The sequence below is a fragment of the Nuphar pumila genome, chromosome 7 (genome assembly GCF_984573655.1).
Source record: "Nuphar pumila chromosome 7, dmNupPumi1.hap1.1, whole genome shotgun sequence".
Lineage (NCBI taxonomy): Eukaryota > Viridiplantae > Streptophyta > Magnoliopsida > Nymphaeales > Nymphaeaceae > Nuphar > Nuphar pumila.
This window is the reverse complement of record NC_143255.1, coordinates 20583516-20655604: the sequence shown is the minus strand read 5'-3', so window position 1 is coordinate 20655604 and position 72089 is coordinate 20583516. Positions and strand designations below refer to the sequence as shown.

At 37.7% G+C, this 72089-nt stretch overlaps 2 protein-coding genes across 2 annotated transcripts; one reads left to right on the top strand and one right to left on the bottom strand.

Annotated features, from left to right (window-relative positions):
• Positions 1 to 17613: 17613 nt before the first annotated feature.
• On the top strand, positions 17614 to 27673 carry LOC149831447 (protein SAR DEFICIENT 1-like). The gene is made up of 8 exons (XM_090012076.1): positions 17614 to 17827; positions 18063 to 18138; positions 18905 to 18957; positions 24190 to 24686; positions 25023 to 25183; positions 25988 to 26188; positions 26522 to 26618; positions 27329 to 27673. The coding sequence occupies exons 1-8, from the start codon at positions 17751 to 17753 to the stop codon at positions 27613 to 27615; spliced, it is 1449 nt and encodes a 482-aa protein (XP_089868202.1). The 5' UTR covers positions 17614 to 17750; the 3' UTR covers positions 27616 to 27673.
• Positions 27674 to 36492: 8819 nt separating this feature from the next.
• Positions 36493 to 70346, bottom strand: LOC149831446 (T-complex protein 1 subunit zeta 1). The gene is made up of 15 exons (XM_090013903.1): positions 70164 to 70346; positions 70018 to 70081; positions 69505 to 69640; positions 67316 to 67467; positions 67146 to 67193; positions 65531 to 65623; positions 64777 to 64883; positions 64351 to 64465; positions 64162 to 64248; positions 53596 to 53800; positions 53341 to 53435; positions 37291 to 37359; positions 37074 to 37181; positions 36850 to 36968; positions 36493 to 36749 (listed from the first exon to the last, which is right to left on the bottom strand). The coding sequence occupies exons 1-15, from the start codon at positions 70295 to 70297 to the stop codon at positions 36674 to 36676; spliced, it is 1608 nt and encodes a 535-aa protein (XP_089870029.1). The 5' UTR covers positions 70298 to 70346; the 3' UTR covers positions 36493 to 36673.
• Positions 70347 to 72089: the final 1743 nt, after the last annotated feature.

Sequence of the window (72089 nt, the reverse complement as noted above, 5' to 3'; positions counted from 1 at the left end):
TTGGATACCTGACCCGACTCGTCCATGACTCAAGTATTTTATATGTATTGTTATTTAACATAAGCTCTTTAAATTATATAAATCCAGGTTTGGGAATTCATTTTCTTTATCGGACAAAGCTCAAATCCGAAACCGAACCCAGCAAGTAGCTATTTGGTGGCTTTCAGTACAGCCTGATGGATCAGATACCCGACCCATTGATTGCCTCATGCCCGATCATGTTATAATGCCTCCCAATTTGAGCTGCTGAATATTATCAGATGGTGCATTTTTTTTTTACTTCGGACCTTTAAAGTGAGTACTTTAGGCACAGATCAAGGGATCTTGGTAGATCACCATCTAATTCAGATATTAGGTCCATTATTTTTTTTCATTCATAACCCGAAAAAACTGCACCCAGGCAGCGGTGTAAAACTCCGAGGCTAGGACCCTTGTCCCCAGGGCCTATGCTGGGTGTTGGCTTACATAACGGGGCAGCGCATGCGAAAATCAAACCCGACTGCCCATATGACAGCCGAGGCCCGCTCCAACTACACTAATGCCTTTGGGGCAGGACCATTAATGGTTTATTCTGTTATTGTGTAACTGTAACAAATCCACTAAAAACTGTTTATGGCTGGACCTGCCCAAGCTCCAGATCCAGCTGGTCCAAACCACAGCGCCATACGGGTTCATGCCAATACCAATATTGATCCACTCTCTGCGCGTGTATAATTTGAGTGTTAACAGGCCAATTTTGTCGTTCCCTTTTTATTTTCTGCTACATGGGGTGTTGGCCGATCACTTGGGGTGAACACCGGGACGTCTGTAGTAGGCCCCAAACATCAAACCTAGGACTGTCAATGGGCCGGGTCAGGGTTCAGCTGGACCTGCCCATGTAACTAATTAATAACCGGGTCCAAGTTTTGTCAGATCACAAAAATAGAATCCTAAACCTGTAACCCCATAATTTTAAAATTTTATTTTTATTAAAACTATATACAAAATACTCGGGTTGGGTCGGGTCGAGTTGGGTACCCGGCAAAAAAACCCAAGGTCGGATTTGGATACCCAGGAAAAATCATGACCCAAACATGACCTGTATAATGCTTGGATCGGGTCGGGTCAAGTCAGGTACCCAGTATAAGCCAGATCCGTTGCAGCCCTAGACAAACCTATGATAGCTATGGAGAAGCGGGGTGAAACTTGTCCACTCTCACGAGCTTGACCAATATAGGTTAGGGCCAATTAGGCTCAATCCTGGTTGTCTAGCTTCTTGTTACGGAGAGAAAAAAAACCATCTTGGACCCAACCCAAGTTTATGGTGAGGGTTATACGTGACTGAACAATGTAAATGGATTTACACACAAATATATAGAGCATGATACCATATAGTAGTACACACTCTTAATTGTTTGTATGGATCCGGACACGAACTGTTAGATGTAACTGCATAGATGTGTTTAGATTAGTTTGTTTATTATGTGATGAGGTTTTATCGTGTGTAATACACCCCAATTTTCCATTTATGAGATGGTGAAAAATATTATATGTTAAAAGGTTAGATTTTATTTTTGAAATTCAAATATATGTAAATCAAGTGTATAACACCATAACTACTATATATATTATATTTGGTCATGTGCCATTACATACAACTGCCATTTTTTTTTTCTTTTATTAAACTAACCTGTCAAAACGCTGGGTACGATTAGCAATGCAGTATAGTCTTTGATAGCACCATTTTGCGCAAAACGTGGGTGATGGGAAGGGTTTTGGCAGCTCCAAATCCCACCCCAATGCAGTGACTTGACACCCTCTCGAAGAGGTGGGTTGTGTAGATTCTACGCATTGACTCCCTCCTCGTCACATGCTCAATGCCCTAGGGAACCTTACCCCTTCCCACATGCTCAACCCTCTCTGCAACCTCACACCCTACCCAGAGGGGTGGGTTTTGTGGTTGTAAACCTGGGTGAGCTAATCTCACGCAGCATTTGACAGGATCCACTCTTTATCAGTATGATGTTTGAGAACACCATTTTGGCAAAATGTGTGTTATGGGAAGGGCTTTGGCAGCTCCAAATCCCTCCCCAATGCAGTGATTCGACACACTCTCGAAGAGGTGGGTTTTGTGGATTATGTGCATTAAATCGGTTTTGGCACCTTGCTCGATGCCCTAGAGAAACTTACCCCTCCCCACCTGCTCAACCCTCTCTCTGCAACCTCACACCCTCCCCACCCGGTGTAAAGCGAGGGGCTTGATTTACGAAAAAGTTGTTTCGATGCCAATCGATGTAAATCGAGTGGCTTGATTTATGAAAAAATTGCTCTAATACCAATTGATATAAAAATTTAGAGGGTCCGATTTATGAGAAAAATTAACCACTATTAATGATATGAAGAAAACAAAATTTTTTAAGAAAATATCAAAAAATAAAAAAAAAATTGCTAGAAATTAACTGAATAAAAAATAACTGAAATAATTGGGAATATCAATCTTTGAAAAATCAACTCTCATTTCCGAATCCCCAACAGTAATGCCATAAAAATTATTTATAGCAAAACAGGAAACCCTACCCTACATTGGATCTTGGATAAGATCTAAATACCCAAACAAACAAAAAAGAAACCAAGTTCAAAATGCAACTATGAATCCCATTGGATCCCTTCTCTATGGATCCATCGGATTCAATCACTCTTTGTTCATCTTCTTCTTCTTTTTGCCTTTCATTAAAGTTGGATCCGACTCTAGATCCAATGCATTATCCCCGCAGGTTGAAAAGGATTCATCTTCAACGAATCATAGGTAGTGACATCAATGTTGCCAAGCATGGGCCTGCACAAAAGGGTTGCACCATCGAAAATGATGGTCTCTTAATCTTGCTTTGACTCTTGACCATCTTTTTCAGTATCTAGATTTGCTTTGTCACCCTCTTCATGTTCAACCAACTGAACCTACTTACGAATAGTGGCGTATTGGGCTGCTAGATGCCCAACTCCATCACATCGACATATCTGCACGATTGAATCACTGTGAATTTTTTTTACTACCTTATAACACATATATGCATGATTGTGATACAGAACATATTTATTTGACAGCTTTATAAATCATATATGCATGCTTAAATCACTATGATATTTTTTTGACAACCTTAGAACACATATTTGCATGATTGAATCACTATGATTTTTTTTTTGTTATCCTTAGAACATATATCTGAATTTTGTTAATGTCATTCACTTTATTGCTAGCTAGTTTATGTGTAATTCATTCATGTTACTTTGATTGACTTAGATTAGGTGCATTGCATATAATTTATTTCATTATATTTTGTTTATCAATACTAACCTTTTGGTTCTCTTGTAGGATGGTGGAGATAATCAACGTAGAGGAGTTGATGGAGGCATGGATGAAGGGACAGATCGAGACAATGAAGAGGTTGATGTTCATAATCTTGGTGATGATTAGATTCATGTGTTGAATTTGTTGCACCTTCTTGTTGTTTCAAACGAAACTCGTTGTATAAATTCACTTGTAAATAATTAGAACTTGGCGAGGATTATAGTGGATCGATAAAATTTTTCACCTTGTATCTTGTGTTAAATTTGTTTTACCTGCTTTGTATATGTATTTTTTATGTGTATTTTGTTTTTTATACACAGGATATATAAATTGTATAACGAAAAAAAAAATCTCAATATTTATATTTCAAACAAATTTTTTTATTTTTTACGATGGATTAGCGATGGATAATATTTGTCGCTAATTAGTATCGGCCTTCAATTTAGCGATGGATTAGGAACGGATATTTATCCATTGCAAAACTGAATCGGCTGATATTTTGCGATAAATTGTAATTTATCGCTACAATAGTGACAAAATTAGCGACGGATGTGTATTTATCACAAAACCAAATCTCTGCAAATTAGCGACGGCCTCACAACGAATCATGATATTCGCTAATTCATCGCAAATTAGCGACAAAAGTAACGACAGATATATTCCGTCGCTAATTAGCGACTAGAAAATTACGATGAAAGTTATCCATCGCTAAATTGTTCAGCGATGAATTAACGACGGATTATGACCGTCGCTAATTCACATATTTCGTGTAGTGTATATTGAAGAAAGCGAGCTTTCATAAAGTTTTGAAAGCATGAAAGAAGCATATGGTTTTGTGAGCTTAATTTTCATACAAGCTTCAAAGGTCTGTGAATATCTTGGTTCACATTTTCACTCAATCAAGTGCAATCACATTGCACATTTCTAATGTGCTGCTGCACTCGAGCACCATCCATCTTTTCCATATAGCGTGTCAGCTGCGGGGAGTGGGTACTCAAGTGCAGGAGCACATTTTTTTTTTTTTTTGAAAGAAGAGATATGATATTATAAATAAAAGCTAATAGAAATACAACATACAGCAGATATGATGAGATATCTCACTTGTTGAATTCGAATAGATAAGCGGAAACCCCAAAAATAAAAATAAATACAAAAACAGAAACAGAGACAAAAAAGCAAAGACATCTGAGGAAACAAAAAGGCATGTTGAGTATAGTTCGTCTCAGAACCACAGAAGATAGAGTACTATCCAGCCAAAGCAGTGCCGAACAAAAGCAGCTTCATCTAAATGCCAGCTAACACGATCTATAATCATCATCGCAACAGTGGATCCAGATTTTGCAGAAGAAAGAATTTCAAATAGAGTAGATTCGAGGACACCATTTAGATAGGAAAGTAGAAGCCGCTGAAGCAGGAATCAATCAGGAAACGGCGTCACAGATACTATTGAACACAGTTCATCCCCGAACCACTTTTATAGAGGGAAATAGAAGTCGCGAAGCAGGGTTGGTGATCTGTAAATGGAGTCACAGATTCTGCAAAAGAGAACCGTAGCCCTAGCGAGCAAGAAGCAAAACATGCCATAGAGAAGGAACTGCGAGAATCTACAGAAATCCGCAAGAAGGACCAGACCAGAGCTCAATCACAGCAATACTCCCGGCACTACTACAACACTATATCACAAATTCGAATCTGCTAAGAATCTCAATTCACACCCACACTCCTTCCAGCTGAAGCACACGCATACATACTCCATCCACCCTGACGTGGTTGAAAGCAAAAACCCAATAAACGCATAGACACAAACATAATCACCCCATCCCATCCCACACTCACGCAGGAGCACATTTAAAATATGTAATGGGATTGCACCTGATCTTTTTTCATGTATCCATGGCACAGGCAATACATCCAACCACTTCTGGCAGTTGTTTTCAGGTGTGAACAAAGTAATATCCCTCTTTGACAAACTAGAAGAGACACACACCCACACCAGAACTTTCCAGGCATTCATACAAGAAGATATTAACCCTTTTGTCTTTTATTAAATTATCCATTTGCTCTTTCGCGTGGGTTTCACGGATAACCACTCGGGTGCAATCACATTGCACAAATGCAGTGTGCTGCTGCATTTGGGCACCCTCCATCTGCTGTTGTACAGTATGTCAGACATGGGGCCCAGCAGCTAAAAGAGGGTGATCATGTGCAGGAGCGCATTATGTAATTACACCTAATCCAGCCTCGACTTTGATGGAGTTTGCTTTGCCATACCAAAAATCAGTGTTGTGAGAGGCATACCCCTCAAGCGTACGCCTCAAAGGCGAAGCGCACGCTCAAGGTACTGAGGCGTTGCACTGAGGCGTTTCACCTCCTTAACGAATTCCTTGAATGTTCGTTGCCGTTGTGGCCCTAAGAACCAGACCCCCTCGATCCCGACTCCCAATTGTTCTTCTGCGATGGATCTTTGAGGCTATGTTCCTGTCTATCGGAGGCATTGTCAGACGATTCTGCCCCAGAAAAAGTGATGCCGCCGTTTGCATTATTACTACGTCTGTTTAGAGATTTCTGTCGATTTGGGATCATATGATTCTGGGTATGATTTGTGTTTGCGTTTAGATCCGGTTTCAGTGGAGATTGTGGCATTACGGGAGCCTAATAGAGATATCAATGAAAAAAAAAAGAGAGAAAACACCATAAATCGTTCATCAACGAAATCCCAGCAATAATTCGCATGCATGCAAGAGGGAACCGACAGCAGAAGGGGAGAAAAAAAAGAACTTGAGAAACTGACGATCCATCTGCGTCCGGCCTCGGCGAAGCTCACGCTCAAGGTCCCAAGTCGCGCCCGACCACCTCACCTTTCCCTTCGTCGTCAAGTCATGTGCGGCGCTTGCGGATCTCCCGCTCGGTAGAGCCCTCCACAGATGGATTCTGAGCTGCGGGCTAGTTCGTGACCCCTTCGTCGCGAGCTCCATGATCGGTATATACTGAAAATCCGGCGGGGTTGGTGATGTGTGCCAATTGTTCGAAGAAATGCCTCAACGAGATGTTGTTGCTTGGTACGCCATGATTGCTGAGTTCCTGAAGAGGGAGGACGTGGGGTCTGCTCGGGCTTTATTCGAGTCGATGCCTGTGGAGAGGTCTTTGGTTACCTAGAACACCATGATCACCGGCCTAGCGCAGAATGGGATGTCGATGGATGCGCTCGGGCTTTTTCGACGGATGCAAGCCAAGGGCTTAACGCCGGATGAAGTCACGTTGGTTGGTGTTCTTTCAGCTTGTGCTAAATTGGGTGCACTGGAGGTCAGGAAATGGGTGCACAGGTACATCGAGAAGAACGGCATTAAGCTGAGTGTTTTCTTGAGTAATTCTCTCATAGATATGTACATGAAAGGTGGAATTTTGGAATACGCACGCCAAGTGTTTGATGGTATGTGTGAGAGGACAGTGGTCTTGAAGCTTATTTTATTATTTTGATCATGAAGCTTACGCTCCAACGCCTCGCTTCATAACATGCTCAACGCCGCGCTTCGCCTCATCGCATTTAACAACCTTGCCAAAAATATTTATAAATCACATGTGAATCGAATTGCAGGGCCCCTTCCATTCTCATGTGGGCTTTGATGTGAGAAAATGGAGCTTATGAGATCTGTAGAAGGGATGATTCTCATCAAATTTAAACAAATGTCCCATTTATGTTATATACAAATTATGATGTTCTCATAATTGCAAGTTATGACCTAATTTCTAGATTCCACGTTAGAAAACGTGGTATGTCAAGATATCAAAAGTAATTTATAAACTTTAAAATTCAAATAATATTATCAATTGAGTATGGCATATTCATATGTTATTGTAGTTAAGTATATAATTTTTATACTTTGTTTTATGAAAAACAATAACACCTTTTATTTTTATTTTTTTAAAATAATCAATAACATTTTTTATTTTTATTTATTTAAAATAATTAAAATAATGAGATAAGTTGTACACTTATATATATATATATATATATATATATGATCCATATGACATGTCAACCTGAGCATGTTGCTGAAGGTAAGTGCTCCTTAACTTTACTGAACTCTCAACCTGAGCATGTTGCATTTGTCATGCATATGTTTGGCTGCAGAAGCTCTTCCCTGCCATTAGACTATCTAGATTTGTACATTTTTGAATAGCACACCACCTATTTCCATTTGGACCAAGGTGGAGGATAAGATAAATCAGAAAAGGCAGACCTAGAATGGAAACTACCTTTCCAATCCCGGACGTGCGACGCTCATCCAGCATGTCAATAACTATCCCATTTCACATGTTGCGGCTATTTTGTATCTCAAGAAAAGTTGAAACAAAGGAGGTCTAGGGATTCAAAAGTAAGTGCCATGAACAAAGCTCCTTTATGTGGATAGTGGTGTCGCTTAGCAACCAAATCGTCACCACTAACTGCCTTCATCGAAACAAAGTATCATTTATTTGGCAGTGTCGATTCATGACAACCTCATCAATCACGGAAGGAGTCTTTGAAATAATAATTTTTTAACAAAAAATGATCGCACTCTACTACATAAATGATGTGTTTTCCTAGAAACCCCATAGTTTGCTAAAATCTGCACAACGACCAAAACTATAAGTAGCCAACTTTGTTAAGACCTTTTTACCTTTTGCATATTCAAAACTCATGAAGTTTGCGTGATATATTGTTTTGCTAATCATGTATCACAAATTTCCACTTAAAAGGAGGTTCATACATTTTTTTTGTGGACCTCGAGAAGCGCGCAAAAAATTATGTTATTTATGTGGTCTTCTCTCATAAGTATAAAATCACAAACACATTAGTAAAATCACATATTTTATTCCAAAGGTGCGAGAAACCATGTGAACCTTCTTTTTCTTTTCTTTAACCCTCATTTAAATATATCTTCGTATATATTTTTTTGTGGTCTTTACAAAGTGCGCAAAAACAAGTTTTGTGAACCATCTTATGATTGTAACTTTGCAAATACCTTAGTAAAATTGCATATATCTATACCTATAAAATGTGATTTTCATGAAGAAAAATGCTTATTTTGTATTGTGAACATAAAGAATTTTGGGATGTAAACTATTTGTGTCTCTCCGCACAATTAAATATGTGATCTTATAAAATATATGAATTCCCATATGAGCACAGTATAAAAGCAAAGCTAGGATTTTATAAAAATGAGTGTTTTCTGTTTCTCATACAAAATACATATGATCGCATATTAGTATTAAATCTCGCTAACCTGACACTCTTCACAAGAGCATTTTTGTATGTCAAGATCAACACATGAACTGTTTCAACCCTGTGTTATGAAAAGAACATGGATAGGATAAACTAATTTTAAACAAATCTCTCTCGCCCCCGATGCTCTCGCCCTCTCGCTAGCCTTCAACGCTCTCTTCCCAAATGTTGGCCCTTGAATATCTCTCTCTCACCTCTGATGCTCTCTTTCGAGATGCTCGCGCCCTCGATGCTCTCTTCTCAAACACCGGCCCCTGACCCGTTTCCTCCCTCCACTCTCTCTGCGCTTTCCTCCCCCCTACTCTCTCTTTCTAGGTGCACTCCCTTCCTCTCTATCTCGCTCTCTTTCATGAATTGACCCTAACCTGGTTTTACGATTAGGGTTTGTTGTATCTGATTTATTTTAAGGATTAGAGGGATTTTGGGGATTTTAGGGTTAGGGTTTATGATTATTTTCTTCTTCTACTTGTTTGATCTTCACTTTGTTTAGGGATTTTAAGGCTTGGGCTCTACTATTTTGCTTTCCATGGGTCACCTTCTCACCAAGTGATCTCTTGGTTGTTAAGTAATCATTTGTATGTTCGCAAACATCAGCATGAAGGATGCTCTCCATGTTCGATCTTTCGGTTGTTGTCATGTACGATCTTTAGGTAATCATCCGGTTGTTAAGAAATCATTTTATGGTCCATATTGTTGTCATTTTATATTTGATTGTCAAATCGAGCTCATTGAGATGAGGTGACCTTTGTTATTCAATTCTTTGATATTGATACTTTTTTATTTTTTATTATTCAATCCTCATTTTTTTTGGGATGCTTACCACATTGACAATGCAATGCTCTGTCCCTTGACTTGAAGATGAAGTCTTTATTATGATCCTTTGTGCAAAATAAAATCTTTTAGTGAAAGTAGATTGTTTTCTAGATGGAGCCTTTATTTAGTTTTCACTGTTGTTGATATGCTTGCCTTGCTTATTTGAGCATGAATATTTAATTAGTCCGCTTAGTTATTTTGTGAAATGAAGGGCTATGTTTGAAATTTGGAAGTTTTGTGGTTGTGAATATGTTGAGACAAACATTTTCATGAAGTTTTCAGCAAGACTAGTATCTAAGAGGATACAAAACTGGAGTAAAATTCCGTTATGAAATGATGTTTGTGTTGTACGGATAAGAGATACTATTTATACAAAAGTATTTTTTGTGGATTATTTTAGTTATGAAATGATGTTTGTGATGCATAAAATCTTTTAGTGATTATTTTTAATGAATGAATTGTTGTATTATAGGGTTGCTTTTTAAATGTTGTGTCTCCCTTATTTTGAATGAATGGGGTTTGCATACAATATTTAATTTCTTTGCATGTATATTATAATCCAAGATGGCAAACGCTGAAATGAGTGAGGTACAAGAAGTGCGGTCTAGCCAGGCTGAGAAGATGCAATGAAGTACACCTCAGGTGGACTTCTTATTTGACTGCATGTTAGAGTAGTCTAAAGTACTTAAAATAATTAAAAGACAAGGCCATGAGAGTCGTGGAGAGTCAGATGAAGGAGAAATTTAGAGCTAAATTTACCTTAGATAAAATAAAAAATAAGTTGAAGCGTGATAGCCTAACTTGACAGTAATAACTGATTATTGGAGTACGTGGCAAAGACAAGGTGATGTAGCAGGCGGTGCAGCAGCAAGAGGCGCACCGAAGAGCGACTACAAGAAGCTAATAGCCGGTTGTATTATTTGTGTTTTTCTTGATTGCAAAGAATTTTTTATTCCTCTTATGTCATGCCAAGGCAGTTATTCTTTCAAATATATGCTGTTAAAAATATATGCAAGAGGTAAATGCTACATCATCTCATTCAGTTGTGTACTTGTGTTTATCCTTTCTGCAAGCTTTCATCCAGCCAACCTTGGTAATTGTTGTGATGCTCTGGTCTACATGGATGTATAATCCATATTCAGCATGCAAATAGTACAGTCAAATACTTGACAATCCATTCACTTGATACCTTTATAACAGAAGATCTTCTGAACTCCAAAACGGTTATGCATCTAAAGCAAGATCCATAAAATTTTTTGGGGTAATATTTTCCATGTGTCCTAGTCATGACTAGTCAATTTTATGCACCTAAAGCAAGATGCAATTTATCAATTTTAGATAGTAAAATTCTAGTCACAAGTAAAATAAAAGTAACATATGCAATGGAATAATAACACCTTTAGAGTGTTGGGGCAGGTCCCAACCATTAGAAGCAACTAATACTCTTTGGGACATGTAAAAAACTCATTAGTTTAAGCTTAAAATCATTAGATTATCTTTGCAATGTAGAAAGGTTTCATATATTATGTTGCAGAAACTGAAATCATGGAGTTCATATGAAGAACTAAATTCATTGGTTTTTTGTTCACATAATCTTTCTACTGCATCTCCTTTGCTTGGTTACTGTTGCAAAAGCCCATCTAATGGTGAAAGATTGGGTATTGTAGTTCAATAGCAAATCGTAATGGCGATTATGATAACCAATATTGTAGTTTCATATGATTTTTTATGTTTTGGTATTTGGATTCAATTCAAGATCCATATTCAACTCAAAAAAACATGATTTTTAGACAAACCTTCATAATTGGATCCATATCTGATAACAATTATAACTCCAAGATATTAAAAAATTCATGATGTTTTGCTTTTTGTTTTATGTTTTTATATTTGGGTCCAATTGGGCAAAAACCTACAATAAACTTGTTAAAACATGTAAAATGGTGGGCGGATCGGGTCATTCAATCCAAAACTAAGCAATCTGACCCATTATCCATGTATGTCCAAGTTGTTTGCACATCGTCATCAAACAACAGATATTTGGAACACAGCATCCGAGTATAGTCCAAACAAACGTTGGACTTGATATAGTTATTATGGGATGAACATAGCCAGTGTTCCTGTGAAGTTTGTTTCATCCAATCCTGAACAAGCCATCAAACGTACCCTTAGAGATGAGTCTACGCACCCTTTACTCAATTAATTCGGTGGGACACACTTTGCGATAAAGGCATTGGGATCAAAAGAAATTGATAGTTGTAGAAAACATCCAAATTCTCATCCTCTGTTTTGTGTTGTTCATGTAACCTGAGCTTATAACTTTTTCTTTCTAATAAATTCTTGATTTACTTTCACAAAAAAAAATGCCTCCAAAAATAGTCATGGGCAAATTTAAAAAGTGGTATTTACTGCCACCTAGGGAAGGCGAAGCCAGGAAAATGGCACGCATTTATATCACCTTTTTCCTAAGAATGCACGATTAGATTGTGAGATATTAAGTTGAAGTGATATATTGAATATATCTCGTTTAACACGGTAAATATTAGGCAAGTTAATTTTTCACATTTTTGGTGAAAATTAAATTTCTCGGCAATTCTTGTTACTATGTTTATTGTTAGCTGCAAGAAAGATCCTCATTTATATATTATATTGTTGCAATGAAGAGTCAAGCTTTCAAACTGTTTGATGTCATCTATATTTGTTTCATAAAGCTTCCCTCATGTGTTAGGGATGTGATGACGATGAACAAACTCTGATATAAAATCAAACCATTGATGCTATATTAACTTTATTTTTACAAAGAAAACCAATTTTGAGGTTTAATAAAAACAAATGAAAGTAAGTGTCACGGGCTTACTTTTTTCAATAAGTCAGTGCGGCGCGACGGTCCTTCCTTACCGTCGCAAGCCTACTTATCGCTCTGTCACGACCATAGAATGTTTCGCAAACTCGCGAGGCACCAAGTTTCCCAAGCTAGCCAGTCTAACGGCCAAAGGAAGCGTACCAACACATTTCCATGTGATGAATCATTTTCATTGGCCCTGTGCACTACCCTATGCGCAGCTGCCTAGCGGAAGTTGATCAAGCGCATTTCCAAATGTGCATTCCATGTAGTCCATACCGCTTAGTGCATAGTTGTCTCATACCAGCTATCACTTCCGAAAGAGGCACAAACTTTGCCTTAGCCTTGCGTGCCATGGAGCGTATTGTGACTCCATGTGCACGACATAGCAAAACCCCGCCACTGAAGGAACAAGACCTTGCGACCCCCAGTCCGAAGACCAGTTGATGATTGAACACCTTAGCGAAGAGCACCACCCAGACCCATTCGTCGGCGTCTAGGCATTCACTCACCTAGCCCTGAGTCACCATACTCGGTTGGAACCACCTAAGGTGATTCCTAGGGGAATTAGCTCTAACCCACACGCACCCTCGTGCATCCCACCGCTACGCGTGAGAAATCTCGTACAAGTCGAGAAGTCGTTAACCAAGTCTCCAAAGGCAACGTCCTCTGATCCGTTGGCACTGCTCAACCAAACAATGCTCTACGTCTGTGCCACCACATAACGATACACTAACGATGATACCAATGTTAATCGCATGTCATGCTACCATCGCACGTCACCGATTAAGTGAACGCATGCAGCGCGTTTCTGCACTAGATGCATTTTCTACTCAATAGAACTCTGTATTGCACATGCCCCATTCCGAAAGATCGGCCTGAGACATTCTCCCCCACCCAAAACCATTGTCGTCCTCGACAATGCTGGTGTAGGTAAGATCACAGTCTTCACTGATATGTCAGTTTCTTTTTGTACTTATCTTTGGTTTACTCTTTTTCTTCAGCCTACTCAACTTGTTCTGGTTTATGTCCACCATCACTGCAACCTTTAACTCGTCAAGTCCTATACCTTTAACTCATCACCGATCACTTAAACAGTGGTCTTCTGCTTTATCAACATCGAGCATTCTCTGCTCGTGAGACCCCAGTGTAGTCTCAAACACAAATGGGTCATCCTCGCTCGTAGGATAAACTTTGTCGTCTTGATGCTCATGGCTAGGGTGCCTTCAACCCCAGCAAGGGAAAATCCAAACCCTTCGTGGTCCTCACAAAGAAAGACGACCACTAATGCATGCCGCAGGGATATCAACTCCCTTAAGCACAAACTTGCGGTTTTTCAATGGTCCAAACTGGTCTTCATGTGAGGAACATCTGCTTACGTATCACTCTAATGTGGTTCTCCAAAGTGTCTTCCTGGGCACTCATCCTCACAAGGGAACTTTGCCCCAATGTTGCACTCCACTCCCGAAGTTAGCACGTTGTACTCTCTCTTAGAGTCAGCAAATATTCATGCAGGAACCAACGAGCCACGAACAACAACTTTTTCTACACGCGCCATTCATTGAAGATCTGTCAACTCAAGGAACCAAAACAACAAGCCTTCTGCTCAACGTGGGTACTCCGCTAACCCACAATCTTGGGAGAGTATTTAGAAGTCTAGTCGAGTCTCCCATACCCAAAGGTGCAAATCCATCCAACGTGCATTCTCTGCATGTACAAGGCAAACGCCACACTCCACCTGTGAGCCTAACGCACAACTAGTAGGAATCTTTGGCTTATCTACGTTTCCTTATCCAACTGAACAACAATCTTACACTTCTGCTTATCATTGACAAGATGTCCCATACCATCCTGCCAACATCCTTCTTCTGTGCTCGGTCAACCACCCTTCAGTTGCGCAAAATTACATAACCAAGATAAACCATCATTGTCCTTTTCGGTGTCGCACACAATGAAGAACAAGGTCTCCGTGAATCTTTCTGCTTTGATGTCAATTTATCACAGACTTACTTTTTTCAATAAGTTAGTGCGGTGCGACGATCCTTCCTTACCGCCGCAAGCCTAGTTATCGCTCTGTCACGGCCATAGAATGCTTCACAAACTTACGACACACCAAGTTGCCCAAGCTGGCTAGCCTAACAGCCAAAGGCCGCGTACCAACACCTTTTCATGTGCTGAATCATTTTCATTGGCCCTATGCACTACCTCGTGCGCAGCTGTCTAGCGGAAGCTGATCAAGCGTATTTCCAAATGCGCATTCTATGTAGTCCATGCCGCTTAGTGCATGCATAGTCGTCTCATACCAGCTATCACTTCCGAAAGAGGCACAAACGTTTCCTTAGCATTGCGTGCCATGGAGCGTATTGCAACTCTATGCACACGACATAGCAAAACCCTGTCATTGAAGGAACAAGACCTTGTGGCCCCCAATCTGAAGACCAGTTGATGATTGAACACCTTTGCGAAGAGCACCACCCAGACTCATTCGCCTGCGTCTAGGCATTCACTTGCCTAGCCCCGAGTCACCATACTCGGTTGGAACCACCTAAGGTGATTACTCAGGGAATTAACCCTAACCCACACGCACCTTCGTGCATCCAACCGCTACGCGTGGAAAATCTCTTACAAGCCGAGAAGTCCTTAACCAAGTCTCCAAAGGCAACATCCTATGATCCGCTGGCACTGCTCAACCAAACATCGCTCTACGTCTGTGCCGCCACACAACGATGCACTAACGACAATACTGATGTCAATCGCATGCCATGCTACCACCGCACGTCACCGATTAAGCGAACGCATGCCGTGTGTTCCTACACTCGATGCATTTTTCATTCAGTAGAGCTCTGCATTGCACATGCCCCATTCCGAAAGATCGGCCTGGGACAGTAAGTTTACTAGCAAAAAAAAAAACAATGTAAAATTATTGTTAAAAGCTTTGTTATTTTATTTTAAATGAAGTTTAAGCATTTCAAGCATAAATATTCATCATATATATAATGAAAACAAAACTTTAATTCTTTTGTTATCAACAATGCATTTCTATCACGAAGGAAGTTCATTTTCATAGCGGGCAAGAGAAGCAATGCTTTCCATTTCATTATAAATAAGCTTCTTATAAACCTTCGGAAGCATGAAAGAAGCATACAGCTTCATGCTTGAGAAGCGAGCTTCCGAGGATTTAAAAAGCTTCAGCTTTATGCTTCTGAAGCGAGCTTCCAAGGATTTAAGAAGCTTCAGGTAACTATAAACCAAACCATACTCATAAATGTCATCAATTTTTTTTAAAAATCATTTTACACCACAAGAAAATATGGAATTAGCGACGGCATTTAGCGATGGAATAATTATGTCGCTAACTAGCGACGGCTTAACGAGCGAAATAAATCCGTCGCTACAATGAATAATCTTTATGAAAATAGCGATGAAACTAAATCTGTCTCAAACATCATCGCTAATTAGCGACGAAGTTTGCAATGTAAGGTTTTGTCTCTAAATAGCGACAGATTCAGTGACAGAATAGATTTTGTCGTTATTTTTGTATTTTGATTTACGATGGCTTAGCGACGAAATTATTTTGTCGCTAAATGTCGAGTAAATCCCTAATTCCATCCCTCTTTCTCTTTTCATGTTTCGCTGTCTCTTCAACTGCTCCTGCCCGCCGCCCTCTCCCTCCCGCCGCCCGTCGGCCTCTCTCCGGCCCCCATCGTCCACCGCTCGCCAGTCGCCGCTCCCCGTCAGCCTCCTGCCACCGCCCGGCGATGCGCAGGTAAGCGCTTCCGTCGGCAGGGGGTCGACCCCCCCCCCCCCCCTCCCGTGTTTTCGAAAGGGGATCACCTCTCTGCGTTTCTGGCAGCAGGGGGTCGGCCCCCTGCATTTCCGACAGGCAGGGGGTCGCCCCCCTTGCATTTCTGGCAGGCAGGGGGTCGCCCCCCTTGCGTTTCCGGCAGGCAGGGGGTCCCCCCTTTGCGTTTCTGGCAGGGGGTCGACCCCCTGCATTTCCGGCAGGGGGTCGACCCCCCTACATTTCCGGCAGGCAGGGGGTCGCCCCCCTGCGTTTCCAGCAGGCAGGGGGTCGCCCCCCTGCATTTTCGTCAGGGGGTCGACCCCCCTGCGTTTCCGGCAGCAGGGGGTTGCCCCCCCTGCATTTTCGATAGGGGGTCGACCCCTTGCATTTCCGGCAGCAGGGCGTAGGTGGTCGACCCCCTGCGTTTCCGGCAGCAGGGGGTCGCATCCCCCCCCTGCGTTTTCGACAGGGGGTCGCCCCCCTGCGTTTCCGGCAAAGGGGTCGCCCCATGCGTTCTGTGAAACTGCATCTGCCTCGGTTTTTTTTCGGTAGGTGGTGACTTCATTTTAACACAGTGTTTTTTGCAGATTTCTCAACGGAACTCGCTTGTGCCCCGCCACCCGTGGTAAGTAAGTGACAAAAATAATGCAAATCGGGCGCATCACATGTTATTTAATTTATTGGATGTAACACTTTATTGTTCACACACTCACTTAGTTGTTGATATCTAGGATTGCTTTGTTGGAGTTCGGAGATCATGCTGAGCATGATTTTAATGTATGAGAATAGAAGTGTTCTTATTTTTGGAGTACGGATTCCATGCTAGGCATGGTAGTAGTTAGCGGGATATTGAAGTGTGTTTGTTGCAGGTACATGTTTGACATTTGTTTGATATGAATGATTTCGATGTATTGCAATGTTTAATGTGATTGTATTCATACTTGCATGTAGTTACTTTCAATTTCATTATGTCTTCCATGTGAAATTGTATAATGAAAGCATGCTTAAAATGAATGTATCGTGTCATGAATAGTTTGCACATAAAAATATTAAGTTATGTCACGATATTTTCAAAGGTTGATATCATACAAGAAAGCATGATATTTTCACAAAAGTGCCAACTTTGAAAATATCAAATTTTAACCCAATGTTAATGCAATAAAAACCCATTTTTCTTGCCTTTTCATATTATTCGTATATTATTTTTATGTTTATATATTATATGTGTGTGTGAGAGAGAGACTCTGAGCCAAACAACACTACCCTCGAACTTGTGGTCAAACCCTAAAACTGACACCACGAAGGGTCATTTCCTATGCTTGACCTAGAAACGATGCAAAAGGATAGCTTAATAATTTGGCCAAATAGCAGACGTCACTGGCATGACGCAAGATGCATTTGGTTGTGCCTTTCCCTCGTTTAGTCATTCGGCCCGATGCTTCGTACGCCTTTCCTAGCTGTTTCTCCGCACAAAATGAAAACGACGATTTAAATTAAGAATAAGACGAAGTGGACTCAATTATTATCTGTTCACTCTTCCCACTTGTTGTCCTTTATTTCTTTTAGAGCTTATCAGTAGATAATTACGAACAATAAGTTAGGTGCCATTCTCATCTCTCCGCCCCCCCCCCCTCCCCTCTCTTCCTCCTGTAGAGGGAAAGACCGGAAGAGTCTCTCTCTCTCTCTCTCTCTCTCTCTCTCTCTCTCTCTCTCTCTCTCTCTCATGGATGCAAAGAGGCTATTAGATAATGGTGAGATGCCAGAGAAGAAACGACCAAAGGGGAGCGGTTCACTAGCGACGTATGTTAAAGATCTCTGAATGAAAAACCCATGTCTATTTTTTCTCCTTTTCATTTATTTTCTGTTGTAAGATGGAAATTTTTGAAAGGAAATTGAGTTCATGGTATCAGAACATATATATGGTCAATGATTTGGAAATGTTTTTTCTATTTTATTTTTCTTTTGAAAGAAGGTTTGGAAATGTTTCACTGTATAAGGATTTTGAGTAGTAGTACTGATGGTTGGTTGGTTGCAGTGCTATGAGGGAACTGGTGATGATAAAATCTATGCAGAACATCGGTGCCGTTTTGGAGCCATTGATTCGGAAAGTGGTATGATGATACTGCACTAACTGCCTTTTGGTCATCTTCAACGAGAAGATTATCTCATCTTCCCTCTTTTGAGAAATTCCTTCAGCATCAGCAGCACACCCGAATATCCCATGAACAGCATGCTGTTATAATCATGTAGGGTTTTTTCTAAAATTATCAGTATTACGGAGTTATAATTTCGCTAATCCCACCATATTCTGAAAAGTCTCAAGGGCTAACATCATGTATAAATATGTAGTTAATATTTTCGCCATATATATATATATATATATATATATATATATATGTTTGTGCGTGCAATATAAGGGAAAGCACTATTTTTCACGTTTTTTCTACTTTTTTTAGATCTAACCTTATAGATGTGATCTAGATAGTTTCTTTAGTAGAAAACAAGCTTTAGATCATGTTTTTGCAACATGTAAGTTTCGTTTTCAAGGCTTCATAAACCAACAGCCTACAATATACCAACATTTTATTACTCAACAAATTATATTTTTGCATTAAAAAGATTGTCCAAAGTATGATCCCTAGCAAACAAATCATGTTGAATACTTCTCTCAGAGGAGAACCACAAGAATCATTGTGTATCATTTTGAACAAGTCAGCAACATCTTTATCATCATTAATTGTTCCCAATGGTGGCAATGAAAATAATAGAAATACTAATCATTGTGCATCGTCATCATCATCTTGGTCTTCTCCATTCATAATTTATCATATTGGTGGTGGTGGTGGTGCCTGATTGTTGTTAGCGAATTTTCCATAGGTACGTGAGGAGGTGGAGCGTACAGTTGAATGTGGTGTACGTGCAATTCATAGGTCAGGTTACTCCTTTTTGTGGTTCACTTGCTCATTTATTTTTATTTTGATAATTATTGAATTGTTTGTTTTGGCCAAACAATTAAACTTATAATTATCATCAAGGACATGCCTAATGTCTGTTCTTTTTTATTAATTATTTGATATGGTAATCAAATTTTTTATATCTATGTGCGTGTTTTACCTTAACATGCACGAATTTATCTTCCTAAGTAAATGATATGTTTTGGGAGAATAAAATAAATGAATGATATGACAGCAAAGTTTTGTAGGATCAGTGTTGTCTGTATCGTATTAACCTGAATAGGCGGATACGAATCATACTCAGAAAATCGATACGAAACTGATCTGAATTGTCTATTTTTTAATAAATATAAAACATAACTTAAAATTAAATTTTTTTAATATTATTTTAATGACTTTAACAGGTGTCACATTATGATTGACACGTAATATTTTATTATTATTTTTTGGCTGATTCAGAAAAATTCACTTGAGAATCAGTATCGGCCCGATTCAGGCACCTGAATCGTTGGCCAAACGATACAGGTCGGATTCCTACACTGACAACATTGGGATGGACAGCTTTGATACCCCATGAGCAAGGATAATCCAAACAAGAAGGACCGTGGACTAAGCTTTATTGCTTGAATCCTTTTCTAGTTTCTTTGAAATGTCTCCACAAAAGGATATCAAGAACTCAAAAAGGCCCTTAGCCCAATAATGCAACTTTGCAATTAAAATTTCATTTTCTGATGGAGATTATTGACACATAAAACTAGGTGTCATGAACTAAATAATTTGTTATCCTTGACCCATTTTGCCTTAATTAAACCCATCAAAAGTTGTGATGCTTAGAGGTGGTCCGGCTTCGTCCTGTTGTTCTTGTGTCTCAGACTTTCTTTATGCCATTCCAACAAAAATTGACAAAATATTTCAGCTGTCTTATCTCTTTATTAATTCTTATCAAGAAGAACAACCCAAGTTGGTATGATCATAAATGTTTTCTGGGGCCTCCTGAACCTCATGCATGACTCTATGACTAGTCTGGTCGATCAGATGAAGTTATTTCTTATCATGTCAGTGAATGTGCTCCTTTTGGCAGTTTGTGGGTTGGGAACTTGGTTATTTATGACATACTGCTATACTTATAGTGCGTTGAATCCCCCAACCTTGAGTGTCTCTCTTGCAAATCTTATGTCACATTGACATTAAAATCCCCATACGTAGATTCACTGACTTAGTGAGTCGAATATTTACATAGGAATATATAGTAGTAGAATAGAAAGCATTGTCATCATAAGCATGAGTAACGCCTTGCTTGGTTTGGATTGTCTTGTCACCGACCACGAGCACTTGGTTGAGAGAGATATATAGTAGAAATGGTAAGAATTCTAATTCTTATAGATATTGGAACTCAAAATAAAGACAGAGATTTATGGATGGAATCAACTATGCGGTATTTACAGAAAAAATATTCGGTTGTTGAACAACAGTCAATATATGCTTCTAATGTTAAATTAGGATCAACTATGATATAAATAAACCATTAGACCAAACTCCTTTTTTGTGTCAAGGCAGTAGCCATGAATGGCCAGAAACTCCCAAGAAAGGGTGGAAGAATGGGACATATTATGCGACATAGAATGCATTACAGAGGTGTGGCTTTGAAGCAGATTGGTAAGATGCATAGTTGGGCTCATCAAGGGTTCAAAGTAGGTAGCCTTAGGTTGCTTTGAGTAATAAGATCATGGAGATTGTCAATGAACATGCAATAGGATGCCTTGATCTGCGGACAAGGCTCCACTGAGCCATCGATTTCGGCCGTTGATTGGTGGGCCTTGTGTGTTCCCCCCATTAATAGGCCTGTCAGTTCTGACCAGTATATGGCCATTAAGTTAAACCAATAGCACAGAAGTTTTCTGTACCATGCCATTTGAAAGGGAACTATCAAGGGGTGTAAATGGGTCGGGTTTGACCCAAGCCAAATACGTATCAAACCCTATAGGGTCAGGGTTTGGTGATGAATAAAAAGGTTTCATAGAAACGGGGTCAGACCTGAAGGTCCGATTAATATATGGAGCCGGGTATGGTTTCTGAAATTTCATACCAGACCTGGGCATGACCCGAGTTCAGTCTAAGATATGTAAGTTTTCAATGTATAAAAGATAAAAAAAAATATATTATTTTACCAGGTATAAGGTCCGGGTCCGGTTCATGTAATTCTTATAGGATCTGGGTATGATTTCTCTTATGGAGGATCCGGTATCATCATCTCAAATCAAGTCTGGGTTTGGTTTCAACTGGGTCCGAACCAAACCGACCGTTGACACCCCTATAAATATCCAAGAATCTGTAGATGAAAAAATGAGTTTCCTTGGTTCCATCTGCTTGAGATCTGCTAAGCAATCTATGCCATTATCTTATATAAAATAAAATTTTCCCGTGTGTTTTCAAGGGTGACATGCAAAGTGAAGGGGGTGTGTAGAACTATGAAAGGTAGCTTAGACAATACTTCCAAAGATATCATTTGTGAGTCTCTATCCATCCCTTTGTCCTGGACATCAATAAAGATGAACACAAAAAAGAAAAGGGTAATCTACGTATAGGCATCTCATGTATGTCAAATTTACGTTTAGCCATCTTAGCTTCTAATTATTCAAAATAATACTTTAACTTTTTAAAAAACTACTCAGATGACCACCTGAGTAATTACTTTCTATTAACTTAACTAGAGTTAACTCTTGAAGATGACAATTTTACCCTTTATCCTGGCCAAACAAGATGGTGGCTTTTGAGATAATTAAGATGGTGGTTTTTGAGAAGTTGGAACGTGGAGTCCGTCGAAGGCATTTGGTTGCAGATGGGATATCCACCGTATCATTTCACGGATCTATGAGAGAAATTAGGTAAATTCATCATAGATTCGTTAGACACCTATATATAAATTACTCAAGGAAAAAAAAAATAGAAAAGGCGAAAGATCTATGTAGTAAAAGGACAAAAAGTGATCTCGAGTCGGCTAATGCCACAACGCAGCAGAACCCCATTTTACGACTGCACTTTGCAACTAGACACCTGGCTTTACACATAAGGAGAATGAAAAAACTAAAGATAAATTTCACATTAGAAGTCATGTAAGGCATACTATTATAGGTGCCTATGCCTTTAGAGCAGAAATGCTAAGAGGCAATTGGATATTGTGAACCAGCTGACTATTTGGTAGTTGGGGTATTCAAGCATATATATATATATATATATATATATATAAAAGAAAACTAAAACTAGATTTTCATAGGTCTTTTTGCAAATCTAACCTTGCATATGCATTCGACACTATTTGCTTGGAATTGACTATTAGATATCATAATCTCGGATAAAAATATATAATTTTTTATATTTATAAAAATTTTGAGCCATTGATTTTCAAGCCTTAAAAGATCCTTCTTATACATTGTAATAGAATGATCCAAGAGATTTTTTTCTATAAAAATCATGCATCTAGATCGCATCCATACAATAAAATTTAAAAAAAAAAACTATGAAAATCTCGGTTCATATCAATTTACATATGTGACAGGTTTACATATTTTAGTTACCCTATATATATATATATATATATATATTGAACATTAGGTGCTTGCGAGACGTGTTTGATGATTTTTCAAATTTATTTTATTTTATTTTATTTTTAAAATTTGATCGTAAAGATGTGATCTATGTACTTGATTTTATAAGGATCACGATTTCGACACATGGGTGGGTTTTTATAATATTTGAAAAATCAACTGTCCAAAATCTTTGTAATTTTTTTAAGCTTCAAATATCATTTTTTTTATCGAAAACACATGATCCATGTGCGGATTCCTCGTAAGTAAATCGACCATGCTCAACACATTTATAGAGTCACAACTGAAAAAAAAACACCAAAAGAGCCCATCCAACACCTATGGCAAGCACCTAATGTTCAAGCACCTACTCTCTCTCTCTCTCTCTCTCTCTCTCTCTCTCTCTCTCTCTCTCTCTCTCTATATATATATATATATATATATATATATATATACTAAAAGTTTAGGACCACAACTAGCTTTTTTGTATGCATTACTTTTGGCATCACATTAGTTTTTGTTTTTTATTTTATAACTCAAACAATCCGCACCCCAGCGTGGAGACATATATAGCCCCCCGGAGGCTTAGAACTTAGAGACTTCCCTCAGGGCCTATGCTGGGTGTCGGCTTACACAAAAAGTAGCGCCTGCAAGAATCAAACCGTAACATGACAGCCGAGGCATATTCCAGCAAACCCGTTACCAACTTTTATCGACATAGAAGTGTTGAGAAGCGCACTTGCATCAAGCAAAAGTTTAGGACCACTGGAATGACAACTAGCTTTTCTGTATGCATTATATAACTTAAGTGACAGAGGCTGACTGTTGGCATCACACTAGTGGAAGCAGATCAGGTCATGCTGAACATGAGCGTTTTTGCTCATGCCGACATCGTGGCCGTCTGTTTGCATTTTGGATGAATGCCACGTGGTTTTATTGACTTTTGAGCTTTTTAAAATGCAAATCGGATGGTCACGATGTCGGCATGAGCAAAAACGCTCATGTTCAGCATGACCTGATCTGTTTCCCACACTAGTTGTTACCAACTTTTGTAAACTATAGTATCACATTTCACGTGATGTAAATGTACCCTTTGCTTGCTTTCTTGTTTGTTTGCCTGCTTTTTGTGTGTGGGCGTGCACGTGCACGAGAGAGAGAGAGTCAAACAGTAAAGTGTAACAATAGAAATGAAGAAATCCAATTTAAATATATTATCTGCCCTGCCATTACAATAGTGAAAGTTTAAAACGGCGAAATTGCTGCAGCCAAATTCTCATGAAAATTTTCATTTTTCTAATGTTTTTACCTGCAAAAATAAATAAATTAAGAAATATAAAAATATATCTGTAAGATGAAATAAAAATCAGGAGTGTCACCTTTTCTCATTAAATAGCCGATATAACTATAAATATCATGATAAAATTGCAATATTTTAGTATAAATAAAAATATAGCGATATTTTGAAATTATTGTGATATCTGACTGTTTAAAACAGCAATAAAAGCTTTTTTGGCAATATTTTCAAAATATCGCTGATATTTGTCTCTATGGTCATTGTTTTTTTCAGTTTCTAATTAATAACATACCCACAACTAGCTTTTTTGGCATTTCTCTTTTTCTGCAGAAGAAATGAAAGGCAACTACAAGAAATTGCCGAAGCACCAAAATTAAGGCTGAGCTTTAAAGAGAAGTTGGCTCTTCCAATCTTCACAAGCAGCAACATTAAAGGTCAAGACAACAAACCTCTGGAGATTGTAATCATAGACGCCCAAACAGGGATTAGAGCGCAGCAAGATCTCCCACCTTCACTGAAGGTTGAAATACATGTTCTAGATGGCGATTTCTCTCCTGGTGATGGGGAAAGCTGGACCTCAGAAGAACTCAACAGTAATCTGGTTCGACGTCGTGACGGAAAACAGCCGCTGCTTGCAGGAGATGCTGTTGTTACACTAAGAGATGGGGCTGGCTTAATCAGGGAGCTTGCGTTTACAGACAACTCTAGTCGGACAAGAAGCCGAAAGTTCAGGCTTGTAGCCAGAGTAGTGAAAGAAAACAATGGTGTGGTTAAAATTGGAGAGGCTTTATCAGAAGCTTTTGTTGTAAAGGACCATCGTGGTGAATGTATGTAATTCATCATTGTCATTAACACCACCACCACCACCACCACCATCATCATCATCATCAATCATACAGAGACCAATGTTTCAAATGCCACATTACACCTTCACCTTAAATCATCATTATCATCACAATCTTCGTGATCATCATCCTCATGCACAGACAATGATCGAAAAGGCCCAAGCGTGTTTTTCAACATTTGGGGGCAAAGCATTGGATCCTTCATAGTTCATGTTTATCACAGTCATTATATGAGCATTAACACATAAAAGAAAAAATATGCCAAGTCCCTGTCCACCATCATCAACATCATCAGCTAACTACGTTTATGTATTTCAGCCTACAAAAAGCATCACCCGCCATCATTGGACGATGAAGTATGGCGTTTGGAAAAGATTGGAAAGGATGGTGCTTTCCATAAAAGGCTAGCTGCTGAGGGCATCGACAGTGTCCAAGACTTCCTCAAGCTAGAAGTCATGGACCCAACACTCCTCCGAAGGGTAAGAAAATAAAGCTACATATTTTTATTGCTGGGTGAATTTGAGGGCTTCAGTTCTCAAAAAGCGAGGGATCTGATTACTCTCCCTTTTTCCTGTGGTCAGGTCGGGCCAAAGAACCAAAGATTTTTATTATAAATACCTATCTTGGATCCTTAAAAGCTGTGGATCTAAGATACTTTGGAGAGAAAATCAGGTCCAAGGTACCTTGGATGCTGTCCATGAAGATGAACGGCACTCAAAAGTTGCCAAAAATGATGGCCCCCCACCTAGATGGGCCTCACCAAAAATTTGGGTGCGATTCACTTTTTGGATGAACAGCTTCAACAGTTGAAAATTGGACGACTGAGATTCATCCAAAATAAGAAACTTGTGATAGTTTTTGGGTACCGCTCATTTTGACGAGCCGAGCTTTCGGCTTGAACGCCTTAAGTCACCCTGCCTAGCCAGGTATGCAGATACCTTTTGGGCTGTCCATATGTCTGGTAGACGAGCCGAGCTTCAAGTTTTCAAGCTTAGCTCATTCTTGTGGTGAGCCAAGTTGAGTTCTTGATGAGTCCCAGTTAAACGAGCTGAGTTTGAACCGGCTTGTCTACAAAAAAAACTACATTTTTTACTAATTCATATTCAGCTGAATACCTATTGTTCATATTCAGCTTGCTCAACCTATTTTACGAGTTTGAATGAGCTCTTTACAAGACGAACATGAGCCGTTGGCTGGTTTTCCAGCCGTTGGCTGGTTTTCCAGCCGTAGCTGTCCACTGGTTGTTTACCACTAACATTATATAGGGATGTTTGAATAATCAGATACTTGGAAAAGGGATGTCTGATAGAATGTGGGAATCGACAATGGAGCACGCGAAGACGTGCAACTTGGGGTTGAACAAGTATTTCCACCATGACATGAGCCAGCGGGTTGTTGTAATTTTGGACTCCATTTGCCAACTAGTAGCTGTGCTTTTTGATGGTTGCCTGCTTCCCATCAATGAACTCAGTGGGGTTCAGAAGGTATTACATTCTTCATTCTAAATGCTCATCTTCAGAATATATATATATATATAACGTCATCATCATCAGGTTGTGATGAATCCCAAAACAGAAAAGCTATCATTCTTAATCAACAAGCTCTTATTTTTAAATAGAAGTCCACTTCATATAGTTCATATCATCAATATGACCTTGACTTGCATCCATTATGGCTAAATCAAAAGTAATCATACTTATCATTTTGTTACATATGGATATCATGGTCAATAGCACTGGCCTTCTTCATCCTCATTTATAGTGAACTCATTGTTCGATATCTTATTAATTTGCAATGTTGTTTTTGGAACTCTAAAGGAACAAGTAGTATGGCTGGTGCAAGATGCCTACAACAATTGGGATAAATTGAAGGAGGTGGACGGATCATTCCACAGTAATTTGCTACCATCATCCAGTAAGTCCTAAATCATCCTTTAGGTGTTTATATATATATATATATATGAGAACTACCGTATAAACTGGGAATTTCCAACACTTCTTTGGCAAGTCCAACCATGTAGATGTGTTCGGCATGGTGAACTTGATAGGAAACAACTATTGGATCATGTATTTTGGATGAAAAAATACAATTTTTGGACGCTTGGATATTTATGAAGATTATAAGTGTTGATTTTAAAGCCTTAAAAAATTGTGTTTATGCACTATATCTGATGATTCAAGAGCTGATCCTTATAAAACCAAACATGTAGATCACATGGGAACAGTTAGATTTAAGAGAAAAAAAACAAAAAATCTATCAAAATTGCAGTTCTCATATTCTAGTGACTTTCTTCTACTGGTATTCAAAAATTCTTTCAGGTGGATAGAAGGTGAATCCTGTTGGCAAACTAATGGTGTTATCCAAACTCACTTCCTACCAAAACTTTGCATCCACTACAAACTGAACAGACACCATTGGAAATTGGACTCACAGATGTACAAAAACTCTGGAATTTAGTGACATTGAAATGCAAAAAATGTAGATTTTCTTAAATCTCAAGCACACGTAAGAATGAAGTTCACTCATGATCCTGGTCGCATTTTATGTGATATTCAAACACACCTTAAGAGCTTGTTGACACAATCACATTAAAAGACCTTCCTCTTATGTGATTCCTTCAACAGGTGATTTCAATGGAGCATTAGCTGCTGAATCTCTGACTCCTACAACATCAAGCCAACCCCAAGATCTTAATCAGCTTGAAGCACCTGGCCAAGATGTGGGCCCCCCCTACCATCCGACCGCAAGACAAGTCCAATTTCAAAGTTCTCTGGAAGGTTCATACATTTATGATCATCAGGAAGCCAATAGTTGGCTAGTTCGGATTCAAAACTCATGTCCTAGCAGAAATATACAAGAGGACCACTTTCAAAATTTCAATTTTTGCTATTTCGACAAGGCTCAGATGTGATAATGTATTTGGATATTACTTTGTTGTTTAATAGCTTGATAAAATTATCCTTGACAAATTGCTCCCAACAATTTGTACTGGGAAGGTCCGGCACTTAGTTTTTTTTTAGGGGAGGCCCGGCACTTCATATCGGCTCTTCCCCACCTGAAGCAAATAGTACATCCTAACAGTTGGACAAAATAACTCATTCATGGAAAACCAACATTTTTTGCTGAAACAACTCTATTGTGAAGATTATAGTTCTATAAGAAAATGGTTCCCCAAGACTCGTTCAAATCAATCACAGCTTCTCCACTTATTAAATATATATTTGCTTCTCTATAAATGTGGTTTTTTTCTCATAATTAAAACCTGATTCACTCAAAAGAACCGATAAGCTCTCACCTAAAATGACAATAAGGACCCAAAAGATTGCTTTCGCTTTAATAAAGCTGAGGGATCGTACAGCAGCCTTTTAGAAACTTGTCCGTGAATCACGTGCTTGTGTGCTTATTATTACTTACCATTAGGCGTGAAAAGATCAGGTGCAATACGATTGCACAAATATTTGTGCATTAAGTAGCTGATCACCTTCCATATTGAGGCAGGCCTGTCAGGTGTGGGGCCCAAGACCTGATGGATGGCGATTGGGTGTTTAATTCACAATTTGTGTGCAATCATATTGCACCCGATCCTCTATCCCTCTCTCCCATTAGGCTGCGTTTGATACAAATGCCTCATGGGCAGAATGTGCAGTGTTTGTCCGGTACTGACCAGTCGCACCCCCAGGTGCAACTACTACGGCCCGCGTTTATGCATTATATGTGTCGAGCAGAACGCTGTTTGTTCTGTCCCGGGCAACGCGTGGTGCGTACATCAAACACTGGGACTTGAGGTTTTGGAGGTTTTCTCATGGGCCGAGCGAGACGAGGATGGGAGCAAGAGACATTGGCCAAAGAAGAAAACAGAAATTTGGAGCCCTTGGGCTCATTGGCCATTAGCACTGCTTCTCAAGAAATGGTTTTTGGGATTCATTGCAACAGCAAATAGGCCGACTGAATCAAATAATATATGCATGCAGGAAGTTCTAAAAAGACTGAGAAGAGGGGATGAGGCTTTCGAGCGCAGCCTTCACTGGGAAACATTTCTTACATTGGCCTGAACGTTGAATGACTGTATCGACTGTAGATCACTTTCATCCCGGGTGGTCAATGGGTTCATTAGAGAGTTTCCGGCAGCTGTCTTGAATAAGTGTGGCATCGGAAGCTCCCTCACCTTCCCTTTCTTCTCTATCAAACAGCATACGTGCTTGAAGGACTGTCCCTGTCTTGAAGCACCGTTCGATCACCAAGAAGTCATCACCAACTTTAGGGTGACATGAGGAGAGAGCAAACAAACTGCACGGGACACCCATAAGGGAAGAAGAAGCGTCAGAGCACCTCCTCCTCAATTAAGCCCTCAAGTCTCTCTCCCCACAATCAGCAACTCATTCAAAACTCAGCGCGTTCCCAATTGATACATTGGTTCTTGCAACCGTCGACGTTGCTATTAAAACAGGCACCGAACCATGTTTGGTCCGGCCTTGCCGTAATTACCAAAACATAGGTGTGTTTCTTATTGTTGCCAAAACTTTTAGTTTGTTTTTGTAAATTTTGTCAAAAAGTTATTCTTGTGAGTATAAATTATGAGTAACTTTTTTCCTATTAACTCAATTGGTGTTAGTGAGAGCCCAAGTAGCAATTGTAAACGAGCTGAACGAACCGAGTTTGAAGTGTTCAAGCATGGTCATTTTTTTGGCAAGACAAACCCAGTTCGAACTCATAATGAGCCCAGTTAAACGAGCCGAGCTCGAGGTGGCTTGTTTATAAAAAAAATTCATTGTTTAGAGATCGGAGAATAGGGTTGCAAAAGAATGCTTGCAAAATGTGTGATATTTATTACTACTTAACGAGCTTCTACAAGTCGTATCGAGCTGTTGTTCATATTCAACTTACCCAGCCTATTTTACAAGTTTCAATGAGCGCTCTTCTAGCCAAGCCACAAGCAGCTCGGCTTGTTTCCCAGCCCTAAACCCAAGTTAATTTGACAGAAATGTGCTTTTAATTTGATGGGCCTGCTGGAAGGGTTTCAAATAAGTGAGGGTGAGGAAAGATTATGGTGGGTACATGACAAGGAAATCGAGTTTTCGGTGGCGTCATGTTATAGGGCGTAGGGTGTGCCGTCGATTCAGTGGCTCTCAGACAATTTTGTGGGGGTGGCGGACTTCCCACCACGCGGCTCTTTTCTAGGGTGGCTGGTGATACATGTAAAAGTCAAAACCGAGTTTAGCTTACAGCAAATGGGAGTTCACCAAGCAAGCCGGTGCAGTGATGTGGTTCAGGGAAAATTGATCTCAAATTTTTGGGGAGATTTCCCACGGGACCAGGGAATTAAATGGTAGCCACCTGCGTGGACTGCTTCTGTCACATCGACGGTGTGCAGCAGGGGGGAAGAGAGGGTTTAGATGCAGGTGATGGTGGCAAAAAATGTGGTTGCATCGCAATGAAATAGTTTTTGAAGGGGTTGTTCCTAACGTCCGGATGGTTCAAAACAGAATCAGCAGGGAGCTACGGGAATTTGATAAGCGACATGAAGCAAATTACTGCAACACTCAGCCTGGCTTATTTGTTCTTTAAGGTTTTTCAGGTTCTGGTCTCAAACGAGGACTGAGTGACACCTCGTTACTCTTAAAGTTTTGTAATGAAGCATGTATTGATGTGTGTAACGATGCAACATAGTTAAACTCGATAAAACTTGCCTTTCTTCTAAAAAAAATTGTGGAGCTAGCATAAATTTAGTTGTGGCGCTGTGGGGAGGCGGCTTGCCACCGTGAGGTTCATTTTAAAGTTGGCTCGTGTTGATGGGGAGGGTGAAGACAGATTTGTATCTCAAGAAGCAAGGCTTTCACCTAGCAAGTGTGTGCTTTGTGGTTTAGAGGAAGAGTCAACAACTCATTTGTTTACGGACTGCAGTTACATTAAGGAGTTATTTAGGAGAGCATGTATAGGCAGTGCGTCATGGGCCTGGAGCAGGACGGCAGCGCATCATGGCGTCCAACCAGACCGGAGCTGAGAATCGAAGACAAAGGATGAACTGGATAATGCCGCTAGTCGAGAGGACAATTATGGGGTATAAGCTGGCGGCACAGCAAGGCAATTAAAACGGGGCATTAAGCTAGCTAAGTGGGTCGCTGAACGCCTGGAATAAGGGTGAAAGAACAAAGGACCACAAGGTCATCAATCATAGTTTCCTCTCGCTCTAGAGAGAACATTGAAGGACTATTTACATATGCACTCGATTGATGCTCGGGAGGTCAATGCATTCCTACGTATCATGAGTATGGTTTTTGGTGCATGTGAAGGCATAGTTGAGACACTACGGTGATGAAATACCCAGAACTAGAGCATAGTTGACAGATATCTCAAATAGGCACATAGGGCTACATTATGTTGTCCTCCATAGGTGGCCAAATTGTCATGTTGGGGCTACATTATGTTGTCCTCCATACATGGCCAAATTGTCATGTTGGATTTTGCATAAAGCACTTAACGAAAAACTTTAAACATAAATTTAAAGTATCACTAAGTCAACTTTGGTGGAGCATAACTAAAGCACGTGCAATTATTTTCTTGAAAAGATTCAGCAGCAAAGAGAATACGCATACAAGTATGCAATCGAGGACGTAAAAGCGGGCTTACAGTCACTTTCCAACTAGAAGGTATAAAGACAAACTATCAAAGGATTACTATGATAAGTTATATCGTTGTTGAATCGTATCAAACTGCATATAATACTTATTCATTCATGCCAGTGATGGATAATGTCTTGGACGTTGCTCCTCTGAAAATTATTCCTTTCTTACCACTAAAAGTGGGTCTTAAATTAGGGCACTCTAAGAAAAAGAGATGGAGAACAGAACAAAAGGATGTTGTGTCGTATAAGTCTAGTCATTATGGTGAGGTTCGCCACAATAAGTGGAAGCACAAATAATAATATGTTAGATTACTGATTGTTTGCAAAATCTATATTTGTTAGGAGTTGTTTAATGAATTCCTTTTTTGTAGTTATATAGTCTTTTTAAATGATTTGCTCCAATGTCTTAGGTCTTCTATGTATATCTTAGGTAGTTCGTGATGAATACTTATAAAATAAAATATAATTGTTGCAGCAAAAATCTCTTCAAACCCCCATCCCCAACCCCAAGCAAGGAAGAAATTTTGGTGCCTGAGATACTTGTAAATGTCACGAGTCATGTTTATGTGTTTATATTCAATTTCAAGTAGCAATTATGACATGTATGTGTTTATATTAAATTTTAATTGTTGATGAGAACAAGTTGGTCATGAAAGTCAAAATGTGCAGAAAGAAAAAAATTAGGTGAAAGAATGTAAAATTTATGAAGATACTTTGATGGCAAGTGATGTAAGTATTTGCACGTTCGTTCGTTTGCTTGTTATTTTGTTATGTTTGTATGTATATTCAAATGAATCTAATATGAATATACCACATATGTAGCATTTAGCAAGATTCACAAAAAAGCTCAAAAGTCTACAATCGAGACATAAAAAATGAGATAATCTACCAAGGACCGTTTACCTTACCCCTTATTTGTTTGTGAGTTTGAAAAATGATGTTTTTTTTTCCTACTTGCTAACAAAAACTAACTTGTAAACATTGACTAGTCACAGCAAATACTCACAACTAAAGTGCAATAAGAGGAGGTTGTTGGATGCTTGGATATTGACAACATGCCCTATGGTTTGAAGCTGACAAGGTATCTGATGAACAATGTTGCGTATGTAACAAACATAAATTTGTGGTGCCCAAAGTGACCTTAACTTGATTTATGTTGCAGGTCTTATTTCCTATAAATTGGGATAACAAGCATTGTGTTCTTTGAAACATGGACCTGAAGGCGAAGGTGTTCAAGTTGTATAATTCAATTCGTATCACAACTTGTGCACATAAGAACGTATGCAATATAGTAAGTTAAGATTATTTATTTAAACACGATTTTATTGTTCTCTTGTATTTAATGTTTTGTTGCAGGTTAAATTTTTTACAGTGTGGATGGGCTACGATTGTTATTTCAAGTGGGTGGTATTCCTCGGCAAAAAAATGTGTCATTTGTTTATATGTTTGTTAATTCAATTAATATTATGTGCATGTTGTTGACTTGGAATATGATTGTTACAAGTATGTGTTTATATATCTTTGTTTATAATATTTATAGGAGTTAAGCTATATTAGTTGTTTGCTAATAAAAAAATTTTTTAGAATGATGTCACAAACTGCAAGAATCGTATGATCTCATTTTACAAGAAAATGAGGAAGGTTGTTGACAAGGAGGCAAAAAACCAAAAAATACCTCGGCAAAAAACAACATAGACCAAAAAGGTAGACGTTGTAAAGACTGAGGCTGCAATGAGGAAAGCTGCGGAGACGGATGATTCAGAGTTGTGGGTTAATGGGGAGTATATGTTGATTAATATTATAATTTATTAATTATCAAACTTTAAGAATGTAAATTATGAGTTTAAATATGTTCTTTAAATATTTCATGTTTAACTGAGCCAAAACTTATAGTTGCTTAAATTTTTCATGTTTAATAAATTTAAATTTGTCAAACTTTATGAATTGTCAAACTTAAGGATGTAAATTATGAGTTTCATTATTGTTAGTTAAATATACATCTTGAATTAAAATAGGTAAATTATAACATAAAATGATAGATTTGCGATTTTAAGAAACTTTGAAAATAATTATTGTGAACGTTAACCAAGAATTATGATTTTTGAGAATTCTATAATAAATAATAAGAAAATATGTGATCTTCTTATAAAATTTATGATTTTACTTTATTATTAGTAACATATTTGCATCTCTCCACATAATTAGATACGTAATCTTCTTATAAAATATATGATTTTATTCTATTATTTATGAAGTTACAATTAAAGGAGGTTCGTATAAGTTATACTTATACACTTCATGAGGACCACAAAAAACAAGGTGCAGATATACATTTAAGTGAAGGTTACTTTAAGGAGGTTTGCACGGTATCCAGTGATCTCATAAAATATGTGATTTTGCTCTGTTATTAGTAACATATTTGTATCTCTCTACACAATTAGATATACAATGTTATAAAATATGTGATTTTACTCCATTATTTATGAAGTTACGATTAAAAGATGTTCACATAAGTTATATTTGTGTGCTTCGTGAGTACTATAAAAAATAAGGTATGAATATACATTTAAGTGTGGGTTACAGAAAGGAGGTTTACACAGTATCCAATGATCTTATAAAATATGTGATTTTACTTTGTTATCATACATTGCATTAATTTTATTCATTCAAAAATTGAAGGTATAGGTCACATTGCATTTATTTCATTCATTCAAAAATAAACAAACTCATGCATTGCATTCATTTCATTCATTCAAAAATAAATGTGCTCATTCATTTCATTCATTCTATTCACTCAAAAAATGAACATGTTCAAACATTATATTTATTTCATTCATTCAAAAAATGAGCATGCCATACGTACATTTCATTCATTAAAAAAAATATGTCTTGCTCATGCAGTGCATTCATTTCATTACATTGACTAATCAAGTGCAATTGTTAACCGATCAAGTGCAATTGTTAATCATCCAATACTTTCTTATCTCAACCATACCATATGATCGGACTCTGACTTCTGAAACGTCTTGCGTGAATCCATAAATCAGGATCTATATTGTTGGCCTTCCTTGCGAGCATAAGTCAAGCATACTGTATGTGTGACACCAAGATTGTGTGCTATACCCGAGCATAGAATGCTTCTTATACATGACTTTTAACTACTTGTTTAACTTCACAACCAACAGCTTCTTCAACTTTAAAGCACACAATTAAGTAAATGTCGTCACTAAATAGCATCGCTTCTATATCATCATCGTCCAAAACATCTATTCGGCTATCTACGTTTGAAGAATAACTATATCGAAGGCTTAATAACTCTTTTTGCATAATCGGTTTTACTAGGCATCAAATTCACAAATTCATTAATGCGAATATTTTTTTAGAATAATATAGATCTCAAATTAGTGTGATAGGTACGGTTGTGTACTTTAACCCTCTCATAGAACATCATTAGTTGTCACTGAAAAATAATCGCAGAAACAAGTTTGAAAATTTTGGCCATGGAGCAAGAACGATGCTGCATAATACAAGATACAATTCTTCCACAAAATGTTTCAAAAAAATAACTGATTCAAGCCATTGTTTCAAAAAAATAACAGGTTCAGCCGTTAAAGATGTGCTTACCAAAAAAACTCGTCATCTATGATTTTCAACCAATGAATCTCCACCTATGATTCATCAAAAATTATTTCCTAGGAGATGCACATTAGGGACTACAAAAAGCCTAATTTATGCAAAAATGGCCCTGGGATGCGAAAAAACCTAGTTTTATATAATGAAGGTCACATTTAATGTTTGTCCAAAAATCCGCTAATAAGAAGAAAATTTGCATTGTATTCATCTCTAATATTTGCAATGTATCGAAAAATCTGCAAATTCTTTAAGAAATCTGCATATAAAAAGCATATTCGCAAAGACATGGTTTAAGAAGTTGATACCTAATTTGTGGACTTCATTTCTAAGTGCAAACTTCACAAAAAGTGAGAGTTACAGAAAGAAGGGAGGTTCGCACAGTTTTCAGTGACTTTGGTATAAAATATATAATTTTACTAAGGTATTTGCGAAGTTATGATCATAAAAAGGTTTGCAAAATATATTTTTGTGTGCTTCATAAAGACCAACTAAAAAATAAATGTGAATTTACATTTAAGTGATGGTTATAGAAAGGAGAAGAGGGGTTCACATGGTAATCCAGTGACTAAAATATGTGATTTTATTAAGGTATTTGTGAAGTTATGATCTTAAGGTGGTTCACAAAACTTGTTTTTGCACGCTTCGTGAAAGCCACAAAAAAATGTATGAACATACATTTAAGTGATGATTAAAGAAAGGGAAAAGGATGTTTGCACCATTTTCTGCAACTTTGGTATAAAATGTACGATATTGCCAAGATATTTGTGATTTTACGATTAACAAAGAAGGCTACATAAATAACATAATTTGTTGTATGCTTCTTGAAGACCACAAAAAATGTACAAATGTGAAATTTAAGTGAGGTTTTGCCTTAGTTGACGAATGATATATCTCACTAAGATTCACTTGTTTGAAGGGTTAAAAGGTCTTAAAATGTTACATATTTGCAGTTTTGGACAGCAGGTGGATTTTGAAAATTGTAGAGCATTTAAGAAAACGCATCATATTTGTCATACAGCACGATCATTATTTATTAAAAAATTATTAATATTTAAATTTTTGTAATGACATGTCATAAAAAAATAATTTGATTAGATTCATAGGTTTTTTAAGAACCCGATTCACCTGGTGAACCGACTTTAACAACATTGCTTTAAAGAGAGACTTTGTGCAATTAAAAGTATCATAGCACCCACATCTTTTGCAACTAGCGCTAGTTGATTCTAGGCCGTGTCAGTGTGTCAAAGGTATATGCAACCTTATCGTGTCAAGTCTCCTAACTTCTAATGCCATTCCACGTCTTTTCCCTCTCAGCAGCACAAGTTTTTGAACTCCTTTCACATTAGCTTTTTTCTTTTCCTATCATCGAGCGAGCTTGTCCTTCCGTACGACCCTATATGCCTATAGAGGGGAGAGAGAGAGAGAGAGTCCAAAACCACAAGGACATTAAAGGTTTAGGCAGACCAATCAAAGTTGACAAACACTGGCTCATGTCCTTGGCAGGAAGACTGCTCAACTTCGGTTTGTGCTCCCTTTGGTTCAATAAGCATTACATTGACATTAATTAAACTGGCAGGATAGTAACGAAACGCACATACAGCAACCCACAAACACTAATCCTCAAAACAACACTCACTCAATAGTTCAAAACTCGCCATAGGCAGAATTTGAAACCTTTCTGCTCTATGGCTACAAAATTCAATGACTGGGTAATTTAACTGGGTTTCCTCATATTGCGACCGGCACGAATAACTTCATCAACAAGCAGCAATTGAGAAGCAATAACGGGCCTGTCGTAAAAAGAGATAATAAAAGAACTTTCATGCATGATGAAAGAAAGCCTGAAAGTTGACAATTTAACCTTCTCTAATTGAACTTGAAATTAGATACCCGGAATTAATGATCTGCCGCTTCACAGAATAGTTGTCAAAGATGCCCTCCATTTGAGGGTCGATAGGCTCTCCAGTGTGATGATTCAAACCCACAACATTCCCCTTGTCATGCTCAGTCTACATCAACAAAAACAAGCTTTTAGCAGTTGCATTACATATAAAGCAGATTGAGTAAATTAACAATCATGGTCAATCAGAGAACATAATAATGACAATATTAACCTGAAGACCAATGAGAACATCCTGTGTATCAAGGCCAGAGTTTTCAGCCAAAGTCTTGGGAACAACTAGTAGGGCATCCCCAAAGCCTTCCACCCCAAGCTGGGCACGCTGTGGAAGTAAGCCAAAGGAAAAACATAGATCAATAAAAAGCAACTGTTTATGCTACAATAAAAGTTCCTGGATCTTGGTTTTTGTGCTACATTTAAGAAATTATTACCCCTTGGACGGTTTTCTTCACGTTGTTGATAAGATGCTGTCTAGCTGCAACCTCAAATGCCCCTGCCCCCTGCATTATGCATTAAAATTCCAAGCTTCCCTTCATCAGTAACAATACATATTCTCATAAATCAACCACCAAATACATCTTATATATTTTTCAGAACAAGAGGCTTCCGATTTGGAAAACAAAAAAATAGCAGGTCCTGTTTAAAAGTCATGAAGCCCAAAAACTTGCATTTGCATAAAATAAAAACATATGAAATTTTAAAAGCCCAAAAACTTGCATTTGCATAAAATAAAAACATATGAAATTTTAGAAGCCCAAAAACTTGAATTTGCATAAAATAAAAACAGATGAAATTTTAGTGCAAGCACACACACACGTTCACACAAATAGCCATAGCTAAAAACTGAATGCATGCTGACATGACAGGACTTAAATAGTGGAAGAGTAGATCTGCAAAACAACACTATTGTTTTGCTTCCCAAATTAAAAATCATATATATGTGTGTGTGTGTGTGTGTGTGTGTGTGTGTGTGTGTGTGTGTGTGTTAATATTTGGTGCTATTGAAGGCACGAAACTATTGAGCTGGAATTCACAGGTTTAGGCTTTATCAACTCATTCTGACCACATAGGTGTGTTCAGCATGGTTTGTTTGCTAAGAATCAAATCTTGCATCGTGTTATCACTATCTAAAAACTGTTAAAATGTACACTCAAAATCAATATTGTAAGTATAAATATATATACTTATATACATAGAGATACGTATACATATTTTATATGTATACGTATCTCTATATATAAGTATATATATTTATACATTTTTATCCTTTTTTTACCCGAAAGGGTATTTTTGTCATTTTACATTTTGCGCATATTCCATTTGGAATATGCTGTAATTTTTCCATTATTTTTGTATTTCTTTTAATTTTTAATTTTTTTCTTTTTTTGCACTCTCAAAAAGTGCATTGGGGGTCTCCCCAATAGAGTCGTTGGGGAGCCCCCAACGGTCACAATTGTGACCGTTGGGAGCTCCCCAACGACTCCTTTGGGGAGCCCCCTCTTGCCTCCTTCCTTCTTGTATAAATAGGGGTGTTCCCCCTTTGTATTTTCTTAAGCTTGAGAGTCTCAAGCATTTGCTTTTATATATTGAAATACATGCATTATTGCATGTTTATTATTTATACACTTTTTGTGTATTTTGTTCAAGTGTTGTGAGAGTGCTTTCGTGCACTTCTTTTATAAGGTTTTTATGCTTGTTTATGCATTGTCTCTTCGTAGACAATTTCACATGGTATCAGAGCTCGGTTGTTGATTGGAGATTGTGAGATCCGCCTTTGTTCGAGTGCCTCGAAAACCGTGCCTTCGGATTTTTTGAGATTGAAGTGGTGGATCTTGCTTCTCAAATATTTTAGAAGGATCTTGTGCTAAGAAGAAGTGGAAACATCGTATTGGTACGTCTTTTTTCTTCTTCTCTCTACGTCTTAATGGGTGAGAAAGAGTCTCACTTTGCCCTTGGCTTCAAGTTGAATGGGTCCAACTATCATATTTGGGCCGGGAATATGGAGGCCCACATAAAAGGAAAAGGATTGTGGGGTTATGTGCAAGGAACAATTCCGGAACCGGAACCCAAGATAACCATAATGGACGGAAGTGAAATCAAGATTCTTGAGGGAGAGGAAAGGATCAAAGCTCTTGAAGAATACTCAAAGAAACACGATGAATGGGAAATGAAGAATTTCAAGATTCTTTCTTGGTTCTTCGCATCCGTCGAAACGAAGATTAATGCCAACATTATCAAATTCAAAAAGGCATCGGAAGCTTGGCATTATCTCGAGAAGATGTATACATCAAGAGACCTATCTCATAAGTATTACCTTCAAAAGAAGGCCCTCTCCCTTACTCAAGGTGAAATGTCTATTAGGGAATATTTTGCCGATCTTTCCTCTATTTGGGATGAGCTCTCTATGCTTGAACCAAAATGGAGTGGAGAGGCAATTGAACTCCGCCACAAGCAACTTGAAGAAGATCGTTTCTTCAATTTTTTGAATGGGTTGAGACCGGAATTTGAGCAAATAAGGTCATCACTTCTATCCTCATTTACTCCTCCCTCTCTTGAAGATGTTCTCACCAAATTAAGTGGTGAGGAGACTCGTATGAATTTATGTAAACAAGGACCAAGTGTTCTTATGGTTCCTTGTAATTATGAAGAAAATAATGAGGTTAATGCCGTATCAAGACCCGGAAATAATGTAAAGACCTATCGTCCTCCTCACTTTAAATTCCAAAATCAAGGAGGAGATGGTGGACAAAGAGGGAAGCGGGACTATAGCAAGACTATATGTCACTTTTGTAAAGAACCGGGGCATATCAAGCCGGTATGTCCCAAATGGAAGAAGCTCCTTGCTATGGCCACTACCGGTGCACCACAAAAGGAAGAGGCATCATCAAGTGGGTCACTCTCGTTGAACCAAATAATGGAAGCCCTTCAACCTCTTCTCAAGGGAGCTACATCCGGTGCCGCCGTGTCTACTTCTTCCATTCCAGGTAAAGTCCCTTGGCTTTTGGACTCAGGTGCATCCTTTCATATGTCCCCAAACATGTTTTCACTTTCCGATTATTCAAAAAATGCTTCTCCATCCTTTGTTTCCACTGCGGATGGAACTTCTCTTGAAATTAAAGGAATAGGTAATTTTGAAACTCAAGACTTTTTTATTCCAAAAATTAGATTTATACCTAAACTTAATTTAAATCTTCTTTCTGTTTCTCAACTCTCGGATCATGGTTGTGATATTAAATTTTCATGTGATAAATGTTTAATACAGGATCGCCTGTCCGGGAAATTGATTGGGGAAGGCTTTAGAAAAGGCGATTTATACTACATGGAATCTCTTCGAGTTCCAAAATCTTTTTGTAATGTTGCCCGAAACAAAGATATAAACATGTGGCACAAAAGACTTGGTCATCCTAATGTCACCAAGTTGTCTTACTTACATTTTGCAAAAGACCTATGTAAAAGTTCCTTTTCTTGTAATGACTGTATTCTCGGAAAAATGAAAAGTTTACCTTTTGAGCAAAGAACTATGTTCTCATCAAAACCCTTTGAAATTGTTCATTCCGATGTTTGGGGACCGGCACCTGTTGTCTCAAAAGGAGGTTTTTCTTATTATGTTATTTTTGTGGATGATTTCTCTAGATATTCATGGATCTTTTTTCTTAAATTCAAACATGAAGTCTTTTCATGCTTTAGAACTTTCCATTCGATGATCAAGAATCAATTTAATAGTAACATAAAGATTTTTAGAAGTGATTCTGGAGGAGAATATCTCTCCAACCAATTTAAAATATATCTTGAAGATCAAGGAATCATTCACCAAAGATCTTGTCCTAAAACCCCCCAACAGAATGGGTTGGCCGAAAGAAAACATAGACATATTATTGAGACCACTAGAACCCTTCTTATTTCCCAAAACATACCAAAAAATTTTTGGGCTGAAGCTGCTCTTGCTTCTGTTTATCTGATAAATCGTTTGCCTTCTAGATTATTAGGAAAAATATCTCCTTTTGAGATTTTATATAAACTTGAACCAGATTATAATAGATTACGAGTCTTCGGGTGTAAGTGTTTCATACTTACGGATAAGAATGACAAACTCTCTCCCAAAGCTATCCCCTGCGCTTTTCTTGGCTATTCTGAAACTCAAAAGGGATTTCGGTGTTATGATCTTCGAGAAGATGAGTTATATGTCTCTAGAAATGTAACTTTTTTGGAAAATGAAAGTGGATTTGAAAAAAATGTTTTGCAACAAGAAAATTTTGATTATTCCTTCCTTTTTGACTTATTGTCTAGTAATGATGATGTATCTAGTGATGATGATGTATCATCAAACCATGATGAGGACGTTGAGGGTAATGTCGAAGAGCATAACCAACAAGAAGGCAGGAGTTCAAGTGATCCAATAACATACTCACGTAGAAACCAAGACACCTTTAGAAGTGCTATTGATCAATATAGTGAACTTGTTCCTGTTCTCGATCACCGTAGATCTGAGAGGAATAGGAGACCTCCAACTCGTTTTGTCTCCTTTGATTCCTTTTCACCCCGATATAGGACTTGTCTTAGTGCCATTCATTCTTATTTTGAACCTAGAAACTTTGAAGAAGCTAAAAAATGTATAGAATGGCAAGAAGCTATGCAAAATGAACTTAATGCTCTTAAAAGGGCTGAAACTTGGGATTTCGAAACTCTACCCATAGGAAAGAAAACTATAGGTTGTCGATGGGTTTTTAAGGTTAAAACTAAGAGTGACGGATCCCTTGAAAGGTATAAAGCTCGCTTAGTTGCAAAAGGATATGGGCAAGAGTATGGGATTGATTATGAAGAAACTTTTGCTCCTGTAGCCCGAATGGTTACAGTTAGATGTCTCATTACTATTGCATCTATTAAAAATTGGAACATTTTTCAAATGGATGTGAAAAATGCTTTTTTAAATGGTGATCTTAACGAAGAAGTATATATGGATGCCCCACCAGGCATGAAGATTCATGAAAATAAAGTTCTTCGTCTTCGAAAGGCTCTTTATGGATTGAAACAAGCTCCCAAAGCCTGGTATGATAGATTTACCAGTGTAATGTTGGAAAATGGTTTCTTCTCATGCTATACTGACACTGCTCTATTTACTAAGAAATCTAAAGCAGGGATTGTAATATTATTGCTCTATGTTGATGATATGTTAATTACAGGTGATGATGTTCAAGGAGTCAAGGGTATTAAGTCCGTCTTGACTTCAAAATTTGAGATGTCAGACTTGGGTTTTCTGACATATTTTCTTGGAATTGAGGTTGCTTATTCGCAACGTGGTTATTTTTTATCTCAGTCTAAACTTGCTTGTGAGATTATTGACAGATCCGGGATTTCTGATGACAAAGTATGCGAAACTCCTGAAGTTGTGGGAGCAAAAATGAAAATTGACGATGGTGTTCCTTTAACCGATCCTACCCCTTACAGGCAGCTGGTAGGTTCGTTAATGTATCTTAGTATTACTAGACCTGACTTATCACATGCTATACACATCGCCAGTCAGTTTCAGCACGCTCCCACAACCGTTCATATGAGTGCTGTTCTTCGCATCGTCAGATACTTGAAGGGCACAATAAATAAGGGAGTATTTCTATCTTCTTCTTCTGATTTAAAATTACTTGCTTATACTGACTCAGATTGGGGAGGTGGCCCTAGTAACCGTCACTCCACCACTGGTTTTTGTGTTTTTCTAGGTGAATCTTTGATTTCATGGCGATGTAAAAAGCAACAGAAAGTCTCTTTGTCATCCACTGAAGCCGAATACAGAGCCATGGCATCCACTACCATGGAAATTGTATGGATTCGACAACTTTTGGAAGATATGGGAGTACCTATCCGAGAACCAACAAAGCTGTGTTGTGACAATAAAAGTGCAATCTATATTGCCAAAAATCACACCTTTCACGAGCGAACAAAGCATATAGAGATGGACTGCCATTATGTCAGAGAAGAATACTTGAAGAAGGTCATTGATCTACCATACGTGACGTCTGAGTATCAACTTGCGGACTTCTTCACAAAAGCTCTTTGTTCGCCTAGATTTCATTTCCTTCTGGACAAACTTGCGGTTATCACACCGTAAGTTTGAGGGGGGGTGTTAAAATGTACACTCAAAATCAATATTGTAAGTATAAATATATATACTTATATACATAGAGATACGTATACATATTTTATATGTATACGTATCTCTATATATAAGTATATATATTTATACATTTTTATCCTTTTTTTACCCGAAAGGGTATTTTTGTCATTTTACATTTTGCGCATATTCCATTTGGAATATGCTGTAATTTTTCCATTATTTTTGTATTTCTTTTAATTTTTAATTTTTTTCTTTTTTTGCACTCTCAAAAAGTGCATTGGGGGTCTCCCCAATAGAGTCGTTGGGGAGCCCCCAACGGTCACAATTGTGACCGTTGGGAGCTCCCCAACGACTCCTTTGGGGAGCCCCCTCTTGCCTCCTTCCTTCTTGTATAAATAGGGGTGTTCCCCCTTTGTATTTTCTTAAGCTTGAGAGTCTCAAGCATTTGCTTTTATATATTGAAATACATGCATTATTGCATGTTTATTATTTATACACTTTTTGTGTATTTTGTTCAAGTGTTGTGAGAGTGCTTTCGTGCACTTCTTTTATAAGGTTTTTATGCTTGTTTATGCATTGTCTCTTCGTAGACAATTTCACAAAAACATGATAATTTGAGTTGTGAAATTTTAGTGCATTGTGGGCCATTGATTTTTGAATCCCTTAGGAAACCTGCTTACATGTCACAATCACATGATTCAAAACTCGTTTTCTACTAAACAAACCTTCTAGATGACATTCATAAAGTACGACCAGCAGAAAAAATCTAAAAATTATGAAAAGAACGGAAATTATACCCAATAGTTTCATGCCTTCAATAGCACCAAATATTAACCCATATATATATATAGAGAGAGAGAGAGAGTAATGGGTAGGTGCTAAATGAGTTTTTCAGGTTTTTTCGTTTTGTTTTTAAATTCTGACCATACAGATGTGATCTATGTACTTGATTTTATAAGGATCAGCATTCCAACACATGGGTAGGTTTTTATAAGGTTCGAAAAATCAATGGTTCAAAATCTTTGTAAATTTTCGAGGCTCCAAATTTCATGTTTTTCATCGAAAACACATGATCCAGGTGTGGATTCTTTGTAATGCCCAACACATTTATGGGGTCAGAACTGCGAAAAAAACACCGGAAGAGCAGAAAACCCCATTTAGCATGTATCATTTAGCACATTTCATTTAGCACCTACCCATTACTATATATATTTATTTATTTATTTATGCAGAGAGAGAGAGAGCAGTGTGTAGGTGCAGACTGGTCTAGTTCTCAATGTTCTAACACATCTTTTGCAAATCAGACCGACAGGTATATTCAGGATCAAGGTTGTAAAAAACATATTGTAACCCTTATCGGCCAGGCCCAAAATAAGATATGTTTCGTATTGTATTGTAACAAATTGTATGTTTCAAATAAACAAATAAAAAAACCAAAAAAATCTGAAAATTTTGAAAAATTAGATAAGATAAAACTATAATAGCACATATCAAAACAATTATGTGTTATGAATGGCATGCATAAGACATCAAATATTCAATAATCAAGATAATATGCTATAAATGGCATGCAAATCTCACAAGAAAAATGCAAGCTATGAAATAATATGCATATCAAATAACAAATCTAAGCTAATAAGTCACAAGATTCAGAATAATGCGTGTTTACATAAACAAAAAAATACCATAGTGTTTTTTCAATACTTAAAAATTTTAGATAATCATTTTTTTCAAAATTCAAACAAAAATGAATTAGATGATGTCAATCATAAGTATCGTCATCATCTTCTTCTTCCTTTTTTTGCAAAAAATCTCCCTAAATCACTCTTAAACCCTTTAGGGATGAATATGAACTAGCCCCAAGGAGCCTTATATGTTTTTGAAAATAAAAAATTGAAATGAGTGCATGCAAACTGCATCTTTAGCGTATCTTAAGATATGCCCCATATCGGAGTGTATTGTAAGATACAGGGGCGTATATCAAGATACGGGTGTGTATCGTATCGGAACACCCCATAGATACGATACGTATCATAGCATATCATATGATACTCTACAATACTTACAACCATAGTTACTAGAAGCTTCTTAGGTAGGTGGAAAGCGCACTTCCTAGAAACTCGCTTCAGAAGCACAACTCCTTACTTCTGAAACTTCATGAAAATCTTGATTTTTTCACGCTTCTATGTTTCTCACACGCATCGTTCATGCTTTCTATATGCTTTTCTCACATTTCTTTTCATGTTTTTCATTTGCTTCTACACACCCATCATGTGCCTTTTCTAAATTGGCAACCATCATTGTTAGATTTTAACAAAAAATGAAATTCTTACACTACAAAATCATGAAATATAAGCTGTCATTTTTATTTTAGTTTTTATTTGCTTCTTGTTATATTTGTATTTAGTTCTCATATTCCTTTATTTTTTATTCTTGTTTTACTTTCAAACATGGTCGTACCGTATCGTACGATACGTATCGTTACATACTCATATCGTGATACGAGTTTGTATCCATGAAAGGTGTGTTTGGTGCTTCTTATTCTTTGCTTTTTATTGAGTTTTTTAATTGGTTATGTTTTATTTTAGATCCTTCGATGTTGTCTTCACGTTCATGACATATTAGAGATGATCTTGCATGGCAATACTGCAGAAGCATTGATGATATACCATGACTAGGATTACCATTGAATTTGATATGTCTATTTTGTGATGCTATTATTATAGGTGGACTGTATAGATTTAAGCAACATATTGTTGGTCAAGATCGAAATGTACATTCATGTGATTCTCTATCTATTCCTACCACTTTTTATGTTGATGTTATTGTTGAATTAGAAGAAATTTGAAGAAGAATTTTGCAAAAATGCAAAGATGAAGGACTTCCAACCATTGTTCTAAATTCTGAAAATGACAATGATGACCCAATTTCCAAAAAAATGGCCGAAGGTAAAGAGATCATCATACGAAAGATGGATGCAATACTGAGAAAATATTATCCTAATGTTTGGCAAATAGGCTCTAGAAGATAGTTTAGTTTTAGGATCTTTATAGTTTAGAACTTTAGAGAAGAAGATTGGCATGTAAGACGTTGGTTAAATGTAATGTTTTTAGTTATGATGAACTCTTAGTAGTTTAGTTATGACTTATGACATTTTTGTATGACTTGGATGTGAATTTAATATTGTTAGTTAGTTGGTTAAATGTAAGGCTTTAATTGTGTTTAAAATTTAAATTATGCAGTTATATTTTATTTACATTAGCAGTTATCAGTTGCATGGTTTGTTATTAATTTAAATTATGTAGCTGCCTTCATATGTGATTTTATGGTTGTATTTTGTGCAATTCATCATTGTTTTATGTGATATGATTTTTTTAGAATTTATGCTAAATTTTTCTTATTTTTTGGAAATTTTGGAAAAAAATTATTAAAAATTTACAATACGTTTACGATAAAATACGGGGTTACTTTGGGCTCGACCGATACGGGAAACGATATGATACTTACAACCTTGCTTTCAAATTTATACATCGCTTCTCGCTTCCTATAAATTTTAAAATGCCTTAATTCCCTCTTTTGCTTCCCGTATCATTTCTCGCTTCTGCTTCCTAATATGGCAACATTGCTCAGGATGGTCCATTTGCCATCTTGGGTTGCATTTTTCAAAGAAAAATCATGATTTTTTGAGTCATGAAAATGTGGTAGGTTGTAGGCCTTTGATTTTTTAAGCCTTTTTTGTTTATTACTATGTAAATTATATAAATCAATCTATATTGTCAGATTCATTAAGAAAAATGGGAAAATGAAAATTTATAGGTGCCAGCGATGTGCAAACATCCACACCTGCACCTATATATATATATATATATATATATATATATATAAGGTACCTTATTTTGGTATGCATTGGTTTATATAGATCCATTGAGCAAAGCAAGATCTATGAATATTATGAAATTGCAATCATAAAGGACCAACTTTAAAATATAACACTAGCAAATATGCTATGTTTAATGTCCCAGAGATAAGTTTTTAACTATTGGATATGTTGTGCAAGCCAAGAGTATAAGGAAGGGGGACCATCCAACCAAAGATAGACTACTGTTAAAATATATGTAATTCATATATATATATATATATATATATATATATATATATATATATTTATATATATATATAATACCCGATAGGGGTATTTCTGTCATTTCACAAGTACCCGATAGGGGTACTTGTTTTTCTTTGTTTATTTTTCTCTTTATTTTTTGTAAAATGTATTTTTTATTTTTTTGTTTTTTGCTCACTCAAAAGGGGCCCCACCATGTAGTCGATGGGGCCTCCAACGGTCACATTAGTGACCGTTGGGGGCTCCCAACGACTACATGGGGAGCCCCCTAGGTGGCTCTCCTTTTAAGGCCTCTTGGCCCTCTCCCTCTCCTCCTCTTGTGTATAAATAGGGGTGCTCCCCTCTTGTATTTTTCACTCTTGAGAGCTCTCTCTCTTTCAATAAGAGGCATTTATATTTTTATGTTGTGTTGTCTCTTGTGGGTTTGGGTATTAGCCCCTCTTTGTTTGTTCATTAGTAGATGTTGTAAGTGCTTAGTGCACTCTTTGCTTTTCCGCATATTTCATTACATGGTATCAGAGTCTTGTGTATGCTCTTCATTTTAATATAGCTAGTGGTGTAGCTATATTTGTTTTTTGTTTCTCTCTCCTTGATATTCTCTTGTAAGTGGTTGTTATGGAAGGAGAACAAAAGATTGATCTCTCCTTCAAGCTCAATGGTTCCAACTACATGATGTGGGCCGCCATGGAAAACAACCTCAAAGGGAAAAAGCTTTGGGGATACGTTATGGGCACCATTCCGGAACCACAACTCCAACTAACTAAGATGGAAGGCGATCAAGAAAAGGCTCTTGAAGGAGATGCCCGCATCAAGGCCATTGAAGATCACCAATCTAAAATAGAAGATTGGGAGAGTAAGCATGCCAAGATTCTTGCTTGGTTCATGAATAATGTGGAGCTCAAGATTTGCGCCAACATTGTCAAATTTAGGATGGCAAATGAAGCATGGTTCTTCATGAAAGGTATGTTTACACAAAAAGACCTTGCTAGTCAATTCTTCCTTCAAGAAAAAATCCGGACTATCAAGCAAGGAGAAATGAGTGTTAGGGATTACTTTAGCACTCTTGGCCCTCTATGGGATGAGCTATCCTTACTAGAACCAAAATGGGTTTCTAGTATAGATGTGGAATTAAGGAGAGAACAAATGGAAAAAGAACACTTTTTCCAATTTTTACATGGGCTTAGGCCCGAATATGAACAAGTTAGATCCTCCCTCCTACATAGATCAAAGCCACTTCCCTTGGAAGATGCCATAGCCGAAATATGCCAAGAAGAAACCCGTCTTGGCATGATTAAAGGAGGAAATGATGTCTTGGCCGTATCCAAACCTGGCAACCATATGAAAACCTACAAACCTCCACATTTTGGAAGACAAAATAACTATAATGGCAACTATAGAAAAGCCATTTGCCATCATTGTCAAGAACCGGGTCATATAAGACCTAATTGCCCTAAGTTGAATGAAGCACCAAAAAATAAAATTGCTTCCGTTGAAGAAGCTACTCAAAAGAAAGAGGAAGCAATCAAAGGAACGGACTCGTTTTCTCTTGCTCAACTATCGGAGGCACTACAAACTCTACTCAAGATTCCATCAACTTCGGGTGCCGCCGTAGCTTCCTCCTCTCCTCCAGGTATGTCGTCTTGGATCCTTGACTCTGGAGCTTCTTTTCATATGACCCCCCTTGAAAATGAGCTTTCCGATTTATGTAATAATTTTAAAAACTCCTATGTTTCAACTGCCGATGGTACATCTTTACAAGTTAAAAGTCTTGGAACCTTAAACTTTTCAAAAGACTTCTTTGTGCCAAACGTGAGAGTTGTACCTCAATTTAATTTAAATCTCCTCTCTGTTGCTCAAATATGCGATCATGGATGTAAAATCTCCTTCTCAACTAAGGATTGCTCTATACAGGATCTCCGGTCCGGGAAGCTGATTGGGCAAGGCCATAGAAGGGGAGATCTCTATTACATGAGCAACTTGAAACTCCCCATTAACTCTTTTTGTAACCATGTCCAAGATAAAAATATTGATATTTGGCATCAAAGACTTGGACATCCAAGTTTCTCAAAAATGTACTCCTTTCCATTTGGAAAGAAATTTTGTAATGAGAAACATTTTGTTTGCAAGAATTGTATTTTTGGCAAAATGAAATCTACTCCTTTTCCAAACCGGACTTTTGTATCCAAAAGACCTTTTGAGTTAGTCCATTCGGACGTTTGGGGTCCTTCCCCCATCATGTCTAAAGGAGGGTACTCCTATTATGTCACTTTCATCGATGACTATACTAGGTATGTATGGATCTACTTTCTCAATTTAAAATCCGAAGTCTTTGAGTTTTTTAAAAAAATTCATATGATAGTTAAAAATCAATTTTCAAGTAATATCTCTACTCTTAGATCCGATTCGGGTGGAGAATATTTATCAAATGAATTTCAAAACTATTTAGAAGTAAATGGGATTTGTCATCAAAGATCGTGTCCTAGGACTCCTCAACAAAACGGCTTGGCCGAAAGAAAGCATAGACATATCATGGAAACTACTAGGACACTCCTTATTTCCAAAGAAATTCCAAAGAATTTTTGGGCCGAAGCGGCCTTAACCTCAACTTATTTAATAAATAGAATGATATCTTCATCCTTACAAAATACATCTTCATACGAAAAACTATTTGAAAGAACACCTGACTTCAATAGATTAAGAGTTTTTGGATGTAAATGTTTTGTCCTTACTCATAAACAGGACAAATTATCTCCTAAAGCTATTGAATGCGTTTTCTTGGGTTATGGAGAAAATCAAAAGGGTTTTAGATGTTTTGACTTGAAAAATAATAAACTCTATGTATCCAAAGATGTAACCTTTTTGGAAAATGAAAATGGTTTTATGAAAACTAAAGATATTGACGAAAGTGAATATACTTTTTTATTTGATCTTCTATCTCAAGAAGATGAGACTCCTCAAGAAGAGGAAATCTCTAATGAGTCTTTGAATGACCTAGAGGAAATCCCTCTTGATAATGCTGTAGATGAGAATAATAGACCAATCCAAACATATGTTAGGCGTGGTCAACAAACTCAGATAAGTGCCTTAGAAAAATACTCTCAAGGATCCGACATTGAAGAAACATCTTTAAGGAGATCCAGTCGGATCTCCAATCCTCAAAATAGGTTTGTTTCCTATGAGTCCCTAACTCCTAGATATAGAGCATGTCTAATTGCATTACATTCATTTCATGAACCTTCACACTATAATGAGGCCAAAAATATTCCCCAATGGGTTGAAGCCATGAACTTAGAGCTTAGTGCCCTTGAAAAAGCAAAAAACTTGAGAAATAACTTCGTTACCCACTGGAAAGAAATCAATAGGATGTAGATGGGTCTTCAAAATTAAAACCAAGAGTGATGGTTCATTAGAACGTTATAAAGCACGATTAGTAGCTAAAGGATATGTTCAGGAATATGGTATAGATTATGAAGAAACCTTCGCACCTGTTGCTAGAATGACAAGTGTTAGGACTCTTATTGCTATTGCGTCTGTAAAGAAATGGCCTATCTATCAACTTGATGTTAAGAATGCATTTCTAAATGGCGAATTAAATGAAGAAGTTTACATGGATCCCCCACCAGGAGTATGTATTGGTAAAAATAAAATTCTTAAACTTAACAAGGCATTATATAGTTTAAAACAAGCTCCAAAGGCTTGGCATGATAGATTTAGTAATGTAATGACAAGTTTAAATTTTCATTCATGTTATACTGACACTGCTTTGTTTGTGAAAAGTACAGGGTCTTCTGTAGTTATTTTACTACTTTATGTTGATGATATGATCATCACAGGAAGTGATGAGCAAGGCATTAATGATATTAAAAAGGTTTTGAAAGAAAATTTTGATATGTCTGACCTTGGTTTCTTAAGATATTTTTTAGGAATTGAAGTGGCGTACTCTCCTCGAGGGTACATTCTCTCTCAGATGAAACTTGTTGCTGACATCTGTTCCAAATCGGGTATCTCCGATGACAAGAAGACAGAAACCCCAGAAGTCATCAATGCAAAATTAAGGTTGGAAGATGGAACACCTCTCGAGGATCCTACTCCCTACCGGCAACTTGTTGGGTCTCTAACCTATCTATCCATCACACGGCCAGACATTGCTCATGCCGTCCACTCTGTCAGTCAGTTTCAACATGCACCTACAACCGTGCACATGAGTGCAGTCTTAAGGATTGTCAGATATATCAAAAATACCATAACTAAGGGAGTTTTTCTTTCTTCTGCCTCGTCACTTGATTTAATTACTTATACCGATGCAGATTGGGGAGGAAATCCCAATGACCGTGTCTCAACTACCGGTTTTTGTGTTTTCTTAGGTGACTCTATGATTTCGTGGAGATGCAAGAAGCAACACAAAGTATCATTGTCCTCGACGGAAGCAGAATATCGTGCTATGGCCACTACAACCATGGAACTTGTGTGGCTAAGAAGCCTCCTCAGTGATATGGGCATTGTCATCTCTACTCCTTCGAAGATGTGTTGTGACAACAAAAGCGCAATCTATATTGCAAGCAATCACACCTTCCATGAGCGTACTAAACATATTGAGATGGACTGCCATTACGTTCGGGATGAATACCTAAGAGGAACTATAGCACTACCTTACGTCACATCAGAGTACCAGTTGGCGGACTTCTTCACTAAGGCTCTTGCGGCTCCTCGGTTTTTGTTTCTCCTTAACAAGCTTTCGGTTATATCCCCGTAAAGCTTGAGGGAGGGTGTTAAAATATATGTAATTCATATATATATATATATATATAATACCCGATAGGGGTATTTCTGTCATTTCACAAGTACCCGATAGGGGTACTTGTTTTTCTTTGTTTATTTTTCTCTTTATTTTTTGTAAAATGTATTTTTTATTTTTTTGTTTTTTGCTCACTCAAAAGGGGCCCCACCATGTAGTCGATGGGGCCTCCAACGGTCACATTAGTGACCGTTGGGGGCTCCCAACGACTACATGGGGAGCCCCCTAGGTGGCTCTCCTTTTAAGGCCTCTTGGCCCTCTCCCTCTCCTCCTCTTGTGTATAAATAGGGGTGCTCCCCTCTTGTATTTTTCACTCTTGAGAGCTCTCTCTCTTTCAATAAGAGGCATTTATATTTTTATGTTGTGTTGTCTCTTGTGGGTTTGGGTATTAGCCCCTCTTTGTTTGTTCATTAGTAGATGTTGTAAGTGCTTAGTGCACTCTTTGCTTTTCCGCATATTTCATTACAACTACAACTAGGATTTTTATAATCTCGAAAACTTCAAAATTTTCAAACTGACAGAAAAAATTTCTACAAGAGCTGTTTCCTAGGTTCTTGACAATGAAGATCACATCTGTATGGTCAGATTTGCCAAAAAACGCTTCTAAAAGTGATTTTTGAAAAGTGGTTTGGACAGTCCGCATATATATATATATATATATATATATATATATATATATATATATATATATATATAGGTGTATGTGATACCTTGTTTTGGTATGCATTGGTTTATATAGATCCATTCAGCAAAGCAAGATCTATCAATATCATGCAATCACAATCATAATCGACCAACTTTAAAATATTACACTAAAAGATATGCTATGTTCAATGTGCCAAAGATAGGATTTTGCTATTGGATATGTTATCCAATCCAAGATAATATAGTTATGATGACAGAGCCCCATTAATGAATTCAACTATCCTATGATTGCTACCGGTGTTAGAATTCATTAACTGAAATCTGGGCATGTGAACTAAATAAAAAAAAATCAAATCTATTGTTGGGTTGTGTAAATAATTACTTCATCTTGCAAACGCCACATACCTCACTTCATAAGTTTATATAACATATCAGCATTTGAACTTGTCAAGAGTATATAATACCTTAATTTCCAAAGATTCAAGTTTGTGACTCGATGAGTTGCACAATTATGAATTTCCATTCATTCAAATTACACATTGACAACGAATCCTTAGTTTCTGAATGAACTTGATATAGAAGACAAAAAATATCACATAGAACTATAGAGAACAGGTTCTAACAGATTCACCCAGCCAGGGTGGAGGAAATCCCTTGGAACCTGGAACACCTTGGCTGACATAGTGCAACTCTACCATTCCAGCTCATGTATATCCAAGGTTATAAGTTATAACTTTCATTAGCTATTACTAAATCACTGACATCAACAAAATACAAGAACCTGCAGAAATACAGCACAAGCAGTTCCTTACCAGTATAACTGCTTCATCCTCAATTGTATTTTTGACAGCCCTCAAACCATCACGAACAGCATCCTTTATCTGAGCAATGGTATGATCATTTGGGCCTTTAACCACAATTAAACAATTGTCACATCACTAGCCTTTATCATAGATGAAACTTGCAAGGTTGCTTACTAATAATAAGTCTATACATAGCATATAGTCGAAAGGAAAACGAGACAAAGACTGGCCATAAGTTTATTTATGGAAAGAACAGAGCAGCACCTTTTATTAATACTGTACACGAATGGGGATTCTTCACATTCTCAACAAATGTATATTTCTCCTCTCCAAGAACATGCTCATAAACAAGTCCAGCCCATCCAAGACAATCAGGAGTCAAGTCGTCAACAGAGTTCACAGCCTCTCCTCCACAAGCCAGAACAAGCCGTTCCATGTTTCTCCTCTTTGCCCTTCTAAGAGCAATTATCTAAAGTAAAAAAAAGTCAGCTAATAAGCCCCAGTACTGATAATAAAAACATTGATAAGGACGATGTGATCCCTGTTCATTAGCAACTGGTAAGACATAAAATCAATGTACCAAAGAGAAACATTTTGAATATTTACCAAAACCACAGGATAAACAAAAGCTTTTGGAGTTATCTCACTCATTATCTTATTAAGTACCATCCACGCTTTCAAATTATAACACTGTTGTTTACAAGGTAAAGAAATATAATCTTGGTTCACAGGGAAGTTTTCTAATTTCATTAGGATCACAATGATGTGCTTTGGATAAGGTTCCCAAATGGCTGAAAGTTTGGAGGAGAAACAGCAGCCTAGAAAGAGTCATTATCTCAACTGGAGCACGTCAAAGTACTCACTTGATTTTTATTATGCATAGATACAGAAAGTGATAAAATGTCATAGCAGCAAAAAATTCTCAATGGTCCTAATTAATACATCTGCAGGCGCCCTCGTACACAAACCTTAGCTGAGCCAAGTCCAGCCTAGGCTGCTGAAGCTCAGCTTGGTACTTCATGCACTATATATATATATATAGAGAGAGAGAGAGAGAGAAATGGATAGGTGCGAAATTAATATGTGCTAAATGGGTTTTTCTGCCCTTCCAGCTATGTCACATGGGTGCAGGTGCGGGTGTGGGTGTGGGTGCAGGTGCGGGTGCGAGTGCAGCACTTTCAAAAAACTTGGGTGCGGGGGTGCGGCAAAAATATAAAAAATTATATATATATATATATATATATATATATATATATATATATATATATATATATATATATATATATATATATATATATATATATAAAGTTGGACATAAATGACCCTGGGTGCATTGACTGCACCCAGGGTCAGGTTGACCGCATCGGGTGCGGGTGCGACGCGGGTGCGGCACCTAGTTGAAGAGTCCCTGTGACATAGCCTTCCAGTATTTTTTTCGCAGTTCTGACCCCCATAAATGTGTTGGGCATGATCGATTTACGAGGAATCCACACCTAGATCATGTGTTTTCGATGAAAAAAAATGATATTTGGAGCCTTGAAAATTAACAAAGATTTTGGACCATTGATTTTTTGAACCTTATAAAAACCCATCCATGTGTCAGAATCGAACACTTCAAGAGCTGATCCCTATAAAATCAAGTACATAGATCACATTTGTACAGTCAGAATTTAAAAATAAAACAAAAAAACCTTGAAAAACTAATTTAGCATGTATTATTTAGCACCTATCCATATATATATGATACAGTCCCAATTTCTTCGAACCTAGCTCCTTATCCAAATAGTGCGGACCCGATCTTGGGAGACCCTGATCCAACCTCAATGATCCAGAAAGTGCAATTGGATCCTCTGCAGGACAAACCGGAACCAAGATCCAAACTTCGGATGCTCGAAGCCACCTCAACCACCGTGGGGCTCATGACATATCAGCCATGTAGACATGCAGCCATCTCAGCCAGTGGGACCCTTGGGCGCCCCATCATTTATGGGCAAGTGAAACCCACAAGGAACCTGCCATCTAGGAGATATAGAAGGGCAATATTGGTATTTTGGAAATTTCGTAGGTCCACCTTGGAGGGCGCCCAACCCTCTTGAATATGGCCTAGATGATTGTGCAAAGGTGTTTAAGAAGACCTAGGTGTTATCCTAACCCTAGGAAGGTTTTATCTGAGAATAGGGTTGAGAGTCTTGAGACTCCAAGGAGCCTCTTTGGGTTTCACAAGGCTCTTTGGATTTCTCATTTTTTATTTAATTTTCTTTATGATTCCTTGTAATGGGTGTTGGCCTAATGAGTTCTCTTGAACCTATATATAGAGGCGCCCTTGTGCTGAAAAAAGTAGCTAAGCATTTTGAATTGAAAAATGTTTTCTTTTAGAAAATTGCTTCTCTCTTTCGCTCTTTTGAGCCCCTAGGCTTTTGTCTATTCTCTCTCTCTCTCTTGGCCCCTAAGCCCTCATCACCTTGACCCCCTAGGCCCCTAGACCTCTCTTTCTTCTAGCCAAGTCTCTCTCTTGGCTCAATTTTTGGGTGTTCTCGATCCTTGTGGTCAAAGCCCACTTAGTGGACCAAGGTGCTACTAAGGCCCACACAAGTGGTTTGTGCTTGTGCCGGTTTTTCAAGCCATCCTCAGCACCAGCCGTGAAGACCAGACCTTGCCCAGTACTCTAACGCATCTCTCCTAAGCCCAGGTAAGTTGAACCCACCCTCACCTAGGCTCAAACCCACTTATAGACCTTCTTGACCTAAACTGGATATAGTTAACCCAATTCATTCTGCATATTGAGATTTGCAAAATTTAGCCCGTCTTCCTTAGATCATATCTCCCTAACCAAAACGAGTTTGGTTCTCAAATTTGAACCCTAACTCAATCCATGTCCCCAGCCTACCATCCAAAAATCAGCCCTAAACTTTCAGCCAATTAGAAGAACCACTCAAAACAGAAAACCAAACTGGCCAGATTTTCTGTAGTCTGATCACAGACTCATAAATCCCCAACCAAGTAGAGTTTGACTCTATGGTTTGTTGTAAAGTCTTCCCCCACGTGTCCCCTAGCTACCCTCCAAAGTTGAGTAATTTATATTTAGCCAATTAAGAGAAATAGTGTTTTTCCTAAAGTCTATCAGAAATCCCAAAACCTGTTTTTTGACCTAGACCTTGTTTTGACTTAACCGACCTAATCCGAGCCTAGTTTGAAATCCATTTTCACCCCGGGCCCACTCGGAATGTAACAATACATGAGATAGCATAGCATTTGCTACTCTCGTGGGTAAAAAACTCCTAGTTGGAACTCATAGGAGGTCCTTTTTTACCAAATTTGACCTCATGGATTTGTTCAACATGGTCTAATAGTAGGAATTGACCCTTGGATTATAGTTTTTCAATGTAAAAATATTTTTTTTGATGTTTTAATATTTGGTACATTGTAAGCCCTTGATTTTTCAACCCTCGTAATATCTGACACATACAGCAGAAAAACATGATCCAAAGGTCAGTTTCTACTAAACTTAATCTACAGATCACATTTGGAGGGTCAGATGTGCAAAACACTGAAAAAATCAAAATACTATGTATTTTCACAGGGGTTCCTTACCCACGAGGGTAGAAAATATTACTCTTATACACACACATATGAAAATGGTGTAAGTTCGCATGCTAAAGTGTCCAACATTACACTAGGTGAGCACGAAGTGTAAAAAAAAAGGCACTTACATTTTTATTTACTGTTTTCATGCATTAAATTTTGACCCCAACATGATATTTTGAGAGATATTACTGATGATTAAACCTACTAACATAGTAAATAAATCATGCTAAACACATTTCTAAGGTTAAATCTATCATTTAGTGGATTGATCCTTGCAAGCAAGAGTCTACCACCATATTGTTATCATTGGTTCAGAACCATCTCTCTCTCTCTGCTGATGTATGTGTTTATGAAATGGAGAATAAGAAAATTTTAGTAGCCAAGATCATGTTGGAGGTTAATGATAGAAATCGTGGTTCCCTGTATGATACACGAGCAGCCGAATGGGAGAGAGAGAAGAGAAAGCTGCAGGATTTTCCCCAAAATGAATCACACGACTGTGGTATTGGGCTTCACGTTAAATACATGTTGTTACAATTACTAGGGTACGAAAATACCCATCATACAGGAAATGTAAATTACAAAATGCCATTAGTGACTTTAATGAACATGTGCTAATTAGAGTGCTAGTTGGATGAACTCAGATTGGGTTTGGATAAGATCCAAACCCAGTCGTGTGTACACACTCCTTTTCATCCTCCCTCAAGTTGTACATGGTTTTGAACCATGAACAACTTGCCTTTCAACATCCAGAATCGGTCCTTGATAAGCCCTTTGGTAAACAAGTCAGCAACTTGATCAGTAGTCCGAACAAATTCTGGTTCAATTTCCTTCTCTTCGACTTTTTGTCTTACAAAATGTTGATCAATTTCAATATGCTTGGCACGACTGTGGTAGATAGGATTGAATGACATGTTGATGGCACTTTGATTGTCACATAGGAGAATACATTTAGATATTGATTCTCCTACTTCTGTCAACAAATGTCTAATCCATGTTACTTCAGCTGTAGCAGCTGTCATTGATCTATATAGCTTTTGTGCTTGATCTGGCAATAGCCCTTTGTTTTCTACTGCTCCAAGATACAAGATTTAGGCCAACGAAAATACAGTATCCTGACACTGACCTACGCTCATCTGGATCTCCTGCCCAGTCTGCATTTGTGTAAACAAGAAGTTCATGCATATTATGTTCATTCATACTCTTTCTGTACAAAAGACCATCTCCAATAGTTCCCTTCGAATATCGAAGAATGCGTTTAACAGCTTCCATATGTCCAATACGCGGTTCATGCATAAACTGAGATACCTGATTGACTGAATAGACAATATCAGGGCGAGTAAAAGTGAGATATTGAAGCATCCCCACTATCCTGCGATATCCTGTAGGATCCTCATACAAATCGCCATCTCTAGAACTGAGTTTCTGATGAAGTACACTAGGTGTGCTTAGAGGCTTGCAATCTTTCATACCTGCTTTGCTGAGAACATCAATGGTATACTTATGTTGGGTAAGTGTCATGCCTTCAATAATTTTGTCAACTTCTACTCTAAGAAAATATCGCAGTTTACCAAGGTCTTTCATCTTGAACCTGTGGTTCAGGAGTTCTTTGACCTGCTCAATGTGTTCAGCAGAGCTACCTGTAATGATTATGTCATCTACATATATCAATAATAAGGTAATTGTGTCGTTACATTTGAATATGAAAAGTGAATGATCAAGAAGCGAACGGCTAAAACCATATTTCTCTATTTCAAGAGAAAAACTGTCAAACCAAGATCGAGAGGCTTGCTTCAAACCATATATAGCTCTCTTTAATCGACACACATATTCTCTGGAGTTCCCTTCTGCATACCCAGTGGGTTGTTCCATGTACACTTCTTCCTTTAGAGTTTTATGTAAAAATGCATTTTTTACATCCAGTTGACTGATAATCCACAGATGTTCAATAGCCAATGATAGTATGATTCGAATAGTACCCATTTTCACAACCGGACTGAAGGTCTCATCGTAATCTTGTCCTTGCTCCTGGGTGAATCCCTTGGCAACTAGCCTAGCCTTATATCGCTCAATAGTACCATCCGACTTATACTTTATTTTGTACACCCACTTGGACCCAACTACATTTTGATCATGTGGTCTAGGAACAATCTCCCAAGTGCCACATTCATGAAGAGCCTCCATTTCTTCATTCATAGCTTCAATCCATCGCTTAGAATTTGTTGCTTGATAGAAAGTCGTGGGTTGATCTTCCTTACCTAGAGAGGTTAAGAAGAGTTGAAAATCCATAGTGAAATTCTCATAACTTACCCATCTATCAATAGGATGTCGGGGTCGAGTGGATCTTCTGGGAGCAGAAGAAGAATTTATCTCTTGATTAGAATTAGGAAGAATCCCCTTCTCACGTCGAGAGTAAACAATGTCTTTATACCTTTCGGGAGGCAAGAGTGGATCAGAAATGACACTTTCCTGAGTCGTCTGTACATCATCAAACATGTTTCTCTCATCTTTATTACATTCTGAAGGACAAACATCATTAACACTAGAGAAGAGGTCAGAGTTCAACCAGGGGTGATAAACTTCAATTTCAGGAAGGTTGTCAACCTTGTGATCAAAATTCAAGTCATCAAATACAACATTCTTGGATATTTTGATACGTTTGCCCATGGGATCATAGCATCTGTACCATTTATAATCATCAGCTTACCCCACGAATCTGCACTTCAAGGCCTTATCCTGAAATTTATGTCGCATTGAACTGTCAACATGAACATAACATACACACCCGAATACTCGCAAATCATGATAATTTGGATGAACACCATGTAAGGAAAGGTAAGGTGATTTGTTTTCCAAGATATTCATGGGCAATCGATTTATGATATGAATGGCTGAATGAAAGGTCTCTGCCCAGAAGGTAACTGGAAGGTTACTATCATGCATCATGCTCATGGCACTCTCGACAATATGGCGATGCTTGCATTCAGCAATCCCATTCTGTTGAGGTGTATGAGGACAAGACACCAGCCTACGTATTCCGTTTGTCTGGAGAAATTTAATAAAGTCATTTGAGGAGAATTCACCCCCTCCATCACATTGGAAACAAAGGATATTATCAGAGAATTGATTTTGAACAAAGGAATGAAAAATCTGAAATAACTTGAATGTTTCAGACTTACATTTCATAAAGAAGATCCATGTATACTGAGAATAGCTATCAACAAAAATGAGGTAATACCTGATGCCAGACATGGAGGGAACTGGAGTTGGACCCCAAACATCAGAACAAATAATTTCAAAAGGCTTTGAAGCTCTTTTATTAATAGAATGAAATTGAAGGACATGACTCTTACATTGAAGACAACTAGAACATTTCTTATCATTAACATTTAAATTTAGACTTGACTTTGGAATAAGACTGCTAGAAACAAGCTTTTCAATAAAATGACTACTACAATGACCCAAACGACCATGCCAAAGATTTGGCTTATTACACTCAGAAAGGCTAAAAACATTTTTAGAAGAAGCTGAAGAAGATGATGATGCGAGCTTCGAAGTGGAAGGATTCTCTTGAAACACGTACATATTCCCTTGTCGCTTTCCTTCAACGAATGTTTCCCTCGTGTGGAGATCCTTGACACGAACAGAAAAAGGAGTAAACTCAACTAAGGCATTGATGTCATCAACAAGCTTACAGACAGAAACAATATTTTTCTTGATATTCGGAGCATAAATGACATTTGAAAGAGCAAGGGAAGAAGTAGACATTAGGTATGACAGAGTTTCCAATGTGGGAAATACAATGGTGAGACCCATCTCCAGTGACTATACTATTTTTACCAGCATAGGGAACACAAGTTAGGAGCTTACCAACATCACCAATGACATGAGTGGCTGCACCAGAATCAACATACCAAGTGCCCTGATCATTTTGCTTTAAGTTCAATTCAGCTAAAGCAGAGAGTAACAACTTCACTTTATCACTGTTCTTCAATTTATCTGACCCATTGCTTGTCTCTGGCCGTTTAGCTTTACTTTGAGGATTGAACCAACAATTTGCTTTGATATGCCCCCTTTTATTGCATAGAAAACAGGTCGGTATTGATCTTTGCCTTTGCCCACTGGGATGAATATTAGGTGTAGGTAATATTCCACGACTTCCTTGTCCATTTCTTTCTTGACTCCCTCTATCTTGAAAATCATATGTACCACGTCCTCGCCCATATGCAACTCCTGTGGCAAGAACAATGTGTGCTCCACCTTGAGAATGAGTATCTTCAGAAAATCCCTTTAGGGTCATCTCATACTGCAAAAGTTTGGCACGAAGATCTTCAAAAGCAGGTAACTCTTGCAAACACAATAAGGAAGTAACCATCATATGATAATCCGATCCCAGCCCACTCAAAGTCTGTTGCACCATATCTTTGTCACTAACTGCACATCCCACGATGGTCAGCTGATTTGTAATGGTCTTTATTTTGTTCAAGTACTCTATGATGGTCATGGGGTCCTTTCTTAACATTTGAAATTCTTTCTTCAAAAATAACCCAATTCACAACCGATGTGGTGTCCTCAAGATTTTCGGAATGAGCCATCTTTCTTTGGGTATATGCTTTTACAGAAATTCCAATTTCCCCATAAAACAATGGTCTATTCCACAACCCCTCCTGGGTACTGAAGCAAAACAGGTGAGTTGCAGCCGAACCTTCAATCGCCAGAAATTTAAATGCTAGCGTGGGGATGGCACAACTGAACAGGACTCAAATATCCCTGTAACAGCTGATGGAAGAAGAGCAAAGTTTCGCAGGCATAACAATTTGCAGGTTTGCTTGTAATACATCATGCATGTAAAAAAGATGGCACGTTATGAGATCCTACACCAGGAGAAAGTCTTACTCCAGCACAAAAATATCAAGGCCATTGTACAGGAAATGACGAATTCTTCTGCAAATATGTCTAAACCAATCGATGCCATAATTGCATTGCAGAGCAGTCATCTGGAATTGCCACAAACACTTCATGTGATAATGTAGAAGTGATGTAGGCAACCAGCACCTGATCTCGCTTCATCCAGGATACATATTCTGGATTTCTGACATAGGTAATAGAAGGATCTCCCTCACTATTCTTTGCTTCTTGTAATACGAACTCTGGAGGAACAGGAACAGAGTCATCCAGATGTCCAGAAAGGTCCTGACTTCTTATGAATGGAATGATTTGTCGCTTCCAAGTTAGAAAATTGGAATTGTTGAGTTTCTCAGACACGAGTTGACTAAGAAAGTTTGAGGAAAGACCAGACTGAGAGTGAGGAAATGAGTCCATATTCTATCGAAACCAAAAATATACGAAGAGATAAGAATTAAGAAAATGACTTTACGACAAAGACCCAATTGCAGTTAAGATCTAATGAAAATCAGAACAGAAACTTAATATCAGAAATTCTGCTGCAAGCCTTTTTGAATGATAAAACTGAGGTAGAAAAACAGAACTATTTACCAAGAAACTGTTCTGAATTAGAGTTTCATCAAAGAGACACGTTACTTTAAAATTAACGTGTGTAATTTCAGAATGAGGGAATATGGATTTATAACTCTGGGATAGAAACAGACAGTGTGAAACAAAGAAGAAGATAGAGAAAGATCAACTAATGTAATATTAGTTAATCAGGACAGCAAGATCTGAATCTGATGTGCAGTCAACTTGTAAAAGAAAAAAAATATTTAACATGACCCTATTCACGCAAAGATCAAATGATGTGAATCTGATCTTGCGTGAGTATTTGTGTTGTTAACATATAAGATCACGTGCAGTGACAAGACAAAAGGGAGACAAAAATATGTCGGATGATTCAAAGGCAAATATGATAACAGTGAAATATGGTAACGTGAAGAAAATAGAGAGGAAACAGTGAAAAATGTAGGATGAAGTGAAACAGAAATATGTAGAGAAAGAAACAGGTAGGCTAATGAAAGAAGGTTGTTCAACAAGCAATGAAACAGAAATATGCAGAGAAACAAGTAGGAGAGATGATTCAAAAGCAAGTGAGTGGGAATAGATTTTACCGGATGAAGGAATAAGATCCTTAAGCTTGGATCTGTAGCTCTGATACCATGATAGAAATCGTGGTTCCCTGTTTCATACACAAGAGCACCGAATGAGAGAAAGAGAAGAGAAAGCTGCAGGATTTTCCCCAAAATGAATCACACGACTGTGGTATTGGGCTTCATGTTAAATACATGTTGTTACAATTACTAGGGTACGAAAATACCCATCATACAGGAAATGTAATTTACAAAATGCCATTAGTGACTTTAATGAACATGTGCTAATTAGAGTGCTAGTTGGATGAACTCAGATTGGGTTTGGATAAGATCCAAACCCAGTCGTGTGTACACACTCCTTTTCATACACACTCCTTTTCAGTTAGCTCATTTAAGCAAAAGAGCCTTGGGCTAGGCTCTAGCTTGGCTTGTTGAAATAAATGAGCAAGCTTGAGCTGAGCCTTAACAAGCCAAACCCAAGCAAGTAAGATGCTATGGCAATTTTGCAACCATAAATGCAGGGATTTTGTTAAGGCTGGTGTTATATAAGACCAAAATACTCAAGTTTAAGTCTCAGACTTAGAGGAACAAAAGAATGATTGAGGATCCAAAGAAGCCCTTTTAGCAGATAATCTAAATAATAAATAATGGGCCATGCTGAAATGGGTTCCAAATATTGAGAGGAAGGATTCCTTGCAGACTTACTAGACAGTTTCTAGAATGAGATCCAGATCGAACTACATGGGAAGAAAAAAAGGCAGATTGGCCTTGGTTGCATACAGATCTAACAAAAAATATAGTTCAATATCTTGTCCTGACTCCATAGCAATGTGTTCCCTAGACACTGAATTCTAACTCAAACTTAATGCTTGAACAACAGATTTTGTTCAATTTGATCTATTGACATTCCTAACCTAAACTCCGTTTAAATGTTCACAAACTAAAATTAGATGGAAACCTGAAGAAGCAGTGAAAGCCAAAATAAGAAAGTATTATGAATAGACAACTAACAGGTACAAAGAAGTTAAACCCCTACAAGCCGTTCATATGTATCTTGTAGATAGAATAAACAGCAGCCGAAACAACAATTCTCTTGGTCATGAACTTCTCCAAAGCAAACCAAATATATGAACAAAACGACATTATAGCAGTGGTAATAGCAAATTCAGGAGAGAGAAAAACATGAAGCAAAATTGTAATTTACCCCTGCTCTTGCAAGCAGATCTAGTGAAGGTGGGTCAATTCCCTTCTGGTTGATCACAACAAAGTTGCTATCATTTCCAGAGCAGACCTGCCATAGAATCCAATGTAGTTTTAGCCTGAATAATCTCTTCTGGCAACTGATAAAAATAGTGAACACTAATGCAAAAAAAAAGGAAAAAAAAAAACAAACCTTATTCTTAAGCTCAATTATCTTTTTCACTTTTTCATCTACTTGCTGCCTTTCTGCAGCAACCATCTTTTCCCTCTGCTCTGCTTTTGAGTAAAAAAACCCAGCATTTATTTCACTGTTGCAAAATTCCAATCAGTTTAAACTTTAAAGTCAGAAAGCATCTCCCACAAGGCCACACTTCATAACAAGTTCAAAATTCAGAATTTCTATCAAGGTTTTTCTTCTTTCAATGCTTCTAGAACTATTCGAAAGGCACAAAAATAGAGTAATAAGTTTATCAGTTGAAAAGTAGTATTTTAACTGAGTTATTTAACAAGAATAAGTGATACAAAATTTAGCCCTTCCTAAACAATTTTAAACTAGTGCAATAGTAGTAGAAAACTAGCAGAAAATAATGCAAATAAGTCAAAATAGTAATACAGTCACCTCTTCTCATACTCCAGAGACACATTACAGGTAAGTATATAGCAGTTTTCCGCACGTCTTTTCATATCTGGATGTCTAGATCCATGATCAAGAACAAGACCGTCAACCTGGAACGACAGTGGCATGCAAATTTAGAATTAGATGGACTGCCAATAAAAGGAACTGCTCAAATAAGAACATATAGAGATACCATAACATCCAATACAAGAGAATCAAAGAAATAAAAGAGACTGGCAATAGAAACATATCTCATGCAGCAGTAGTGCTTCAATGTCAAATGACCACACTTAGAAAAGGACCATAACATAGAAGTCCAACGATAAAGGCACTGTGACTGCGATTACACACACATGGATTGCATGGGATAGAATTCTTACAACTGAAGAAACTGAAGATCCAAATTATACAGAAAATACAGATTTGACAACAAAGGCCATCCTTAAATCATAGCTGGAAAAAGGAAAATTAGCCTGACACTGAAAATCAAAGCAACATAAAATCAGAAACAAAGCAATCAGACATAAAACAAAGAGTTAAACCACATGCAAAGGAAAAAAAGGAAATTTGCACTGCATTCGGAAAAATTTAGACAACGAAGCCTCTTTTCCTTTCTGGACCAAATGAGGACTAAAGAAAAAGACGAGAAAGAACAAGGAGACATGAAAAACAGCAACAAAAGTGTAAGTTCGCGAATTGAATAATTCATAGAGGAAGATGTGTAACAAAAGAGTTAGAAAATGGGCTGAAGATGTACCAGACGTGTATCTACATCAAACTTATGTCGCATGTGCATGATCTCCACCATAAACAGATCTATAGGTTCATCAGGTTTGCGAATACAAAGCACCTGTGCAAAATAGAACAAACACAAAATGATGGGAATTGCATGCAAACCATTAAGACTAACCTAATGAAAATGACACCTACTTTAAAGAAAAAAAAATGTTGAATCTAATGTATCAAATCAGACCTGAGTTTGGTCCCACCTGGGTCGGAACCAAACCCGGCCCGTTGACACCCCTAATGGCATAACCCCAATCCTAATGTGCCCGAATCTGTCATATCACCTTTTTTTAACTAAAGATAAAGCAGCATGATCTCCCACATGGGCAGGCAAGACCGAGAACCTCACTTTTTTATCTCTATGTGAAGAGCATCAAGATGTATTAGAAGCTACTTTTACAAAGGAAAAAGCTGAGTAAGCCTTATGGTCATTTTCATATGGTAAAAGACTGGGTCCAAATGGTTTTCCTAGCTTTTTAGACCGATCTAGTAAGATCAATAAAATAGATTTCATGCAACTTCTGAAAGGATTCTGTGAAAATAGGTGATACTAAAGAAATTAAATAGATCTTTCCTTGTCCTCATTGCAAGAGTAGTTGGGGCATTTAAGAATTTTAAATTACAACAAATTTTTAATTGGACACATCTACGAAGTGGTTGCAAATACTTAATGGAGAGATAAGAAATGGTCTTTCACCATGTCATATCTCCATATTAAAAATGCCTCCATAAAAAGGAGAAAAAAATCAGAGTTCATGTCTTTGCCAATGGAGTGACCCAGAAAAGCAAGATGAAGGTAAACATCATCAAAATCAATTTGGAAAAAGCTTTTTTTAACTCCAGTAAGTTAGAAGTTCCTATTGAGTAGCAGGAAAGAAATGGTTTTGGTCATACATGAAGGAACTGGATCTGGGGCCTTCAACCTTATAGCATTATTTTGATGAGTATATAGGCAAACAGCTAGCTTCTCAGGTTCTCACTCCCAACTTTAGAGAAGCTGGTAAATTTTACAATTTTTTTGTTGAAGTGGTTAGTCTCAAAGTCTAAAAGATAATGTGGATAAAATTATACAGACTTTTACCCTTATTAGGGCAGCTACGACCATCTTCAGCAGTAATTTTGGAAGTCTATTGATGTGATCTTTCCTATGGAGTTCGAAAGAAGAATAGTTCAAATCCATACATACAATTTTAGTTAAAAATCAAAATACTCATAAATTCATACCTGCAATTTGAGTTAGAAAGAAAAATAGCCTCATCAAGCATGAATTAAACCATGTACTTTTGCTTTTGTATGTTGGATGTGTTGCACACCCTCACTGTTTACCTTATGATCAAATATGCAGAAAACTTTAAAAATACAGGGGAAAGAAGAGTGATACTGGTCAGTAGGAGGATCACGCCATGTATCAAGAGAAAATTCATATACGAGACACCAAGTAATTTAATTAGAATTTCTTATGACAAAAAAAGTAATGGACAAATTCTTCTAGATGCAATATATACATACATACATACATACATATATATATATATAATGCAAATACCAAAAAAAGTTCAACTCTATACGCAGAAATGGATACTCACCGCATTAATAACTATCTCAGTTAGCTGATCCGCCAATGCTTCATGCAACTAAAACAAGATGAAGACAGTTATGATGTTGAAGACAAGTTTATGAAAACCCAAAAACTCTGAAGAAAAAAAGTACTTTTTAACATGGTTGTAGAATAGCTGAAAAAACATGATACACATACCTTTGTCCTAACAGTCGTCCTAGCTACCATCTTCAAAATCTCTTTATCAGGCTCGCCACCCATAACAACAGGAGTCTTGAATTTCTCCAGAAACTCAAGGGTTGCCCTCTTGGCAATATCAAACCCATCAACTAATACACGTGGATGCATGCCTGCATTTGATAAAATTATAAATATGAAATCAAGAGATTAATGAGTATGTCCAGATAAGGTATACTGATTTCACAATTAACAAGCCTGGCGTTAGAATTGAAAGTAGAAATTACTCGTACTGTCATACACAAACACCTATATGCTAGAATCCATTTGCATAAAACATATAAAAAAACCAAACAATTGAGAAAAGGAAAAACACAAAATGAAATCTACTATTTGAGCATATGAACATACAAACCAGGGTTACCGGAAGCACCATAAGGCATGGGGAAGCGCACTTCCCCAAAGCGCATTTCAGAAGCACAAAATGTGGCACTTCCGAAACGTGTTGGGAAGCACCAAAAAAAATTGGGAAGTGTGTTTTCCATTTAGGGGAAGTGCCCTTCCCCTTCTTTTTCATTTTTTTTGTGTTTTTATTTTTATTTGTATTTCTTTTTTTTTTCCTTTTTTCGCTTCCTAGGTCGCTTCCGAGACAATTCCTGGTTCGCTTCTAAGTCGTCCTGTGCTTCCCACTTCCTAAAATTTTGGAAGTGCTTTGCTTCCTGCTTACGCTTCCCGAATCGCTTCCTGCTCCCGCTTCCCCAACTGGCAACTCTGATACAAACACATGCAACAGCAATGCAAACAAGGATGTGCATGATAATCACTAAGTCTTTCTTCCACCTGCTGGGTCATGATAGCATAGATTAGTTTGAAAATTCCGCCTCTAGATAGGCAAACATGGACTTATCTATTGGCATTGCAAACTTATTTGATCTAAACAACAGGGTTTAGATTGTTTGTAATAAACACTTTGCTTGGAACCTTTGAATCTTGTGATCTTGCCCGAGTGGTATTTTACCCGAAACCAATTGAAGCAGCGGCGGAAGCATAAACGAGGTGACAGATCGAGATAGAGCAGCAGTTCCATGGAAAAGTGCATATGTGGATTGATAGGGGATTTATCCATTTAGAATGGGATAGCATTCAGCATTTGAATTAGGCACTAGTCATTCTTTCTCTCTCGAGTCACACTCTTAGGCTTCATTTGTTTCACCCATTTTACACATGAAAATGGGTGGTTTACATATGAAACCCCGCATTTTTGTATGCAGGTGAAACAAACATGCCAACTCCGTTTTCCTGTGGGCTCACAATCAACAAGGATTTCTTTTTCACATTGACCATGCATTTAATATGAAAATCCATTCACAGCATATAAAAGTTATTTCACATGTGATGGCCTTCCCTGGTGGGATGCCTTTCCCATGGTAGTCTTTTCTTATTGGTGGGAATGAAACAAGCAAAGTCTTAGTGTAGAACAGCATGGCCACACTGTATTTTATTTGGGATCACCATCTATCTATCTATCTCATCTGTGTGTGTGTGTTCAATAGGATCACCAAATAAAAAATGGAACTACCCAAAATAAAGATGCCACCTCTGGCTATCAGAAAAGGGTGACTACTTCCTCCTTAATCTTTGTGTGTGTGTCCAATATCACCAAATAGTAACAGATGGAACTACCCAAAACAAATATGCCACCTCTGGCTAGCAGAAAAGAGTGACTACTTCCGCATTAACCCTTACAATAAGTAGGTCCTTTCACTTGTATTGCAAAAGATAAGCAGGTCGTTGGAACATCCTTGCTACTCTCCCCTTAGAGAGTTTGCATATTTATCTAGGTTATATAATCGATGGTAATCCTAGATTACAAGCTACATACAAATATGGACTGTTGCTTATGCTGCACAAGCCAATGGTTCATGTCCGTATTTGAAGCCTTGACACTGAACCGATATACAGAATAAGAAAACAACAAAAGAGCCTGCATGATGTAAAGTTTAAAGAGAGTTGTATTCTATATCATATGCTAAATAAAAAGATGCACCAGCAAAAGGTTTCAAAATTTGCTATCAGGCATTTGAATGTGTAGAAGATGAAAAAAAGGTCCTAATCAATAAATCGTGCAAACAAATGCTTACAGCATGGCAAGGGTTGGAAACTGTCAAAATGTCATCATCTTCATGTTCTACAGAGACCAACTCACTGACCTTCATCAATGTAACGCTCTGATTGCTTCATGAGCTCGCCAATGAAGAGCACGGTGGAGGTTGTGCCATCTCCACTTATATCATCTTGGGCAACTGCCGTTCTTGCTATCATAATAGCCGTTGGATTTTGAATTTGCTACCCAAAAAGAAAAAAGAAAAAACATGGAACAATCAATAAACACTACACCATGAATATCAACAACGATCAAATCCTGACAATAATATAAGCTAAAAAGGGTGGATCTTGTCGCAAGAAGCACATGAATAAATGAAAAGGGCTTGTTCCTAGGCAGTCCCCACTCCTTACTGCCTCGTGATCAGTTAACCTCCAAAACGAGAACCCAAAAAAGAAATACCTAATCCTAATTCCATGAAAGAAAAACGAACTACACCACCATCATAGACCAACCCCATCCCCGCACCAATCGCCATGAGCATATCTCGCGTTTCGGAAAAACGGATCAAAGGTCAGAGAAACAAATTTGGCGTTTGAGAGAGAGAGAAAGAGGTAACCATCTCCTTCAAGAGAGTGTTGCCGTCCTTGGTGAGCTTGATGTCTCCCGCCCCGCCCACGAGCCTGAAACAACAGCACCACCACCATCACCACCACCAACAGCAAAACAATAAAAGCAACAAGAATGAGGAAAAAGGGAGCGAACATCTTGATGGTGCCCTTGGGGCCGAGGTTGGTCTTGAGGACGTCCTGCAGTCCCTTCGCCGCATTTATGTTCATGTGCAGCGCCGCGTTCTTGTTGAGCACCTCCGCATTCGGATTCAGCACTCGCAGAGACATCTTCTCCTCCTTTTCTTCTTCCTTCTTTCTTCTTCTTCTACCCTCTTCTGCGACTGCTAGTCGATTTCCCGCAAAATGGAAAACGGTTAGTTCCTCTTCGGTTCATGTTAGAATTTGAAAGCCTCTTAGTTCGGGAGTGTCATCCGACGGCTCACGATTACCGATCCATGCAGTCCGACGGTTGTCCGAACTTCTTAGGGCATACTTCTATAGTACGGTGACGAACGTTTTGAACGTCAACTTATCGTCGATTAAAATATCCTGATATTTTAAAATCCTATAAAAAGTTTTTCCCGTGTTCTCTCATCCATCAAATTTTGGCAGAAATGAATAAGTTAACATGCAACAAATAAAATAGCCGTTATATTGACGTATTATGCCGATGGAACGTAAATGTCGCATTGCACGACGATATTGGCATGTTTTAAAAATATCGTGATATTTTGGCTGTTTAAAACGACGACCGATGACTAAAATACCATATTCTTCATGAAACTTCCAAAGTGTTGCTGATATCCGTCGCATTAACGGGATGAGTAAACTCATATTGGAGATATTTTAAAAATAGTTACCAAAAATGCATCTTCAAAATATCACGGTATTATGGTTTTATTAATAATATATCGGTTTATCATGATATTTTGTCTATATTATTAAAAATATCAGAAAATATTATTCCTACATTTCAATCGTTTATTTAAATTATAAAAAGCTCTTAAACAGTTTTTTTTTTAAATGTCCTAAGCAAGTTAAAGAAACATAATAAAAGGTATGTCTTCGCTCAATATAAACCTATAGACGTGATTATATTGAATAAATTTAACCTAACAATTTGATTTAAGTTTGATCCGTCAGATTATTTTCTTGTCGTTATCATTTCAGGAGATATGAGTTTTGGTTTTACCTTTCAAAGGCAAAAGATTATGAAATTATTAATTTCCTTTTGGACTTTTTTTTCTTTTCCGGGGTTAGGCAAACTCTATCAAGCGGTACAACCAACTCTATACCGATGGGATTAGGAGTGTCAACTGTTACGACAATAAAGCCATACATGATACTTCAAGTACATGGTTTTGATGATGAGCAAGTGGAATCAACTGCATTTCAGCTAAGGCTATGAAGAAATTGAAGAATTCAGTGAAGAATCCTTGAAGACTAGTGTGCAAATGTTTAATTCATTAAAAGTCTTAGATTCTTGTAAGAGCCTTACTTAGAGTGCATATTTAGGTTGCATTTCACCTTAAAAGTCTTTAGAAAAACTTTTCTAAAAGAAACTCTTTTGAAAATCTTTTTAGAAAACTCTTTTCTTAAATTTTCATGTTTATTAGTCGACCAATAGACTTATCAGTCGACTAATCCTTTTGCACCATATTTTCTAAAAAGTCATTCTTGTCAAATTAGTCGACCGAAGGTTTTATCAGTCGACTGGACAGAATGTCTGTTTTCTGGAAAATTAGCAGAAGTCGACTAATGGTTTTATCAGTCGACTGAACAGAACATGTGTTTTCTGAAAATTTAGCAGCAGTCGACTAATGCTTTTTATCAGTCGACCGAACAGAATGTTTGTTTTTCAGAAGTTTTTAGCAGCAGTCGACTAAAAGGTTTTTCAGTCTACTGATGATATTATCAGTCGACTAAGTTTCAAAAGTTCAGATTTTCAAATGGCTCGATTAACAGATCAGTCAACCGACGATAACTGTCAGTCTACTAATAACTAACTATTAGTCGACTAACTGATGTTTCAGTCGACTAATTTTGCCGTTTTCCTGAAACTTTAAAAAGACGTGTCTTT

Coding starts and splice junctions, on each gene's coding strand:
- LOC149831447 (XM_090012076.1), top strand. CDS start 17,751: ATGGATGCAAAGAGGCTATTAGATAATGGTGAGATGCCAGAGAAGAAA. Junction 18,958..24,189: donor GGTGTACGTGCAATTCATAG/GTCAGGTTACTC, acceptor CTTTTTCTGCAG/AAGAAATGAAAGGCAACTAC. Junction 24,687..25,022: donor AAAGGACCATCGTGGTGAAT/GTATGTAATTCA, acceptor TATGTATTTCAG/CCTACAAAAAGCATCACCCG.
- LOC149831446 (XM_090013903.1), bottom strand. CDS start 70,297: ATGTCTCTGCGAGTGCTGAATCCGAATGCGGAGGTGCTCAACAAGAAC. Junction 64,466..64,776: donor TCTCTGGAGTATGAGAAGAG/GTGACTGTATTA, acceptor ATTTTGCAACAG/TGAAATAAATGCTGGGTTTT. Junction 53,436..53,595: donor GTGTACAGTATTAATAAAAG/GTGCTGCTCTGT, acceptor TTGTGGTTAAAG/GCCCAAATGATCATACCATT.